At 45.2% G+C, this 71,841-nt stretch overlaps 6 protein-coding genes across 7 annotated transcripts; all 6 read left to right on the forward strand.

Moving 5' to 3' along the window:
- Nucleotides 1–38,949: 38,949 nt before the first annotated feature.
- Nucleotides 38,950–39,618, forward strand: LOC124696265 (classical arabinogalactan protein 5-like). Its single transcript, XM_047229016.1, has one exon. It carries the CDS (start codon nt 39,059–39,061, stop codon nt 39,407–39,409), a length of 351 nt encoding a protein of 116 aa, XP_047084972.1. The 5' UTR covers nt 38,950–39,058; the 3' UTR covers nt 39,410–39,618.
- Nucleotides 39,619–42,330: 2,712 nt separating this feature from the next.
- LOC124696266 (arabinogalactan protein 1-like) lies at nt 42,331–42,914 on the forward strand. Its single transcript, XM_047229017.1, has one exon. It carries the CDS (start codon nt 42,363–42,365, stop codon nt 42,750–42,752), a length of 390 nt encoding a protein of 129 aa, XP_047084973.1. The 5' UTR covers nt 42,331–42,362; the 3' UTR covers nt 42,753–42,914.
- A 2,198-nt stretch (nt 42,915–45,112) lies between these two features.
- On the forward strand, nt 45,113–45,747 carry LOC124696270 (arabinogalactan protein 1-like). The gene has a single exon (XM_047229019.1). It carries the CDS (start codon nt 45,208–45,210, stop codon nt 45,568–45,570), a length of 363 nt encoding a protein of 120 aa, XP_047084975.1. The 5' UTR covers nt 45,113–45,207; the 3' UTR covers nt 45,571–45,747.
- A 2,680-nt stretch (nt 45,748–48,427) lies between these two features.
- On the forward strand, nt 48,428–48,809 carry LOC124699710 (arabinogalactan protein 1-like). Its single transcript, XM_047231969.1, has one exon. The coding sequence runs from the start codon at nt 48,428–48,430 to the stop codon at nt 48,800–48,802; it is 375 nt and encodes a 124-aa protein (XP_047087925.1). The 3' UTR covers nt 48,803–48,809.
- Nucleotides 48,810–51,595: 2,786 nt separating this feature from the next.
- LOC124696271 (arabinogalactan protein 1-like) lies at nt 51,596–52,124 on the forward strand. 2 transcript variants are annotated; one of them, XM_047229021.1, is made up of 2 exons: nt 51,596–51,916; nt 51,947–52,124. In XM_047229021.1, exons 1-2 carry the CDS (start codon nt 51,698–51,700, stop codon nt 52,070–52,072), a joined length of 345 nt encoding a protein of 114 aa, XP_047084977.1. In that variant the 5' UTR covers nt 51,596–51,697; the 3' UTR covers nt 52,073–52,124. The 2 variants fall into 2 exon arrangements, with proteins under 2 accessions (XP_047084977.1, XP_047084976.1); XM_047229020.1 differs by having other exon boundaries at nt 51,596–52,124.
- A 13,519-nt stretch (nt 52,125–65,643) lies between these two features.
- On the forward strand, nt 65,644–66,274 carry LOC124696272 (arabinogalactan protein 1-like). Its single transcript, XM_047229022.1, has one exon. The coding sequence runs from the start codon at nt 65,703–65,705 to the stop codon at nt 66,075–66,077; it is 375 nt and encodes a 124-aa protein (XP_047084978.1). The 5' UTR covers nt 65,644–65,702; the 3' UTR covers nt 66,078–66,274.
- Nucleotides 66,275–71,841: the final 5,567 nt, after the last annotated feature.

A 71,841-nucleotide genomic window follows, 5' to 3' on the forward strand; every position in this document is an offset into this window, starting at 1 on the left:
GTGCATGACAAATCAACATAACCAAACCAAGTACTAACATAGCATGCACACTCTCACCTTCACACTACGAAAGGAGGCATAGATCACATCAATACCATCATAGCAATAGTTAACCTCATAATCTACAAGAGATCACAATCATAGCCTACGCCAAGTACTACACGATGCACACACTCGTCACCATTACACCGTGCGGGAGGAATAAACTACTTTAATAACATCGGTAGAGTAGCACACGGATAAATTGTGATACAAAACACATTGCAATCATAAAGAGATATAAATAAGCACTTCACTATGCCATTCATAACAGTGAATAAGTATTCTGTGAAATATAGCCTAAGAGACCCACACGGTGCACACACTTGTCACCTTTACACACGTGGGACAAGGAGTCTCCGGAGATCACATAAGTAAAATCCACTTGACTAGCATAATGACATCTAGATTACAAGCATCATCATATGAATCTCAATCATGTAAGGCAGCTCATGAGATTATTGTATTGAAGCACATAGGAGAGAGATTAACCACATAGCTACCGGTACAGCCCCGAGCCTCGATGGAGAACTACTCCCACCTCATGGGAGACAGCAGCGTTGATGAAGATGGCGGTGGTGTCGATGGAGGAGCCTTCCGGGGGCACTTCCCCGTCCCGGCGGCGTGCCGGAACAGAGACTCCTGTCCCCGCATCTTGGCTTCGCGATGGCGGCGGTTCTGGAAGGTTTTCTATGGTTGCGTCGAACGTGTCGAGGTTTTTAGGTCAGGTACCTTTTATATAGGCGAAGAGGCGGAGTCGGAGGGTCGATGAGGCGACGACACACTAGGGGGGCGCGCCCCCCTAGGGCCGCGCCGGCCTGTCATCTGGGGGCCCAGTGGCCCCCCTCTGGCCTCTCTCGGGTGTTCTGGAAGCTTCGTGGAAAAATAGGATGCTGGGCATTGATTTCGTCCGATTCCGAGAATATTTCCTTACTAGGATTTCTGGAACCAAAAACAGCATAAAACAGGAACTGGCCCTTCGGCATCTCGTCAATAGGTTAGTTCCGGAAAACGCATAAATATGACATAAAGTATGTATAAAACATGTAGATATCATCAATAATGTGGCATGGAACATAAGAAATTATCGATACGTCGGAGACATATCAGCATCCCCAAGCTTAGTTCCTGCTCGTCCCGAGCAGGTAAACGATAACAAAGATAATTTCTGGAGTGACATGCCATCATAACCTTGATCATACTATTGTAAACACATGTAATGAATGCAGCGATCAAAACAATGGTAAATGACATGAGTAAACAAATGAATCATATAGCAAAGACTTTTCATGAATAGTACATTCAAGACAAGCATCAATAAGTCTTGCATAAGAGTTAACTCATAAAGCAATAAATTCATAGTAAAGGTATGGAAGCAACACAAAGGAAGATTAAGTTTCAGCGGTTGCTTTCAACTTGTAACATGTATATCTCATGGATATTGTCAATGTAAAGCAATATAACAAGTGCAATATGCAAGTATGTAGGAATCAATGCACAGTTCACACAAGTGTTTGCTTCTTGAGGTGGAGAGAAATAAGTGAACTGACTCAACATTAAAAGTAAAAGAAAGGTCCTTCGCAGAGGACAGCATCGATTGCTATATTTGTGCTAGAGATTTTATTTTGAAAACAAGAAACAATTTTGTCAACGGTAGTAATAAAGCATATGTATCATGTAAATTATATCTTACAAGTTGCAAGCCTCATGCATAGTATACTAATAGTGGCCGCACCTTGTCCTAATTAGCTTGGACTACCGGGATCATCGCAATACACATGTTTTAACCAAGTGTCACAAAGGTACCTCCATGCCGCCTGTACAAAGGTCTAAGGAGAAAGCTCACATTTTGGATTTCTCGCTTTTGATTATTCTCAACTTAGACATCCATACCGGGACAACATGGACAACGAGATAATGGACTCCTCTTTAATGCATAAGCATGTAGCAACAATTAGTGTTCTCATATGAGATTGAGGATATATGTCCAAAACTGAAACTTCCACCATGATTCATGGCTTTAGTTAGCGGCCCAATGTTCTTCTCTAACAATATGCATGCTCTAACCATTAAAGTGGTAGATCTCCCTTACTTCAGACAAGACGGACATGCATAGCAACTCACATGATATTCAACAAAGAGTAGTTGATGGCGTTCCCAGAAAACATGGTTATCGCACAACAAGCAACTTAATAAGAGATAAAGTGCTTAAGTACATATTCAATACCACAATAGTTTTTAAGCTATTTTTCCCATGAGCTATATATTGCAAAGGTAAAGAATGGAAATTTTCACTCTTCTTGATCATATTATATCATCCTCCTCTCTTGACCCTTGAAAACTTCCTCCACACCAAACTCAAAACAAACTCATTAGAGGGTTAGTGCATAATCAAAAATTCACATGTTCAGAGAGGACACAATCATTCTTAACACTTCTGGACATTCCTCAAAGCTACTGAAAGTTAATGGAACAAAGAAATCCATTCAACACAGTAAAAGAGGCAATGTGAAATAAAAGGCAGAATCTGTCAAAACAGAACAGTCCGTAAAGACGAATTTTTTTGAGGCACTTAACATGCTCAGATGAAGAAGCTAAAATTGAATGAAAGTTGCGTACATATCTGAGGATCACTCATGAATTTTCGCAGATTTTTCTGAGTTTCCTACAGAGAGTTCTTTAAATTTGTGACAGCTAGAAATCTGTTTCTGCGCAGAAATCCAAATCTAGTATCAACCTTAATATCAAAGACTTTACTTGGCACAACAATGCAATAAAGTAAAGATAAGGAGAGGTTGCTGAAGTAGTAACAACTTCCAAGACACAAATATAAAATAAAAATTGCAGAAATAAAATAATGGGTTGTCTCCCATAAGCGCTTTTCTTTAACGCCTTTCAGCTAGGCGCAGAAAGTGTAAATCAAGTAACATCGAGAGAAGAAGTATCAACATCATGATTTTCCTTAAAAACACAACTTATCACAATGGGTATCTTAGATGCTCCATTATCTAAATTTCCCATAGTGGTACTAAGGGTTTTATCAATTTTAGGCTTATAATAATTCTTTGGCTTAGGCACCTTAGAGACATACATGAACTTTTGCTCCTTACCCACATAAGCTTTCTCCTTAAACTTAAGAGAAGAAAAGTTGAACCCAAGGTTCCCATAGCTTTTTCAAGTTCATCAATCCTATGGGTTTGATTATCATGGATAGCACAAGTTTCTAAGACAACAATTCTTTCATTAATTCCTCCTAGAGATTTATCAAGTTTATCAGTATTATCAAGTAATATTCCCAATTTAGTCTCAACACTTGGAAGACTTTTCTCTATGGCCTCCAACTTTTTCATGATATCTTCAAGAGAGATTTCAATTTTAGCTTCATTAACAGGTGGTATTCGAACTAGACTCTCAATAATGCAACTAGCTTCTAAAGCAGGAGTGCCTAGGAAATTACCTCCCGCAAGTGTATCAAGAACATACCTATTCCAGCTAGAGATACCAACATAAAAGTTCCTAAGGAGAATAATAGTGGAGTGTTTCTTAGTACACCTATGATGAGCATCGCTAATTCTATACCAAGCATCTTTAAAACTCTCTCCCCCTTGTTGCTTAAACGAACGAACTTCAACTTCAGAAATTACTCATTTTAGCAATAATAAAAATAAACTAAGCAAACTAAATTAAATAAAGTAAAACAAGTAACTAATTTTTTTGTGTTTTTGATATAAAGAAAGCAAACAAGACAGAAAATAAAATAAAGTAAAGCAAGACAATAAACAAAGTAAAGAGATTGGATGTGAGAGACTCCCCTTGCAGCGTGTCTTGATCTCCCCGGCAACGGCGCCGGAAAATTAGCTTGATAACGCGTGAAGCACACGTCCGTTAGGAACCCTAAGAGGAAGGTGTGATGCGTACAGCAGCAGGTTTTACCTCAGTAAGAAACCAAGGTTATCGAACCAGTAGGAGATGAAGGCCACGTGAAGGTTGTTGGTGGAGGAGTGTAGTGCGGCGCAACACCAGGGATTCCGGCGCCAACGTGGAACCTGCACAACACAATCAAAATACTTTGCCCCAACTTAACAAGTGAGGTTGTCAATCTCACCGGCTTGTCGTAAACAAAGGATTAAACGTATGATGTGGAGAATGATGTTTGCTTGTGAAGAACAACAGAGAACGAAGATTGCGTAGATTATATTTCAGATGTAAAAGAATGGACCGGGGTCCACAGCTCACTAGTGGTGTCTCTCCAATAAGATAAATAGCATGTTGGGTGAACAAATTACAGTTGGGCAATTGACAAATAGAGAGGGCATAACAATGCACATACATATCATGATGACTAATATGAGATTTACTTAGGGCATTACGACAAATAACATAGACCGCTATCCAACATGCATCTATGCCTAAAAATTCCACCTTCGGGTTAGCATCCGCACCCCTTCCAGTATTAAGTTGCAAACAACAGACAATTGCATTAAGTATGGTGCGTAATGTAATCAACACAAATATCCTTAGACAAAGCATTGATGTTTTATCCCTAGTGGCAACAGGCACATCCACAACCTTAGAACTTTCACGTCATCGTCCCGCATTCAATGGAGGCATGAACCCACTATCGAGCATAAATACCCCCTCTCGGAGTCACAAGTATCAACTTGGCCACAGCCTCTACTAGCAACGGAGAGCATGCAAGATCATAAACAACACATATATGATAGATCAATAATCAACTTGACATAGTATTCCATATTCATCGGATCCCAACAAACACAACATGTAGCATTACAAATAGACGATCTTGATCATGATAGGCAGCTCACAAGATCTAAACATGATAGCACAAGAGGAGAAGACAACCATCTAGCTACTTCTATGGACCCATAGTCCAAGGATGAACTACTCATGCATCAATCCGGAGGCGGGCATGATGATGTAGAGTCCTTCGGTGATGATTCCCCCTCCCGGCAGGGTGCCGGAGGCGATCTCCTGAATCCCCCGAGATGGGATTGGCGGCGGCGGCGTCTCTGGAACTTTTCTCGTATCGTAGCTCTCGGTACTAGGGCTTTCGCGACGGAGAGAATAAATAGGCGAAGGGGCAGAGTCGGAGGGCGCCCGAGGGGCCCACCCCACAGGCCGGCGCCCCCCCTCCTGGCTGCGCCGCCCTAGGGTGTGGGGCCGCCTTGGCCCCTCTCCGTCTCTCCTTCGGTGTTCGGAAGGCTCCGTGCAAAATAAGACCGTGGGCTTTTGTTTCGTCCAATTCCGAGAATATTTCCGTGTAAGATTTCCGAAACCAAAAACAGCAGAAAACGAGAACCGGCGCTTCGGCATCTTGTTAATAGGTTAGTGCCGGAAAATGCATCAAAATGATGTAAAGTGTATATAAAACATGTGAGTATTGTCATAAAACTAGCATGGAACATAAGAAATTATAGATACGTTTGAGACGTATCAACTGTTAAGTTGAACTTCTGCCTAGAACCTTAAGCTACATCTATTCACACTTGAACAATGGACTAAGCCTTGAATTGCAAGTTTTACGTGAACATGTTTCACTCAAAGCCATAACTACTACATGGATACCAGTAGCCTTCCCCGCGGGTGAAGTATATGTGTCATACTTCGTGGTCTCTTCGTGAGTTTACTAGAGATCACCCAAATCTCATAGATTGCAACGTTTAACAATCGGACTCGTATAGGTGTGTTATTTCAAGAATACTCTGTAGGACACCATCTTTGCTAAAATAACCAACATAAACACATTAAGGCTTGTTGCCAACCTGCCTTACAACAATTGAGAATTGTGCATCTTCACGTAGAGAGGGTTACATAATACTCTCCTCAATTAAACCACTAGTTTGTTGTTCCCATGTCCTAATTCACGAGATCTCTGATCACAAAGGTTGGGTTACCACTATGGTGTAACATCAACGGGTCTCAAACACATCTCTCTCGATGCACTTTCTATCACATTACATGATAGTCCCTTTGTAAAGGGATCTGCGCATTTTTGTCAATTTGAATATATGTAACAGTTATTATTCCGGAGTTTCGCAATTTTCTGACAGACTTCAAATGTCTCTTTACGTGTCTTGATGACTTCGCGTTATCCTTAGAATTATTCACTTTGACAATTACAGTTTGATTTTCAGAATTCAAAAGGATTGCCGGAACAGGTTTCTCAACCACATGCATGTCCATCAAGAGCTCACGCAACCATTCTGATTCAACAGTGGTTGTGTCTAAAGCAGTTAGTTCTGCTTCCATAGTTGACCTCGTCAATATGGTTTGTTTGCAAGATCTCCATGATACTGTGCCACCTCCAAAGGTGAATATATACCCACTTGTGGCGTACAGATCAGCTACATCAGATATCCAATTCGAATCACTATATCCTTCAAGCACAAGTGGGTGCCTTGAATAGTGAATCCCATAACTTATTGTACCACATAGATAGCGCATGACCCTATCTCAAGTGCATGCCAATGATCAGTACCCGGGTTTGACATGAACCTACTCAACTTGCTAAGCAAAAGAGATATCAGGTCTAGTGACTCTCGCTAAGTACATGAGTGAGCCAATGATCTGAGAATATCTCAATTGATCTATGACAATCCTCCGGTTCTTGCGTAATGTCACAATGGGATCATAAGGTGTTGAAGAAGACCTGCTATCAATATAGCTGAACCGGCTCAAGATCTTCTCAACATAATGGGATTGCGTTAGAGTAATCCCACTCTCGTCCTTAATAAGCTTGATGTTCGAATCACATCGGCTTCTCCCAGGTCTTTCATATCAAAGCACTTTGACAAGAAAGACTTGACATCGTGTATTACTTTCATGTTTGTACCAAAGATCAGAATATCATCCACATACAAACATAGTATAACACCTTCTCCCCCACCATGGCGATAGTAAACGCACTTGTCAGCCTCATTAACAACAAAGCCTACATAAGTTAAAGTTCTGTCTAACTTCTCATGCCATTGCTTAGGTGCTTGTTTTAGGCCATATAAAGATTTCAGTAACTTGCACACCTTTCTTTCTTCACCTTTTACTACAAACCCATCATGCTGATCCATATAGATTTCCTCTTCCAACTCTCCATTAAGTAAAGCTGTCTTTACGTCCATTTGATGAACAATGAGACCATAGGAGGCAGCGATGGACAGTATTACCCGAATGGTGGTAAGTCTAGCGACAGGTGATTAGGTGTCAAAGTAATCTTCGCCTTCTCTCTGTGTGTAGCCTTTCGCTACAAGAAGTGCCTTGTACTTCTAAATAGTACCATCAGGTCTTAGCTTCTTCTTGAACACCCATTTGCAGCTCACAGGCTTGCATCCATGGGGTCGTTCTGATAGCTCCCAAGTTCCATTAGAAAGAATCGATTCCATCTCATTATGGATAGCTTCTTTCCAGTCATCTGCATCTGGAGATGCGTATGCCTCTGCAATGAACGTGGGAGTATCATCCACAAGGTACACAATGAAGTCATCACCAAAGGATTTTTCAATCCTCCGTCTCTTGCTCCGTTTAGGAGCTTCATTGTCATCCTTCTCAGTAACATTCTCATGTGATTGTTCAACATACTGATTAGATGTACTAAATTCAGGAATTATCTCAGTAGAAATTCTAGCAATGCTATGCATATCTTTCATAGGAAACATATTCTCAAAAAATGTTGCATCACGAGATTGCATAATAGTTCAACATGCATATCTGGTACATCATATTGAACTATTAAAAATCTATATCCTATACTCCGTGGAGCATAACCTAGAAAGATACAATCCACTGTCTTTGGTACGAGTTTGCGCTTCTTAGTAATTGGAATATTGACTTTTGCCAAACATCCCTATGTGCACAAATACGAAAGTGATGGTTTTCTCCCAACCCACTCCTCGTAAGGGGTTTTTATCTTTATTCTTGTTAGGAACTCTATTCAGTACATGACATGGAGTCAACAAAGCCCCCCCACCATTCCTTTAATAAACCAGCATTGACTAACATGGAATTCACCAAGTCAGTCAGCGTGCGGTTTTTCCTCTCGGCAACCCCGTTTGATTGGGGCGAATAGGGAGGGGTCCTCTCATGAATAATGCCATGTTCCTCAGAAAATTCATCAAGATTTTAGGAAAATATTCACCACCACGATCCGACCTAAGACGCTTGATCTTTCTCTCTAGTTGATTTTCAACTTCGGCCTTATAAATTTTAAAGTAGTCTAAAGCTTCATCTTAGTTTGCAACAAATAAACATAGCAAAATCTAGTCACATCATCAATCAGTTTCATGAAATATCTCTTTCCACCTTTTCTCAACACACCATTCATCTCGCATAGATCCGAATGTATGAGTTCTAGAGGTGCCAAGTTTCTCTCCTCGGTCGCCTTGTGAGGCTTCCTAGGTTGCTTTGATTGCACACAACTATGGCACCTAGAACCTTTGGCAATGGTGAAATTCGGAATTAAACTCAAACTGGATAGCCGAGATATTAAAATAAAATTAATGTGACATAAACGAGAATGCCAAACACTGGTGTCACCTCTGCATAGAAGGGAGCCGCTAACGAGATTCTTGTTCATAGTAGGGACATGTTGTACGTTCCTCAGCTGCACGATCTTCTCCGAAGTGAACTTCAAATCTACCGTGCCAACATCACGAACAGAAGCATGTGACCCATTCCCCATCAAGATGGAAGAATCCCGGGCGACCTGGTAAGAAGTGAACATGGATATGTCAGCACACACATAAACATTAACACATATATCAATCCACCAACATGGAGATTGAAATACCAAAAGAACAGTAAAGAGATTACCGTACCCATCAGCATTGCTAGCGGTCACTGTGTTGACTTGCCTCGCCTTTTTCTTGCGGTCTACCCTCTCTGGACAGTCCTTAGAAAAGTGGTCAGTCTCTCCACAGGTAAAGCAGCTCAGATCTGCTTTGTTTATCATCTTCTACTTCTTGAAGGTTGTAGTCTTCATAGGCTTATTGAAGGAGGGCTTTTTATTCCCTTTGTTCTTGTTGTAGGATTTCTTCTGCACCATGTAAGCGCTAGACTGACCCTCTCCTTTCTCAGTAGTATCCTTAGCCCGAGCTTTCTCCTCAACATCAAGAGACGCTATCTGATTTTCAACTGATATCTCCTGTCTCTTGTGTTTGAGAGTTGTGGCAAAGTTCCTCCATGAAGGGGGCAACTTAGCGATAATTCATCCATCCACAGACTTGTCAGGTAAGGCACACTTAAGGAGTTCAACCTCTTTCGCAATGCACTGTACCTCATGAGCTTGTTTGACTACAGAACGGTTGTTCACCATCCTGATGTTATGGAAGCTCTCCATGATGTACAGTTCACTGCCTGCATCGGTGGCACAAAATTTAGCATTTAGTGCATCCCAGAGCTCTTTACCGTCTGTTATGTGCATATACACATCACAAAGACGATCACCAAGAATACTCAGAACACATCTGATGAATAAAGTATTATCTTCCTTGAAATTTTTCTGATCTTGGTCAGATATAGTTCCTTCAGGTAAGCCATTACTAACTTCGAACACTTTCAGATGAGTAAGCCAGAGCGTGGCCTTAATCTGCCACCTCTTAAAGTGCACACCGCTAAACTTATCCGGCCTCAGTGCATCAAAAAAACCAGCCATTGTTAACTCAGGAAATTGCCTACAATTAGTTTTTTGGATTGTTGGATAATTAGGCACAATTTCCATGACGACATCAACTACTAACATGTGAAACTGGAACATAGTAGATGCATTAATCAGCATGAACAGTAGCAGGGCAAACGGTACAGGATCCATCGCTAAACAGATCAAGATATGTCGCACGTACCGATCTGGTGGAGGTGGAGGTGGAGGTGTAGCAGATGAAGTCGCAGCAGTAACATTGTTGATGACGGGGATGATGGGTCGAAGTAGACGACGTTGAAGACGACGGTAGGCAGCACCGCCCGACTTGGACAGAAGACGACCCGTGATGAAGAGCTTGAGCAGTCGCGCAGAGCGCTTCCCAAAAACCTAATTCGCACTCTCCCATACAGGATCGCAAAGGCGAGCGGTTCCGGAGACCTTCTCTCCCGTTCGCCGGTGCACGCCGACGGGCGGGATGAAATAGGCTACGATGGCGGCGCAAGCAGAGAGAGGTGGAAACCCTAACTCGTGTATTAGATGTGTTTCTGCGGTAGCCGGGCAACGTGGGCCACGGCCACGTTGCACACACGTTTCGTGTTGGCTACAAATAGCCCACGGTTCGGGAGCGACCCGAACCGACTAATTGCGACATGTCTGTCTAGGATTCTGTTCGTTCTTCCTGAACTGCAAAAAGAAAGGAAAGTCTCGGCAAGGCTCAATCCACTCACCACGATCGCGAGAGTCGAGCGAGCGAGGAGGAGGAGTAGCGCGCGTGTACCACTCCTATTCTTACTCACTTACTAGTGGTGGAAAAACCCACCTTATAAGATGGTCTAACTACCTCTCAACTTTCCATGTGGGACTAAACTTCCCACCTCTTGCCACTCCCTAGCGAGTGTCACCAACTTGAACTCAAACTCACATGGGTTGCCACAATGTGGGCTTTGAGATTTATAGGGAAATCTGAAATCTAATGTGGGACCCAAATATTTCAACAAGTTTCACATCTTCTGACTAGATATATATGTATGTCTCGGCAAGTATTCCTTTGGTTTCAAAGTCAAGACATCTCCAGCAGCCCGACATAAAACATGCGTTCATTTGAATCAAGGGCTGCCTAGCAGCCCAATGTAAATGTTTTTTATTGTAAATTTTATTGATGAGAAAACTTAAATTTACATACATAAAAACGGGGAAGAACATGGAAACTAAAATGGGAAGAAACCCTAGCCTACTCTACTACTCGTCGTCATCCTTGGCGATGTCCACGTTCACTGCCATCTCCCATGGCCAGTTAGGTGCCGGTGCAACTAGAGGGTATACTATCGGAGGAGGAGGAGGAGCTGCCGGGGGTAGACGGCGGATACAGCTCCCACGACCATTTGTGGCGACATAGGCTATACCATTGGAGGAGGAGATGTCGAGATAGGATCCGGCCACTGCCCTATGACATCCTGGCTCAGGGCTCAATAGGATTGATAGGTTATTTAATATCAACATGTTGCAACTTCTTTTCCGGAAGCTCGTCCCCAAAGAACTCCAAGGTTAAACGTGCTTGGCTTGGAGCGACTTGAGGGGTAACCAACCGGGAAGTCCTTCCAGGGTGCGCACGAGTGAGAACAAAATGCGCAGGAAAGACTAGTGTTAGTCTATGATGCCAGTCTAGAGATCGTAGAGAGCTGCCACGGGTAACAGGCCCCATTCGAGCATTGGTTGGGGTGTTACATGCTCCTACTGCGACTATTGTGCTCGAGGGGACGGTGCACTTGAGGCCTCCATGGCGAGCCTAGGGACCTCTTCCTTGGACATCCCTTCTAGCGTTTGAGGAGCGGCATAACGGGGCAGCACACGAGGTGGCAGCAGCTTCTGCGCCTACGGGGTCTTGGTAGCAAGTCTGATCGCATCCTCCTCATATACGCCTTCTGGCATGACGGGGACCTTGTCTACCATGCCCCTTTCCTTAGCCTTATCCGCCATGTAGGCGGAGAGGCCAATGAATTCGTCGGTTCCCTTCTCATTCTCCACCTCGCCCTCTAGCGGCTCATCCCCCCCACCTTCACAACCGGCGATAGGGGTAGCATTGTAGTCAATTTGGTCGTCATCGAGGAACCTGGATCGACGGCTAGAGTCGCACTCAAGTTTGCCGAATGTGTCTCGCATGTGTGAGTTGATGTCGTAGGATGGGTCGGCGAGGAGATCCGGAGGCAGAAGGGCCCAACGACAAGCGATATCATGGCGCCTCTCCCGGCAACGATGGCATGTGTACCCTTCGATGGTTGAGGAGCCAGCCATCTCGGAGGTGGACATCGTCCCACCCACCACACAAGGAGAGTTGTTGTAGTAGAGGAGGAAACAACAAACCGAACCATATTTAGGGTTGTGCGTTTGCGTCGAGCTGCTCTCCATGTATCAGCGTTGATACAAAACGTAATGCATCTGTTCTTTTGCGTTGGGCATGGGAAAAAAATCCTTGGTAAATGGTAACGTGCGCTAGTGGAGGTTTTGGCTGAATTCATTAAATTCGTTCCACGTGTGCGGTGGTAATTTTGTGTCGGATGAGGCGATGGGTACGTACGCTAGCTCCCGGTACTGTCATGTGTGGTACATACATACGTAATAGCTGTGTTTGTGTTTGTGTGACAGATTAACGGGAGAGATAAGACATGGGCGTGGAGGCTCGCAGCCGCGCGCGTAAACAAGGAACGGAAGGCTGAAGCAAGGGGAAGGAGGAGCAGCAGGTAGCCCCCGGCCTCGTTTTGCATCCATCCAGCCCCTCGAAACGTGTGGGGGACCTGCAATGCTGGAGGGAATCAATTCTAGCGCTAGTGTGGAGAGAGGTCTGAAAAGCAAGGCGGGGACGCAACCAGTTTTGGCCCCAAAAGTCGCAGGCAGGCAGCGGCACTTGATTGATGGGTGCATCAAACAACTAAAGTGCTCACACGCACTACACTACCCCCTAGCCCTAGCCCTAGCCTCTAGCCCCAGGAAGGACCGAGCTATCTACGACAGCGACCGCCTGCATATATGCTCGCCCTCTTCCATTGGCCGCGACGGAACCCCGCCTCGCTCCCATCGGTCGCTGCATTGCCGCGCCGTGACCAGCTCCACCCGGAGTGGAAAGGAAAATATATCACCGGGAAAGCGAGGCGTGCATGGCGGAGCTCCGGCAGCAAAAGCTGAGGCCCGACGGGTGGATGAGTGACAGAAAGTGATGCTCGCCTTGGCCAAGAAAAGGACCCTGCCCTTTTTCATCTCATCTCGTGCACCTCGCGCGCTTCCCGCTCTCGCGGCTTCTGTTTCTGTTCCCACAAAGAAAACATGCTCGATCCATCAGGCCACCATCGCGATCTTCAACTTCGACTGATCGAGCAGCAGACTGCAGGTGGCTGTGGTGATGAACTCGGCTGCCCGCTTCGTTTCAACTGTTGAGACCGCACGGCCCGACTAGATAAAGCAGCAGTACGTGCACGACTTGCCCAATCTTCTCCTCCCGCAACTTGTTTGTACGTACCGATCATGTCCGGTAACACCACGATTTAATGCGCCCGGGGAAGCCGACGACGCACGGTTCGGGCGATGGTGGTGTAGCACGCAGGCGCGCTGCTAGGGTCAAATCTGGTCCAGGCACATCAGGCTCCACCGTTTTCCCCAACGGACGATAGGGACACGCCGCGCGCGTAGCAACAAAGAAGCGTCTGTTGAGCCGACACCCCACGAGCACGAGCGGCGCTGGTCTGGTCTGGATCATCTATCTTCAAGCTTTCGCCACGGAGCAGCTCGATATCAGGCAGCTGCTCGTTTCGGTGGATTTATTGCTCAAGGCAACAAGCTGAAGCGTAGCGGCAGCGGCCGTACGTGCGTGCAAGCGGCTTCCCTCGAATCAATCAATGAAGCCGAAAGGTGCGACCGCCGCATAGTAGGTACGTGTACGTGCGTGTGGTCACCGGAAGCCGACGAACGACGCCGTCAACAGTTGCGCGCGCGCGGCTCTCGCGACGCGGACTGGACCTGGACGGGATGGCGCGCGCTGGACACGGACACGGCCACCGCACGGGTCGTAGTACTACCGTCCTGCGCACACCAACCGAGTGACCACACGCGCCGACCGGCCGGCCGGCCGGATCGATCCATCCGCAGAGGCGAAGCGCGCGGCCGGTGCAGTGAACCGCGCGCGCCGCTAGCCGCCGGAGGAACAGCAGTGTCTCTGGGCTGGAGCGTCGCCGTCGGCGAATCAACCTAGCACGGCGCGACACGTCTCGACCGCGGCTGTGTTGATGGGTCGAGAGACCGGATCTGGTTAACTTCTCCCGGTCTACTGTGGTACGAGCACGACCGAAGTCTTTTCTAACCACTCTCTGTTCTATCTTTGTCGGACCGCGGAGAACGTGTTTCAGCGTCTTGTGATGGCTCCAAGTGAATGTGCCAAACCAGCATTTTGCAACCCCACGGAAAAGAAACACAAAATAAAGTACTAATCACTTAATGAAACTAGAAACCGATGGCGGTAAAGAAATCGCAACGTCCAAATCCATCATTTTCATGTATAGCTAGCTTACATCTAGACGAAAAACAGGCGGTTAGATTAAAGGGATCAAGATGAAGTCAGTCAGTTAAACAAAACACACTTCAATGCCTACTGTTTCATAGCATAACCAAATGACGTGTCATTTATTTTTGGGCTTCTAGCTATGATGCGAGTGACTAAAAATAAGTACTACCTCTATCTATAAAAAAGATATCATAAGTCTATCTAAAATTAGATATATCTAAATAATATTTAATGCGTAAATACGTTATAATTAGACAAGGAAAAAGTCCAAAATAAACCCTAAACTTCCAATCCCTGAAATTGGCACACTTAATTCTTCTATCCCTGTCTATTTCAAATCTTGGCACGTTTTTGCTGGGATTTGGTGACGTGGCAAGTCAGTTCACACCACTGCATCTATTCTTTTTGACGATGCCTCTATTATTAGCATTTTATCTTTCTTTTTTCTTCTTTTCTCCCTCACAGCCATGCATGGAACTAGAGGTTCAGAGGCGGCACTCCGGCAAGCAATTGCCTCCAAGTCCAGGAGTTGCTAGCCTATCACCAGAGAATTAGCCTAGAGTCGGGCGCACCTACTGTACGACACCACGGAGCTCGGTAAGCCCAGGAGTCACCACTCCGAGGAAGACCATTGATTGTCCCCAAGTCCAGCTGGTTGAGGAATCGTCCTCGCCTCATCCTTCGGCTTCTCCTCGCAGAAGAAATCGACCTCAAAGGCCCCAAATCGACGACACTACGTTTCTTCCCCGTCTCCGGTCGAGCGCCGCTGCGTGCCGATCTCCCCCTCCGCGAGTCGATCACCGCCGCCACTGAACCTCAACCTCCTTTCGACATCCAAGAAGACCCCAAACATCTTCGTGCGTCTAGTGCCTCCGAGCCTCTCCCTGGTCCTGCACCGCTACCATGCCTCGCCGGAGGACTTCGCCGCCGCTACCAGCGACGAAGTTGCCCTTGCCGTGCGCCTGGTGCCTCCGAGCCTCTCCATGGTCCTGGCGCTGCTGCCGTGCCTCGCCGGAGGACTCCGTCGCTGCGCGGATGCGCTGGCCACCAACCTCGCTGGTCTGTTTCAGCGAAAGACAATAGGGAATGTTGGGAAAAAGTAAAAAAAATTTAGAAGCAATTACAAATCTGACATGTGGGCTCTAGTGTCAATGAGGGTAGCCCGCAATCCCGGTCATCGTCGCCGCTTTTCCAATGTGCCAAACACAACTAAAGATTGGAATAGACTGTGATTCACAAGTTCGGTGTGCCAATTTCAGGGACCAGGAGTTTAGGGTTCCATTTAGCTAAGGACTACAAGTTCAAGGTTTGTTTTTTCGAGGGTACGCCAAATTTATAGAAGGAGAGAAACATGTTTTTACAAGAACCGAAACTTCGCTGTTTGCAGCGAAGCGGGTGAACTCCACACGTAGACACTACGGACTACTCTCGCAACATTGCTGAACTCCCTCCTGCTCTGGCCGCTTTCCAAAGATTGAATTCCGCTTTGATCCTCTCCACCATCTGATGTGGGTTGCATTGCCAGGCCCTATTATCAAAAACCTTGGCGTTCCGCTGCTTCCATAGTGACCAGGCCGATAGGATGACCAAGGTGTCAAAGCTTCTCCTGTCTTTCTTCCTGACCAACCTTCTCGCGGCCTCAGACCATGATTCCAAGGTACAATCTCTGCTACGTTCCGTGATATTCAATCCTGCCACAATCAAACCACCAAACCAAACCTTTCTTGCGTATTGTCACTGCATTAGTAAGTGATTCACCGTGTCCTCCTCCTCCTGTAAGCATGTGAAACATGCCTCTGTCTGATTTGTAGCCTATGTCGCCATCGCCCGTCCAAGATCCACGGATGGTATCCGAGAGCTAGCCAAACAAAGATCTTGCACTTGAGAGGTGCAAAGTTCAAATTTTGTTTCGAACTTTTTCCATTAGACAAATACTCCATGTCAGTTTATGGACGAAGGGTGTACATGACATGAACTTTTATCGTCGCTCCACAAACAATTTTCCCCACGGATACAAGCAACCTCTTGTGACATGTTGCTAGTACACAAAGGCCCACAGCATCCAGCCCATGTGCGACCCGAAAAGCCGATTTCACTTTCTGCCGTCAGCGACACCACACTATTAAAAGGCGATGCGATGTAATTTCTCCACATGCGGGCGAAGCATTCCTGTCCGACGATGGAATCCGGGACCGCGCTCGTGCTCTCAATATCTGACCAGATCGGCCGAAACACGTAAGCCATCTTCAACGGGGCGATCCATCTCGTGCCCGCGCGTTCGGATTGGTTCAACCGGAAAAAAACGCGGCCTAACGCGGCGACGCACCGCAAATGCGGATGGCCGCGGCGTCCCGAACGACGCAAATCCGGCCCAAATTTGTGCCGGGTTTGCGTGGCCGCGGATGGCACACGGCGTCCTCGCGTGGCCGCGGATGGCATACGGCGTCCTCGCGTGTCCGCCTAATCCGCGTGGCTGGCCCAGCTGTTGGTGCCCCAGTCCTATTAATTGTGGACTGGGGGAGGGGGACTGTCCCTATCCAGTCCTCACTCTCCACTCCGGCCACACGCACGAGCGACCGCGAGCTTCCGCGCCGCCATGGCCCCGAAGCGGGAGTTCCTCCCGTCCGCGAACGACCACGAGGCCGACAGGAGCCGGCGGCGTTCGACATGGGGCCGCCGGCTCCTCCCAGCAGCGACCGGATCTACGTCACCGTAGCGGTGGCGCAGATGTTCTGGGACGCAGGCGTCCCAATGCTGTGGGGGGACGTGCACCTACCCCACAGCTGGCACCTGAGCCCAGATCGGGTTCCGGTGCCGCCCATCCCGGACTCCGGCCGCGCCCGCATAGCGGAGATCCAGAGGCGCCGCGCGCAGTTGCCTGCGGACCTCCGGGAGCACCCCGCGTATGGCGACACAAGTCCCAACTAAGACTTGTGGTTCGAGGTGGAGCACGACGCGCGCCGGCGCACGCGCTTTTTTATTTAGTTTAAAGCCCATATAGGGCTTTCTTTTGTAAAAATTGCCCAAAATAGGGCTAAGTTTAATGAACCACTAGTTTCAATTTATTTTTTGTTATTTTCCTTTTTCATTTTTATTTTCTTTTTTTTAATTTCATTTGCGCTGCATCCGTGCGTTGGGCGCAGCGTGCGACCCAAACGGACACGTGAACGTGGGCCGCTGTCCGGGTGTCCGCGCGGCCACCCAAACGCCCCAAAACGGACGGCCCAGCGCGTCCGTTTGGGTCACATGGTTGGAGATGCCCCCAACAAATGCACGGGTTGGACCGTTTTAGCACGTTTGGATGGCCGTGTGGACATGCGGACAGCGTCATGCGTCCGCGTGTCCGTTTGGTTCGCACGCTGCGTTCAACGCGGCGATCCATAAAGCCGCCACGTGGCTCTCATCGCTCAGGAGGCTGCCTGTCGCCTCGTTCAGATGCCCTCGCCCTACGGGCGCACCCACGAGGAGCCTGGGGAGGCGGAGCTAGGCCGGCAATAGCGGCAACATCATCAGGAGGCGATCAAGGATGCCAAGGACGTCGGTCGTGTCCACCTCGAGGCATGGGATGCTTTGGAGCGTGTTGTGCGGGAGCTCGGGTTGTGCGGGAAGCAGACCATAACGTCGCAGGAGGAGGAGGAGGAGCACACCCGCGTCCACGCTGCGAGGACGGACAGGAGGAGAACGGCCGCGAAGGAACGCCGGAGGAAGGCCATCGTCGGGCCACCCAGCTGGTAAGATGGAGTGGAATCCTCACGAGTACAGGTCGCCCGCGTCGAGTGAAATTCACGGCCGCGGCGGCGAGTCGGTCGCGAGTCCTGGGTAGCTAGGTTAGTAGGAGGTACTATTAAGAAAAATGTAATATGTCTTATTTTAATAAAAAAATTGAAGCTATTTTCCATATGACGCGCGGGCTAGGGGAGGACATGGGAGGACGCGAGCGGCCAGCGCTCGGCGTCCGCGACCACGCAAACCTGGCCCAGATTTGGGCCGGGTTTGGGTCGTCACGGACGCCGCGGCCCTCCGTTTTTGGGATGGGTCCATGCGCTGGGCCGCAATTTTGTCCGGAGCGACCCATCCGGACTCGCGGACATGGGATGGATCGCCGACTCTGGCCGACCCAACCACGTTTGGTTGCTACCCTGACATGAGCGGCCGCGTCCCGCCGTTTGGGTAGTGCACGTCTTGGGTGGAGGCAGTCTTAGCGCATCTCCAACGGGGCGATGCATTTAATTGTCTGCGAGCGTCCGTTTGTGTCGCCCCGTGGATGCGAAAATGACCATTTTTGTCCGCGCGTCCGTTTGCGTCTAGGGTGGCTCCAGCGGGCGACGCATTTTTTCTCTCTTCTCCATTTAAACACAATTCCAAACATTACATATTGGAACATGGTTTTACACAAACTAATACATAATTGGGAACATGGCTTACACAAACTAATACATAGTTTTAATCATGGTTGACACAAATTAAAACATTGTAAAATAAGGAAAGCCGGTAGTGTTGGTTCCGTATGTTCGCTGCCAAGTATTGTAAAAAAGAACACTCTCAGGCACTCGTAGTCACCCAAACTGGAAAATCCAGCTGGTGACGGTACCCCTGTTGGTTCTTTCGAGGAAGAACAACCAGAAACCTTCACTACTGGTTTCAACTGCCCCGTAGCCATATTCGTTGCAAAGAAACAACACTCTAACATTTTTATCTATCGGTGTCCGAGCCGGATTCGCCGGTGTGGTAGTGCGTGCGGCAGGCTGTGTCGTAAAACACCTTGACGATCATCTCGCCGTCCCTCTCGTAGAGGAAGGTGAGCTGGCAGTCGGGCTCAAGCGCGAGGTCACGGGCGAACTTGTCCCACCCCGTGTGCAGGTACATCTTGCCCTGCCCGTCGAACAAGACCTCGACAGGCACCGGCAGAAGTTACAGCTAGCCTCCCGTAGCTGCAAGTGCGTCGGCTCGACGCCATCGACGAACTCAGCGAACTTGTCCGGGAGCCGCTTGATGCCGAGTGGGTCATCGTCGATGCGGAGGAGGACCTCGAAGCAGCGCTCCTCCTGCGAAGACGAGGAGGGCGCAGGCGACGGCGACCGTGGGGCCGTAGCTCCTCCACCAAGGCGGCCCCTGCCCCGGCCCCGGGGGCGCCCAGGCCCACGGCCTCGACCGCCTCGCCGGCCACCAGGACCAACCCGCCATGGACTTCCTCACGGGCCTGGCTGCGTCGCAGGAAGAGCAAGGCGACACTACGGTGGAGCTTGTGGCGGCTAGTGACATAGGCATCCCAAATGGGCCTGCCAAAGATAGTACCCGGGGTTTAATGAAGGCCCACTACCCGAAGAATAAGAAGGTTCGAGAGCCCAAGATATATTAAGGAAAGTAGAGTTGTAATAGGAAGTGTTGTTTGTAATCCGGCGGGATGAGTTAGAAACCGTCCCGGACTCCGTAACTTGTACAAAACGAAACCCTCGGCTCCACCTCTTATATAAAGGGGAGTCGAGGGACGAGGAGATCATCGAATCATTGTTCACAAACCCTAGTTTTCATAATCGTCGAGTACTTTTCGACTGAAACCTTCGAGATCTACTTGCCCTCTACTTCTAACTAAACCCTAGCCTATAACCCGTAGGCATTGACAAGTTAATACCTTGTCAATTGGCGCCGTCTCGTGGGAATTAGAGGCGTAAGGATCCGATCTCGATGGCACGTTCAAGATCTTCGACATCGTCAACCGGAAGCAACACAATGGATCGAGGTAAACGGATCGCTGCTGGTCTTGTCGATTTTGTTCCTCACCCACCCTCCCGTTTGGATGCATATGCGTATCTGGCGGAGCCCATGGAGATGACGTTCGGAAGGTTTCACTTTCGCGTCGAGAAGGAAGGATCGTATCGTGTCGAAATTCCGATTTCGTCGGGATCGTCGGCGGTCGATTCCGATTTTTCAAGCTATGCATCGTCAACCGAGTCAGGAGAAGAAGAAACTTCGGCAACACGTTACGTCAGCACCAGAGCAAGAGAGAAACTCGCCAAGATCTTCAGAGACATATCGTTTGAGTCATCTGCGGACACATATATAAGCGATGGCTCAAGCGATGTCGACAGTTACGACTTCATCGACAAATCTATCACAGTGGGCAAGGTTTTCATCAAACTCAACAATGATGTCACCAAACCCAACATAGATCTGAGCACAAAATATCATCAGATTTATGCCATTGAAAATCAAGAGGAAACATCAGAGGCTTTCGACAATTTGGGTAATCCCTATGTCGATCCCTCAGATCTAAGGAGAGGTATGGGCACTAAATATGTCGGGCCCACACCACGCGTCGAGTTCAACTTCCACAAACGGCTCGGGATAGGGCTGCAAAAGCCGTCGATGGTTCGTAGCCAATGACGACAACCGCCACAGTCCAAGAATTGCAGGCTTATCAATATAGACTCGCACGAGCTGCTAGAGAATTGGAAAAACGAGACGACTGAGTTGAACGTAAGAAAGGAGGCAGCTTCGCATCCAGCGAGAGAAGGGCAGATCTAAGTCGACAATCTAGAACCTCGGGAGATAGTCATAGAGAAGCTCGGAACGAGAGCAAGGTCCAGAGTTGCAACACATACCCGAAGGAGAAAGAGAGTACCTGGTTCAAAATCTCGACATGTCTTTTATGTCGATAGACACAAGAGGGAATATTATCCCTAAAACACCAGAAGCCGGGTATATGGCGACACAAGCTTTTATCCTTGCATCCAGGCCACCTCCCGGAGATCCAAGGGAGGCTTTGTACAACATGGCGATAGCAGGACAAGAAGTCATGGGAACGGCGTTTGTATCAACACCACCGAAGGAGCCGCAAGGCAAAATAGTCCACGACCTACGGCGAAGCAGCAGCAAGAAACGTCGAAGGACCAAGTGGAGCAAGAGATACGACATCACAAGCAAGGGTAGACAGAGCACGGCAAGGCAGAAGGGAACATCGACAATCCCCAGAACTAAACGATGAGGATATGTGCGGCTTGCCATGCTTCACAAGGAGAGTACGAAAAACTCGAGTCCCTTCGGGATTTAAGTTGCCTGACCACTTCAAAAAATTCGACGGCCTGCAGGATCCAGAGGATTGGCTAGTTGATTACCTCGAGACGGTGAAGTTAACTGGAGGGACTAGGGCAACAGCCATGCAAAGTATTCAGGTGCACTTAAGTGGAGCTGCACGATCTTGGATCAAAAAGCTTCCTCCAGGATCTATCGACAGTTGGGAAAATTTCGAGGACGTATTCGTCAAGAACTTCAGATCTACGTGCAAAAAACCCGCGTCGTTAGAAGAGCTGAGAGCATGTCGACAAAAGCCAGATGAGTCAATGAGAAAATACATCCAAAGGTGGAACATCATCAAAAACTCGGCAGAAAATATATCTGACGAGAGAGCAATAGATGCGTTTGTCGCGGGAATTAGACGTGGAGATTTTGTCGAGGACTTGGGAAGGACCAATCCAAAGACAAGATCCGCGTTGATGGAGATAGCAAATAGATGGGCGGATGGAGAAGATGCTGTCCACAATAAACGGCACAGGTCGCCGAGAGGAGGACCGTGGTCGAAATTATCAATCGAGGCGACGATTTCCTCGGCAGTACCCGAACTATGACGCCCCAGGGCAAATTTCGGCAGGATTTCGGGCAAACACAGGAGGAAACAATAGAGATGATTATCAGAGAAGCAATGAGCAGCGAAGCGATAATAGGGACGACTCCCGCAACAGACAAAATAGCGGGCCAAGGTTTCCAAGACCTTTCGTGTCCCCCGAAGAAATGCTGAACGGACCGTGCCAGATGCATTTTTTCCTCGACAGCAACGGGAAAAGACATTCAGGGCACCTGCAGAAAGACTGTCGAAATTTTCAGGCAATATTCAGATATGCAGAAAACGCTCACGCTCGAGCAGCACAGAGAAATCCTCGGGAGCCCAGGAGCGAGGTTCACCTACCACCACCTCCCGCTATTACAGACGACAATCGGCATCAGCTCAGAATAGCGGCAGCACCTCCACCACCACCTTATGTCGATCCTAACTCAAACGGAGCGGTGTCGATGATTCGAAGGGAAGGCCGTCCAACGGAACTCAAAAAGTAATCTCGAGACAGGTGTTCATGGCGGAGAAAATGCCTCCACCAACAGTTGAGTACCTCAATTGGTCAGGGCAAGACATCGGCTTCACCATAGCAGATCATCCGCAGCAAGTTCCTCGACCAGGGCAGTCAGCACTTATTCTACCAGCAGTTATTGCGGGATTTGATGTTTCTCGAGTATTCATAGATGGTGGCAGCAGCTTAAACCTTATGTATGCAGATACATTGAGGAAGATGAACATATCCTTAGCAAACTTGAAGCCAACAGACACAAGGTTCCACGGCATCACACCGGAGAAACCAAGTTACCCATTGGGGAAGATCAACCTCGACGTTCAGTTCGGAACCCGAGAAAATTATAGAATCGAGAAACTGGAGTTTGAAGTCGTGGATTTTCCATCGCAGTATCACGCTTTATTGGGACGACCAGCATATGCTAGATTTATGGCAGTACCACACTATACATACCTGTTGTGGAGATTGCCCGGACCAAAGGGACCAATCACAAGCCAAAGGAAGCTTCGCCTTAGCCGATAAGTGCGACAAGGATTTTCATCGGTTATCGTAAACTTTCGGGATGCAAGCTGAGTATTTGGCGTCAAAAAGTATGACCGATTACGACGTACTGCCAGACGTTGGAAGGCCAAATAAAGAATCAACTTTCAATACAGAGAAAAATTCTAAGGAGGTGCAGATTCACCCGACAGACCCGAAAAAGACGACATCTATCGCAAACAACATGGATATCGCATAGGAAAGCGCGCTCGTCGAGTTCCTCCGTGAGAACTGGAAAATCTTCGCATGGTGTCCAGCTGACATGCCGGAGTACCCGTGGAACTTGCCGAGCACCACCTAAATTTGGATCCATCGGCGAGACCAATCAAACAACCTTTGCGGCGTTTTTCGGAACCAAACCGCAAAGCTATGCTCGTCGAAATCAATCGACTACAAGAAGCTGGTTTTATCAAAGAGATATTCACGAAGCCACATGGGTAGCAAATCCTGTGATGGTGCCAAAGAAAAACACTAAGGCCCTTCGCATGTGCGTCGACTTTACGTGTCTCAATAAACACTGTCCAAAGGATCACTTTCCCCTCCCGAGGATCGATCAAATTATCGACTCCACGGCTGGATGCGAACGTCTTTCCTTCCTGGACGCGTATTCTGGTTACAACCAGATCAGGTTGAAAGAAGAAGATGAAGTAAAGACAGCGTTTATTACACCATATGGCGTGTTTTGTTACGTAACAATGCCCTTTGGTCTAAAAAACGCGGGAGCAACATATCGGAGGATGATGCGAAGTGTTTGGCGACACAGATTGGGAAAAACGTGCAAGTATACATCGACGACGTCGTCATAACATCAAAAGAGGGGACAACACCGATCGAGGACCTCAAGGAAACGTTTGACAACCTCAACAAATTCTCGCTCGAAGTTGAACCCGACGAAGTGTTCCTTTGGCGTTCCAGCAGGAGAACTCCTGGGGTTTCTAGTCTCAGCAAGAGGGATTGAAGCAAATCCCGATAAAATACAAGCTATCGTAACAATGAGAAAGCCAACAAAGTTGAAAGAAATACAACAGCTAACTCGGGCGAGTCGCAGCTTTGAGCAGCATTCGTCGCCGAAGCTAGGAGAAAAAGCGTTACCATTCTATGCTTGATAAAGCAAGGAGACAAATTCCAGTGGAACGAAGAAGCCGACAGAGCCTTCGAAGATTTGAAGCGCAAAATCTCGACACCACCAATTTTGGTGGCGCCGAAGGAAAAGGAACCTCTCCTGTTATATATCGCAGCCACGCCTCAAGTGGTGAGCACGGTGCTAGTTGTCGAAAGAGAAGAAGAAGGAAAACTTCACGGAGTACAGAGGCCAGTATACTTCGTCAGCGAAGTTTTATCACCATCAAAACAAAGGTACCCTCAGTACTAGAAGCTAGCATACGGAGTATTCACAACAGCACGAAAATTACGCCACTATTTTTCGGCACACCCGATCATAGTAGTCAATGAAGCTCCCTTGTCAAATATACTAAACAATCCAGAAGCTACGGGTCGTGTCTCCCTTTGGGGAATAGAGCTTTCCCCTCGGGACATCACGTATGAAAAAAGAAAAGCAATCAAGTCGCAAGTTCTGCCAGACTTCATCGCAGAGTGGATGGAGCTACAAAACACAGGACCCCCAGACTTGTCGAGAACCTGGACCATTAACTTCGACGGGTCCAAGAGAATAGAAGGAGCTGGCGCAGGAGTAGTACTTATATCACCTGAAGGCGACAAATTGAAGTACATCCTTCGGATGACGTTCCCTAACGCATCCAACAATGAAGCATAATATGAAGCCCTCATACACGGGATGAAGATGGCGAAAGCATGCGGTGCAACTCGACTAAAAATCTTTGGCGACTCACAATTGGTGGCCCAGCAAGTTATGAAGCAATGTGATGCGATCAATGATAGCATGGTAGCGTACAAGGAGGTGTACAATGAACTCGAGAAGCTATTTGATGGATGCGAGGTAAACCACATCGTAGATTGAGCAACGATGAAGCCGACGTCCTCGCAAACATCGGGTCGCAAGTGCCTCCCGGTCCCGCCGGGAGTGTTTTGGGAAGAAATAGCGGAGAGATCTATGAAGCCAAAAAAGGTGCAGAAAAAAGAAAAAACTTCGACACCCCTCACATAAACCACGGAGGATGAAGAGGAACAAGAGCTTGTGATGATGGTACAGGTTCCTTGGATGCAAGCATATATATCATACATCCTCAGGAAAGAAATACCCGACGATCCAGTTGAAGCAAGGCGAGTAATCCGACGGTCTAAGGCTTTCACGGTGATCAAAGGAGAACTGTACAAGCGAAGTATTTCAGGCGTTCTGCAAAGGTGTGTAACACCCGAAGAAGGAAGAGTAATTCTGAAGGATGTACACGAAGGAATATGCGGCCACCACGCGAGTAGTCGAGCCATCGCAGCCAAGGTTTTTCGGGCAGGATTCTACTGGTTAACAGCAATCGAGGACGCCAAAGAAATAGTAAGGACTTGCGATGCGTGTCAAAGGTTCGCCGCAAAACCTCACTCTCCAGCAGCAGAACTAACACCAATACCATTGTCGTGGCCCTTCGCACAATGGGGACTCGACATGGTGGGCAAGTTACACAAATCGTGGCCAGGAGGAAAAGAATACATGCTAGTAGCCGTCGACAAATTTACAAAGTGGATAGAAGCGAAGCCGATAAATTCACCAGACGGAGCATCCGCAGTAAAATTCATAAAAGGCCTCGTCTTTAGATTTGGAGTGCCCCACAGCGATCGTCACAGACAATGGCAGTAACTTCACATCCCACGAATTCAAAGATTATTGCAAAGAAGTAGGTATAAAGTTACACTTTGCGTCAGTTGCACATCCTCAAACCAATGGGCAAGTCGAGAAAGCCAACGGCATCATTTGCAATGGCATCAAGAAACGCCTGTTAGGACCATTGGAAAAAGCTCGACATACGTGGCCAGAAGAACTACCAAGTGTGTTGTGGAGCATCCGAACAACACCAAATACAGCGACACAAGAGACACCGTTTTTCCTGGTCCATGGAGCAGAGGCAGTACTACCAATAGAAATAGAGCACGACTCCCCTAGAGTCACAGGGTATAATGAAGAAACTTCAAAGATAGCATTGGAAGACGATGTAGACGCACTCGACGAAGCCCGAGACGAAGTATTATCAAGAGTAACCAAATACCAACAGGACTTGAAGAATTACCACAGTCGACGTTTGCGGCCAAGATCCTTTCAAGTGGGAGACTTAGTTCTTCGGCTCACACAAAAAAGTCATGAAAAACTCGAATCACCATGGCTTGGTCCCTATATTGTCACGGAAGTGATCGGCGGAGGAGCATACAGATAAAGGACAAGAAGACAGGGGTGGAGGAGCAAAACCCCCGGAACGTGGCGCAACTCAGGCGGTTCTACGCCTAGAGCTAAAATATAGTCCTTGTAAAACTTCAATGTACCGAAACGCCCACGAGTTTTCAGCACGCACTCTTTTCCTTTTTCGGGGCACCGAGTGGGGCCGGGAAAGGTTTTTAATGAGGCGGGCTCGTGGTAGCTGCAATATAATAAAGATAGTGTCAATATAACTTTTCTTCCTCGACATGCTCAAATCTCCAACCCGACGAATTTCAATATAGTTCCTCGCATAAAGAAAAGCCTCGCCTTGGTATTAAAATACCTCGTGAGTCAATAAAAATACAAAATAGTACTAAATAAAGAAGCTCGGGGGCTGATATTCGCCAAAATTACATATTATTGCCTTGGTTCAAAACCTCGCACTATACAAATACAACGAATAGTCACCGAAAACACTCGGGGGCTAGACAAATATAGAAATATGATGTTCGCTTCACAATATAATGACAATCACGATTTACAAGGAAGAATTAGCTACCAAAGGAAAAAATTAGTCATGGTTCAATATATTGTCAAGGGTAATCTCGTCTTCTTCGGGAGCAAGCACCAAGAAAATCAGCATAATGTCCATCCGCAAAAAGTCGGCATCCATCCGAAGAAGGTCTTCAATCATTTCCTCAGCTATGGGTGAAACCTTCGTGTTAATACGGCCGACACCAACTCTTCGGCGCCGTACCTTCTCATGGACTCTCGCAACAACTTGGGTCGATCAAGCTTTCGAGTGGCAGATCTGAAGCATGATAAGAGCAAATCTGGCGCCAGCTACTAGTTGAGCTTTGACAAAGTCATGGATCCTGTGGGCATCCTTAAACTTTTCCATTAGCTCGAGAAGAGACTTTGGTTGAACGTTTCGAGGAAACATGGAATTATAAACCATAGACAAGGTCTTGGTACAGAAGTCAAGGAAGTCGCGAGTTTGGGAGGCGCGATCTTGAAATCTGACAATTTGGCGGGTCCTCTCTGGGGTAGCCCAAAACAGAGAGCCATGATCAAGGGAAAGGTTAACAAGGAGGTTTGTCCTAGTATTTACCCTTTCCTCTTCAACGAACGATATCAGTAAAGGAGCCTATGAAAACAAAGAAACAGAAAACTTCAAGAGACGTAGCATGAAGACGGAAGATAGTGAGAACGAAACAAACATACCCGACATATCTGCACTGGCCTCATTCAGTAATTCGAGCATGAAATTTTCTCGAGTAGTTGCCTTTTCAGCCTCGGAAGCAGCAACCTCCCTGGCAGCCACGGCCTCGTGAGCTTGTTGAAGTGCAACTTTTTCGGCTTCAGATGACTTGCGAGACTTCTCCATCATTACAAGTGTTTGCTTCTTCGCATACTGAAGTTGTTGCCGAAGTTCATCCAATTCTTGTGGTAAAGAATCTTCGGCAGGTGTAGTACCAGCAAAAGCTCTCTTTGAGTGAGAAGAAGGCGAGATATTGGAAGGACCAGGAGCTGGAGCTGGCGTATAATTGTCAAAAATCAACTGGAAAAAAGAAAATATTTCGACATCAATCACTGAGTAAAGATAGATTTCCATTCATTCCCATAATATATACATGTCTATTACAAAAGAAGGACCTTCTACAGACCTACGGAAGCAGTTATCGCCAAAGAACACTATGGCGACAACGCCAAAAGGAAGAAGTATGCTAAAAAGAAAAAGCAAAGAGGCATTCAACTAGACCTCCGGCCTTGATGAGCTAGGAGTTGAAGACGGCTTGATCCCGAGATAGGCCAGGATTTTCTTCGTATTGGGCTTAGCTGCCAGCGACTTCCATTTTGATTGCTCTATCTGCTCAGTGTCGCCAACTTTCGCCAAGTCGATAGTTTCCTGGCTATCGGCAACCAAGGCAACAGTGTTTTCAACAGCGACCTTCATATTCTCATGACGCACCCTCAGCCCAAGATCTTCTGGTGGATTAAAGCACTTGGCCAAGTTAAGGAAAGTCGCGGGTTCCTCTTTCTTTGGGAAGAAATAGGGAAAGAGCCGCGACAGCCCTGCTTTGGCATTATCAATGCCTTCGCGTGCCTCCGACCCCTGACACTCGAGGAATGAAAGGGCGTCAAGAAGGGCATCATTGTCGGGATCTTCAAGTTCAAACTCTTGAGTCTGTTCTATCCGTCAAGAAAGAAATTTATTGAGCAACGTGATGAATGCAGAGAAGAAAATACAAAGGATATGAAGTGGTTCAGATACTTACTGAGGAAGCGGCGACTTTGCGTCCTTATACGTTTAAGGATCGCTTCCTCGCGAGCAGATTGTGCAGCTATGTGCTTGCTCAGCGAATTCTCGGCAGCGTGAAGTCTCTTTCTAAGATCCTCGACACCAGCAGCTTCAGTCTTGGCCTTGTCAGCCTCTGCTTTAGCTTGAATAGCGTCTAATTCGGCTTTCTTACGAGCCTCTTCACTTTGCTCTAATTTTTGAGCCAGTGCATTGGCACGATCGTTGATAGCCGCCAATTTTTCTGCCAAGAAAGTTAAAATTTCGATAAAATATCGGCAACAAAGGAGTAACAGAGTAATGGTAAAAAAGAAAAGCAGCAAGGCATCACCTTCAGTTTGGTGAGCATATTCACGATACCCAATGAATTGAGCACCGATGCGAATAAGCTCTTTGATCATGGGCTGTTACGGAAAGAAAAGGACAAAGCAAGAAAATTTCGGTATGAGAAAAATATAATGGCATTTAGAAGCAAACAGAGGAAGTACAGACAGTGACAAGAGTATGGAGAACTTACATCATCCAAGAGAGGATTCGAAGAGCTACTCAATTGGAGATTCGGCTCCGGAATTGCTTCAGTCCTTGCCCTTTTCGGTGAAGGGACAAGGGGGCTCGAAGGAGGAGTAGATGTGCCGACGTTTTGTTGAGGAGGCGAAGATTCTTCTCCTTCAACTCGGCTTCTCCGAAATAACTAGAGTATGTGACGTACTCGTTCGAGCAGTCACATCCAAAGTTGGTGTTTCTTCATCATCATCACTATGGAAAAAGAGGTGACAGCATAAAAAGCAAGGCAAACAAAATTCTTCGAATAGAAAAAAAAAAAGACAGGGAACTCACGAACTGATGAGACTCAAGATATGGGTCATACGCTGCCTTTCGCGGTGAAGGAGCAACTTCTTTGGGTTGGGAGGTCCCGGAATCTTCGACATCACTCCTTTTCCTTTTGTTCTTGGGAGAAACAGCAGGAGGAGGAGATTGTGCTGATGTCGTACCTTCAGAAGCAGCATCCTTTTCAATAGATCCCGCAGATTTTCGAGAATCTGCGGGTTCATTCACAAAAGAGGGGGCCTCCTGGTTGTCATCGGCGACAACGGCCCTTTCCTCGACATCTCCACCCTCAGGAAGAGGAGGAAGAGAATCCATAGTAGGATGGTTCTGCAGAAAAATAACGACAAAAGAAAAATTAGAGAGATATCAAAACAATGAGATGCAGGAAAAGTTCGGAACAAGATAAAAATTCGAGAAGATAAAATACCTTGGGGAGAGGATTGGTGGAGCTGTATGGTTCCACGCGGCAAGAGGAAGGAATAGGATCCCTCTTGCTCAGCGAGGAAATTCTTCGAATAAGCTTTTCCAAGTCCTTCACAGAAAGATCATTGGAGAGCCTATTGGCGTCATTGTCGCCAGCATATGTCCAAAGGGGATTTTTGCGAGCCTGAAGAGGCTGCACTCTAATCCTAAGAAAATAGGCAGTAATTTGGACACCAGATAGCTCTTTGCCTCGAGTATTTTGAAGCTGATGAATACGAGACATAAGTGCTTCTGTCGCCTTTTTCTCTTCTTCGAAGCTTCAACGATCCCAGGAGCGGCGGCGTTGAATTTTGGCACTTCCGTCAAAAGGGACTATGTTGTGCTCTACGGAGTTGGCACTTTCTTCGTGTATGTAGAGCCACCTTTTGCGCCATCCTTGGACAGAATCGAGAAATTTGACGTCGAAGTAATCAACGTCAGTTCGGACACAGATAACAACACCACCTATGTTATAAGTGGCGTTGTGGGAGCCATTGCGGCGGAGGCAGAAAATGCGTTTCCAAAGAACCCAATTTGGAGTGATTCCAAGGAAGCATTCGCACAGTGTGATGAAAATAGAAATATGAAGGATGGAATTGGGGGTCAGCTGGTGCAGCTGAATCCCATAGACAAAGAGAAGGCCGCGGAGGAAATCGTGAATTGGGGTAGAAAGGCCGCGGATGAGATGATCAACGAAACTAACCCGGTACTCCATTGGAGGGTTGGGGTAGCTTTCTTCGCCGGGAAAGCGGATGGCGTCTTCTTTCTTCATCAAGCCAAGCCTCTTCGAGCATGTTGACGTCTTGGTTGGAGATTTTAGATCTCTCCCACTCAAGATCTTCGGCGGCCATCTTGGATTCTCGGAGTACTGTGGCGAGTGAGTCGCGTGCGCGGTGGCATCAACGGCACTGGACAAAGCAATGCTTGTGCGTGCGGAAGATGAAACAGAGTTGGGCGTAAGGGAAGTTTTTGCGTAGAGGGAACATATGTGCGGCGCAAGCGAAGGAGTGGACCGAGGTTGAAGAAAGGCTTATATAGGATTCGGGAGAAGCAAAGCACCGTTGGATGAAGAAATCGTGTGGTGGAAAAAGATTTAGTAGATAAAAGGGTAAAAAGGTATTTTTACTGAGGTGGAACAGCACAAGCGTACCGTACGTGCGCCAGGAAAGCGGAGGACGTGTGTCCCCCACTTGCACGACGTGTCAACGTGGTGATAACAATGGACCCACAAGGCAGAAAAATTCCGACTATTAATAGAGATGAAGTGAATTTGACAAAGGAAAGTATGTCGACAAGAAAAATAAAAGAAGAATGGTGACAGGAGAATTTATTTGAATACTTCGGGAGCCTTTGGTCAAATACAAGTTTTTGCCCAAATGCTCGGGGGCTACTTCGATAAAAGTAAAATTTCGACTATGGCAATATAGAAATTGCGGGAGCCTACAACCAAGCACAAGTTCTTGGCTGTAGCCTCGGGCTACTCCCATCGGGAGCGCTGTTCGCGCACCCGAGAGATAAAAAAAAGAGAATATCGGGAAATAATGACAATATAGCGACAAGGTGGACTAAAATGTTGAGCCTACAACCAAGCACAAGTTCTTGGCTCGTAGCCTCGGAGCTACTCCCATCGGGAACGCCGTTCGCGTGCCCGATGAAATTAAAAAGGAAAAGGAAGAAAGATAGAAAAGCAAGAGAGTATATTTCGAGTTATAATTAACTCTACATATACTCCCATCGGGAGATTAATATAAATCATATTTGATTCAATAAAATGTGCCATTCCAACAGCCGGAAAAGCACTCGACAATATATTCTCAGAACGCCAAAGTTGCGATCAATTTCTGAATGCCGCAAATTTGCGAAGGTAAGACCCCAGATCCGTTCTGCTGGGCGTGGCATCGCCGAAGACCGCGCTCGCTACTTTTATCCGTATCAACAGATACGAAGAAAAATCCTAACGGACGCGTTAGGTACTCGATAAATTTGACTGGGACTCGACGGAATGGTAAGACCTTAAGCGGCACTCGTCGAAGTTTGCACCAAGTATCCCGAGATCATGTCCAGGGACGTGATCTTGAAGTAGGTTTTTGCGGATTGCCACTAGAGCAGCTTAACTAGTACCTGATCCGTCGGATGAACTAGCCCCAACTACCAATATCCCCGTACAATATAGAAATTTATATAAAGAAATATAGAAAAGTTTAAATTGTCGAATAAAAATAAACAGTGGAGATTTTCCCCGACTCTACGATTCAAGCAAAATCTCGGGGCTATCGACATAGGCATCCCAAATGGGCCTGCCAAAGATAGTACCCGGGGTTTAATGAAGGCCCACTACCCGAAGAATAAGAAGGTTCGAGAGCCCAAGATATATTAAGGAAAGTAGAGTTGTAATAGGAAGTGTTGTTTGTAATCCGGCGGGATGAGTTAGAAACCGTCCCGGACTCCGTAACTTGTACAAAACGAAACCCTCGGCTCCACCTCTTATATAAAGGGGAGTCGAGGGACGAGGAGATCATCGAATCATTGTTCACAAACCCTAGTTTTCATAATCGTCGAGTACTTTTCGGCTGAAACCTTCGAGATCTACTTGCCCTCTACTTCTAACTAAACCCTAGCCTATAACCCGTAGGCATTGACAAGTTGATACCTTGTCAGCTAGTGTTTGTGTGGAGGAGTGGATGAGGAAGAAGAGCGTGCGCCCTCTTTATATAGGCCGGAGGCGGGCCACGGCCACGGGACGTGTGGCGTCGCCATTACTGCATTGGCGGAGGTGGGCGGTGGCCGCTCGGCAGGCGAGGCATCGCCATTAACATGGCGCAGACTGCCGAAGCGACACAGCTCATACACAATCATAATGTTGGTCAACCATCCGAACCGGGATTCCAGTTATTCATACGGCGCCACTCGCTGACGCGCCTGAGAAGACACATCGACGCATGGTCACTGCCAGGCGGGCCCGAAGAAACGTCCATCTGACGGAGTGGACATTTTACACGTTCAGAGAGCCCGCATCCGAGGCACATATTTGTGCTTGGTTTGCATCGTCGCGGACGATCCGATCACTTTGCGTCGCCGCGCTGGAATACGAACCCGACGTATTTTTCAGACTGGCGGACGCAAACTGACGCTTGTCCTTCGCTGCTCATAAGCGGCGATAACCACTTCGCTGTTTTGAGCTTTTCAGCACGAACACATCCGGACGAAAGCTCAGGTTCAGCACTGTGCAATCACTAGCTAGCTCGTCTCCGATCAGTCCATAAAAAGGAAGAGAGCACTCAGCACTGGCACACTTCACTCTACAGTCCACCGTGCCGCTGTCTACCTAGACTCCTCTCCGCCAATGTACGGTACGCGATAGGTCACCGGGATAAGTGTGTGTGTCACGCACTCAGTGAAATCCAACAAGTAGCCAAGTTTTTCTTCCCGCATTGCGTACGGCAGCGGTGTGCCTGTTTAGCTTCGGCGGCCGTATCATACACCTGGAAGCCTAGTTATCTAGGGCCGGCCACGGCTTGCGGTACAACTACTGCAGTGCTAATTAATTTTGACGTTGAGTGGCCGTTCAGAACAGTTCACGGTTCAATCAGCCAAGGCTCTGGCATCTAGCTTAGCTTGGAGGCTAGCTCGAGAGGTGCTCTGTTCTTCAAACATGGTCCAGAGATAACGCAGTGCCCGTACAATCAATTTGCTATAGTGGTACCGTCTTATCCGTTGTTGCAGAGTCTACACGATCAGTTAATGATCGCAGTGCAAATGACGTAGCGTCAACATTTCACGGGGGTGAAATTTTCGGTTGGTGTAACTAATGCACGTACGTCTCCAAATTCTGTTTTGGAAATTTGAAGTTTTCTTGTTGAAAAGGTTAAACGTAACTTGTTTGCTCAATATCGGCAACATAGTTCAGCTTTGGGAAAAACGCAACAGAAGCAAAGCCTCGTGAAAACTAACTTTTTTTTTCCTAACGTTGAGATGTGTGGCGTTCACTTTTTTTCCTGGATAAACGAAATACGTATTAATATCACGTTAATACCAATTATAAACAACGCCTGCAACAAGACAATGTTCTAAAGACATTACGGATAAACACAAGAAAAAAAACAATAAGAAGAAAATGAAGAAATAACTCCGCTACATTGATCTATTTCTTGAAGCTATAGCACGTCGACTACCAGAAGTTCAAGTTCTCTAAAAGTGACACCTCAAAAAAAAATACACAAGCATCATCATCATCCGATCATAGATCTTAGCTTTTTTTTATCATGGAGAAAGTTCGAGCTCAAATACTTTGTACTCCTCATATGCTACCGCCCCAACTTGCCGATGCTGCCCCTACGAGTCACGAATCAACTAGGAAATTCCTCATCGCTCCAAAGACTTGTACCATTACTAGGCATCAAAACCTTAGAATTCACCATGGGAATAGAAAGATATATCCCATGATGAAAACAAACAACAAAGCTTCACGTCTAGCCCTCCTGCAACCAAACGTGCATTAAAAAAAGGTGCACATGACCGAATCCGTAATCTACATGCATTAGGCGCCCAATCGAGATTGCCAACGGAGCCTTACAAAACTCAACACCGACCAGATCAGTAAGGGCATACAACAAGTAGAACACCATCTTGGCGCGAGAACCCAAACAGTGGATCTCGCGATGCGGACTAGACAGAGGAACGTGGTGGAACCGGCCACCGCACGAGTCGTACCACGTACCATCTAGCGTACACCAACCGATTGACAAACGTCAAAGCGGCACGTGCAATGAATCGCGCTGCTAGTCGTTGGAGTGTGTGTGTGTGTGTGTGGAGGGGGGGGGGGGGGGCTAGAACATATCCCTCTCCCAAAATAACCTAGCACGGTGTGACACGTCTTGGCCCCCTCCCATGAAAACATTTCCTTCGGGATCACAACTAGGATGATGCACCGAGACATGTTTTATCCTAACTCTCTAGGGTGATGCCCTCCACGTTGTATTCAGCACGGGTTTTAAAACACCCTTGGGTCATGCTCCAAAGTAACGGCTGAATCAGCAGTTTCCGTGGAGCCTAGCCCATTGTCGCCGAAAACTACACCGCCGCATGCAACTGTTGAGAACCGTGGGAGACGCCCCCATTTTCTCCATGCATACACTCCACTCTAGTCACCGCCCTCTTCTCTCTCTCTTAGTGACACGCACTATCACGCCACATCAACCGTCCCTCCGATGTCTACCTCGACGGCTCGACGCCTCCGGCTCCGACCCTCCACCGTGTGCTACCCCAGCCAAGATTTCCCCCCGTTGGGCCGGTAGGAGGCCGCTGATTATCCGCGAGTTCGAAGCTAGCTAGGTGTGCAACGCAGCTGTGCCGATTAATCTTGATGTTGTGTCGGTGTTAAATCGACCTCCCCCTTTAGCACGGAGGCCGGGGCCGAGCACGAGACAGATGGGCTAACAAATACCTCGCACCAATGATTAGAAGACAAAATGGATCATTGATTCCTGCCAATTCAGAAGGCGACTTCTGGTGGTAATTCTAAGTCATAGAAGTTCGTGAACGTTCCATGAAGGACACAAGCTGGCATGATCAGAGTTGTTTCAAACTGGGCGTTCAATTTGTAAATCGGCAGCGTATTACTAGTTGAGCGTTTAATTAATATTTTCAGGGGTTTGTCAAGACCATGGAAAAAAATAGCGCGCTATTCCAACGCTAATAGCACGCTATAGCATATCTGGAGAGCCGACGCTACGCTATTTCGGCGCTATAGCGCGCTATTCGCGTTAATAGCACGCTATAACATGCTAATAGCGTATTTTTAGACCCGCGCTATTTTGTTATAGCGCGCTATTTTTTTCCTTGGTCAAGACCCTCAAAGGCGACTTCCAGAAAGAAGCCGCACTAAGCCGCACCAATCACGGATAGACCCGAAGCAAAGACGGCTTAGACAACTTTCCTATTTACGGCCGCTTCCTAGTTGGGCTTGCACAAGATGAGATCTTGTGAACAACCACAAATTTGTTTCATATTTTTTGGACATGTAAAAAGTTGAATTTTGTGAAGCGAGTGTGGTATCAAGATATTTTTCAAAAAAAAAAGGGGGAGTTGAATCCTCCCTCCTGGAAAAGGTGATTTCACTTTCTGCCGGTAGAGACACAAGACTCCACTGTAAAAAGGGCCATCCGACGTGATCTCTCCACATGCGGCGAAGCATTCCTCGCCGGCTCCGCAATTCGGGAACCGCGCTCGTGCTCTCACCTCTGAGTCTGACCAGATCGGCCGAAACGACGTAACTCACAGTCACAGTTTTCCTCTGGCCGACCACGCTTGGTTGCTAGCCTGACATGCGCGGCCGCATCTCGCCATTTTCGGTGAGTGGAGGCAGGTCTTGGCTTGTCCTTGCTGCTACTGATAAGCGCGCGATAACCATTTCGCTGTTGCGAGCTTTTCAGCACGAACAGATCCAGACGAGACGAATGGTCAGGTTCAGTACTGTGGAATCACTAGATCAGTCCATAAAAAGGAAGCGAGCACTCAGCACTGGTACACTTCACTTCTACACCGTGCCGCCATCTATCTACCACAACGCTCTCGCCAGGCGCAACACACGACAACAGCTTGGATCACAGGATCAGCGTCGCCAGGAGCAACGGGCTTGCACGCACGCACGCAGTGAAATTTAACGAGTGGCCACGTTTTTCTTCCGGCTTCGCGTACGGTAGAAACAGTCATAGCTTTGGCTAGAGTCCGACCGCCGGTTTGGCGGCCGTCATGCACCTGGTGGCCTAGCTATCTAGGGCCGGCCAAGGGTTGCGGTACAACAGTACAACTACTGCATTGCTAATTAATCTGATGTTGAATGGTCGTTCACAATAGTTCACGGTCCAATCCGCCAATTGCCAGCTCGGGAACCTAGCGTAGCTTGGAGGCTACCTCCAGTTCTTCAAACATGGTCCAGAGAAAAACAGTGCCCCGATGGTCGGACAATCAATTTGCTATAGTCGTGAGTACTTACTACCGTCTTATCCGTGGTTGCATAGTCAAACCAGTTAATGGTCACAGTAGAAATGACGTGACCTGAATATTCTGCAGAGCTCTGGAAATCGTGTGTAGACATGCATGTTTTCCAAGTCGCCGTCTTCGATCTGAAGAAGGTGAAACGCAGCGTAACTTCCAGATCTACATACTGGACATGACACGAAACGGTGACAAGTTAAGGTACAGACACGAAAAGTCCAAAAGTGCTACGGGCATGCATAGTCAAACCAGCTTCGACATGATAAGTCCCAGGACAAATGGACAATCAACTAGTCCAGCTCTTGGCGCCAGCAGACGGTTCACTCGCCAAGTCTCTTAAACAAGGGGGCCTTGCTAGCACAGATCACTGGGCCAGATGCAGCTATGTTCCACAAGTACTTTGATGGCTGGCCCAAGCGGAGGCCGTGAAACCTCAACATGTGATTTGACCAGCCATGCTTCTCCAAGGGCCGAGCAAGTCTATGAGCCCATGTGATTCATGCTGTGCCGTTTTTTCTCCTGGGCGGGCCTTTTGCGTCTTCTCAAGAAACCATTTGTGAAGGTCAGAAAAAAAAGGAAAAGAAAATCCTGTGTCTGATCTTTGAATATATATATTTTTTTCGGATTATTATTGAACATAATGTAGATTTTAAAACAAATATTAGATAGTCAAACTAACGTCCAATTTATACTAAGTTTCTATATATTTTATGTAACGTTATACTCCCTCCGTCCATAACAAGATGTCGGAGATTAGTTTAAATTCAGATATATCTATACATTAAATAGTGTCTACATACATCTAAAATTGATATAAACTTGCCACATCTTTTTATAGACAGAGGTACTACTAGAAATCTCTCTATTAAGATATTTGCTTGAATATACCCAATAGATATATATATACTAAATTAAAAAAAAAAGATATTTAGTGGTTCATGTAGATGCAGGAGATGAGGATGTGTAAAATTATGTCAATGTCTACACGTTAGAAATTAATAAATTTTTGATATAAATTATAATTGTTTACCACACGATAACTGTAATAATTAATATAATTTACAATAAAAAGAATGATACAATTAATATTATTAACATTTTATATTTAATTAATTATGTGAGAATGTATGGTTATTAGTTATTTAGCAGTGTATAAAATTTTAGTGTAAGTTGTATTTATTAAACTCGCTTGTTGGAGCGGGCTAAGTCCATCCACGAAGAAAAACACCACTCAGTCTGAGACGGTCTGCCCAATTACACCGGGGAGTCATGAAGTTAGTTTGTGAGTTGTTGTTTGAGCATGACGCTTAATGCATGTAGTTAGTGAGATGATGTTTGAGGATGACGCTTAGTGCATGCACTGGACAATTCGATTCTGAAACTACCGAAGAAGATTGTGCTATATGTGCCCCCCCTTTTCTCCAGAATGAATTCGCCCGACATGACGAATCCTGCTCTCCTGTCTTTCTTTCTCATTGAATGAACCACTGCCAGGGACGCCTCTATGCCTATGAATTCAATGATTTATGTAAAGATAACCTTCGGTTAGATCTTAATGGAAATGAAAAGAAAATCTTTTGCGCATTAGGGAAAATAAAATAAGCGTGTGCACGTTGCAGTTAGGTATTTTTTGCACAATAATAAAACTTGTAATACAACTTACTCAATCGCGTTCCAGCTCTGAATGAGTTTTTTTTTCCACAATAACAAAACTTGTAATTGTACAGTCAAGCACATGGTGGACGAACCTCAATATTCCCGAATCATCGCGCCGAACCGTGGAGTGGGGACGACGTAGAAAAATGCTATCAGGACAGCAACGGAACCTACCACAACGGCTAGTCGTCGTCCGGCCCATCGCCCAAGGGTCACATCCCATCTCAACGGGAAGACACGGGTGCATCCGGTACGTCGTTGCCGATCCAACAGCGGAAGGATCCGCCACGTGGCACCGAAACTAGTCGTTAAGACTCCGCGGCCCAAAAGAGTGGTTAACTTGGCCGGCGCTTCTTCGTGCTGATCACGCGGCATCTCGGCGGGGGAGACTTGAACGTCACAGCTGTTTTTGCTTAGCCCACACCGGACGTGCTTCTCCCGCTATAAAAACCAGACTCCTCCCCTCCGTCTCAATTCACAGCTCGCAGCTCAAGCCTCCCGCAGCTTCTATACACGGAGCCAGAGCACTACTCCGTAGCTTGTTGCCGCCGCCCTCCTCGTCCCCGAGTCTCCGTTCACCACCAGCAGCACTAGCCAGATGGCTCGCTTCGCCGTGGTCGCCGCCATCGTCGCCCTCCTCGCCATCACCGCCGCCGCGCAGAGCCCCATGCCGGCGCCCAAGATGGCCCCGCTGCCAGCACCCCCGGCGAAGTCCCCGGTCGCCACGCCTCCAATTGCTGCGGCGCCGTCCCCGATGACCGCCTCTCCGCCGTCCCCGCCCACCGGCTTGGCCCCCACCGACGCTCCTTCCGCGATGACGCCCTCCGCGGTCTCCGCCGCACCGGCCGGCGCACCCACCGCTGGCGCCCCCGCGAGCTCTGATGTGTACGCCTCCTCCGTCAGCTTCTTCGCCGTCGCTGGCGCAGTCGCCGCCGCCGTCATGTTCTAGATGGAAGCCATCTTCGCTCCACTGCCGAAGGACTCTGCTTCACTGTTGCTTATGCAACGAGATTCTTTTCACCTATTCTTTATTAGAGGCTGCGGATAGAGTGACATACATTGCCATGTTACTCTCTTGCTAGTACATGTACCTGCGATCATTATGAATACTGTAGAATTCTTTCATTTGTTACAATATCTCCCGTCATTGGTGTCTTCTCTGCTTGTCTGCTTTGCAACAAGTCACGAAACTTACAGCGGTCAGTTGTGTGGAGCCCTACCAACGCGAGATGTAGCCGTGTAGCTAGCGACTGTGTTTTGCTTGTTCTTTTTACAGTGCCGCCATGAGATGCTGCCTATAGTAACTTTTACTTCATCAGGATGAAGCGTGACGCGCTGGAAAAGAAAGAGGGAAGTCAATTCGGTGCTCAAGCGAACAGTTGTAGCCAGCTCAAGCTTTTGCTTTACCAGTCCTACGAGGTATTCAATTTTGTCCGTAAATACACACCAGTTTAAGGGCATATCTAACGTCGACCTATTTTAGACATCAAATGTGTCTGGTTTATTCCGTTTGGATCAACTCACGGACATAAAACCGGCTGTACAGCCACATGTGTCCCTTTGGGTCAGTTTGTCCTAGCGGCCCGACACATTTAGTCCCCGCAGTCCGGATTAATTTTCTTCCAATTCCACCAAATAGGCCAATATATGTTGAAAAAAGGCCATACGAATTACAAATTGCAAATAAAATATGGATAATTTAGGAAATCACGTAGTTCACAAGCAATAGTACCAAATCATAGTGTAAAAGGAGACAAGTTTAATGCGCAATAGACAAAGTAAGAAAGATATGTGAGGAAGATCACACGTCGCGTTGGAATATGATGGATCGCATCTTCGCGAACCAAACCCATTGTTTCGGGTCCATGAGGCTCAAGCCGGCGAGCATTGTCCGGTTCTCCTCCGCAACAACTTGGCATCACCCTCAATCTTTTGAACTTCTATAGCTTGTTTTGTGATGTCGATGAAGGTGGCACATCTGGTCTCTTTCTCTCGGCGCCCTATATCACCCCTCTTGGCAATAAAGTGATTGGTCAAAAAATTGAACGCAAAATTATAATAATGGAAACATTTGCAAGTTAGGGTTAGCCACGATCTCATAGATTTTGAAATGTTGGGCTAGGTCGCGGTCCTACCATTGTGTTGCATGGAGGAAATCACACAAACCACCTGCTATTGCCGTCTCCGTGGCACAAATCACTCAACTTACATGCCTTTTGCACATACCACCAACTTTACATGTAATGCAAAGAGTTCCAAATCCAAGATTAAACTGCTTAATAGCAAATCTAACGACCCGGTATCACAAAACAAAGATGGGTTAAAATTTTCACCAAAATTTGGTCGAGCCTCACAAAAAGTGATAAATATTTTAACAAATGATCTAATTGTTCCAGACTTCCGCAGATTTGTTAGTTTATATTGTTTCACTTATTGGATTTTTCATTTGTTTTTATAATGTTCGAAAAATTCTAGTTGATGGCGTACGGATGCTACATCATCACATGTGGGCCATTGACTTTAGATTTGCTGTTAAGCAACATAATCTTACGTTTGGACCTTCGCGCAACAAATTATACGTAAAGTTGGTGGTTTGCGCAAAAGGTGGATGAAGCGAGTTCTATGCAACGAAGAGAATAATAGTTAGTGGTTTGTGGGAAAAGTCCGGTTTGAACATGGGTGCATGTGAACCCTAGTTGGAAATGCATTTTCCAAATGTTAAAAAATTCTGAAATAAAAATATCCGGGTACGTACGCATGTTTCATGTGTGCGTAAAAAGTTTTCGTGGAGAAACCACTTTTTTATTTCAGAATTAAAAAAAAAGACAAAATACGTCACATATATACTGCTATATAGCCCTGCAAAATTTCACTTTTTTGCCGAGACAAAATAAAAGGTTTTTTCGTCACGAAACTCATGTCCAGGGCACATATTTGAGATCATCTGGGAAATCATTTTGTGTTTCGATTTTTAAAACATGTTTTCACATCACAAACGGAACTTTTCAAAAAGTGGGTTCACACTCGTGGTTTGTGCAATTTTTTTTTTTTTGAGAAACACAGTACAAACGTAGGCGCTCACATACACGCGCATACACTCACCCCTATGAATGCACACACGCACACCCTACCCCTATGAGCACCTTCGGAAGACTGAGCCGGCGGATTAGATCTTGAAATTGACGAAGTTACCACAGGCGTCTCGCTGTCGACGGGAACGTCGCCTCCCACTGAATGAATATTCCGCCTTTTATAAGACACACAGATGTCAAACCTGGGTTTTAACTCTGGTGGGTTGGGGATACAACAATCCTCCTAACCACCCAACCTCAAGTTGGTTCGTGCAATTCTTGTTGTTGCATGAGATAAAACTTTATTTTTTTGGGCCATCTTCATGAGATGGATCTTGATCACTATGGCGGCCCTATTGCTTAATGAAATCCTGTTTTACATTTAAAAAAGTGCCCGGTTATTGAAGAGAGTAAAATCTCGTTCCTCAAAGAAATGAGCATGATGTAAGCCGAAGGGTGAACTTCCAGGAAAAGAAAAAATGTCAACTTTGGCCGGGCGCGGGGCGCCGATCCGCCAAGTGGGTGGCCACACCGAGCGCGGCGACAGTCTGGTCTAAAACGCGTTGTTGCCCGGAGTACGTGACAGCGACCGCGCTGATGCCGCGGCGTCTCGCCAGGCACGAACATTTACAGGCTGATGATGATGACGACACAGCTGTTGCTTCACCGACAAATTACGCGTTCCTCCTTGCTATAAGTACCCGCCAATCCCCTTGATTACCAGCACACAACTCGCAGCTTCTCACGCAGCCTCTACGCAGCAATCTCACCTCCAGTTCTCCAGATCTTCTCAGGCAAAGTCTTCCACCGATCACTAGCAGCACCGACGTGATGGCTCGTTTCGCCGTGGTCGCCGCCATCGTCGCCCTGCTGGCCGTCACAGCCGCCGCGCAGGGCCCTGGAGCGGCGCCCATCCCGGCGCCCAGGATGGCCCCGCTCCCCGCGCCGCCGACGAGGTCCCCGGCCACCGCTCCTGCGCCGGTCGCCACCCCACCCACCGCCCCTGCGCCAGTTGCCACCCCTCCCACCGCCGCGTCGCTGTCGCCGATGGCATCTCCCCCGGCCCCGCCTACCGAAGCTCCCTCCGCCATGACACCTTCCGCGGTCTCGGCCACACCGGCCGGCGCCCCCACCGACACCCCCGCGAGCTCTGCTGTCTACACGTCGACCGTCAGCTTCGTCGCCGTCGCCGGCGCTGTCGCCGCCGCCTTCGTGTTCTAGATAGATGGAGCGGGCAAGACTCTGTTTTGGTGTTAGTTTACGCTACGAGATTCGTTTTGTGATTCTTTTGTAGAGATTGATGAGGAAAGATTGCAACGACATTGCGATGTAATCTGGTTACATGTCATGCCTATTAATGAATATAAATTCTTTCATTTATCACCTTCCTTTTGTCAACTCAGCTTATATACAGCTCCCTCCGTTTCACGAAAATTTTCTTAATTTTGTTTGAAATTGGATGTATTTATCTAGTATTTAGTGTTCAAATATAATTTAAATTTTGACAAAGTTAAGATAGATTTCATGGGAAAAGTAGTTCGAGACTAAAATTTTGTTCTTCGATTCTTTTATTTGAGGCAGTGGGAAAGATTGCTATGTACTCCATCTACCACACCAAAGTTATCTTCTATTTGACAAACATCAATAAATCTAAAACGAACTATATAGGACGGAAGAAGTACTATACTAAGATACAATCTTTGCTAGAAATCATGCAGCCATTATATTATTTTTTTGACACAATAGCCATTATATTATGATTGGATATACTACTATGGTTATAATTCATTTGAGATCAAGAGTTGCACTAAGCCAGACCTTTTTTTGGGGGGAAATTATATCGGCTGAACGCACGCGAAGGGCGCCACCGCCTCGAAAAGTTCCCATGGTTATTATTTATTAATTTGTAGGGTCTTTAACTTGTAGGGTTTGGTAACTTTATTTGTTTACAAAAGATTTTCTTATTTTTTCTAAATTTGCATGTATCTGCATGCTAAAATATGTCTACATATATGTATATTTTAATAAAGTTGAGACATCTTTCTATAGATAGTGGCAATACCTACTCCCTCTGTTCTTCAATATAAACCATATAGTTTTTCGAGAAAATTCCAGAATATAGACTTTAGTGCGAGGCACTTCTATTTTCTCATGTCAAATGTATAGGAGTAATCCCGCCCAAACCTGTTGTAATTTTCTCTCAATATGTGTTTTTTAATTTCCGTATCAAAAACTATATGGCTTATAGTATTTAGAAACGGAGGGAGTATTTTTTTTCTTTCATGACAACATCCATTCATGCAAGTTGAGTCTAGATCGCTTTCTCAGTACGCATCCCGGCGATGCCAAAGTTCGCACGTTCGCCCGTGATCCTAGTCCTTCAAATTTATCCAAGTACCTAGATTATATATCAACATTTACAAGATCAAATTAGTTTGATTAAATATAGCATACTATTTTTTAATAATGTCATAAGTATTGATATTAGCACATATTTTAGCTAACATTTTATATTGACATGCTCAAGAGTTGGAACAAACCTAGAGCTTTATTTATTTATATTTTGTAAAAACTTCACCTGTCTATTGATAATCATTCATAGAAAAAAGGACCGAATTAGCACCGGCCAACGAGAAGCTAGTCCAACACTGACAAATAAGGTGATTTGATCATATTCAACGGAGGCATCCAGAAACACCAAACACCAGTAAAATTCTAAAGAGTATGAAAAATACAAGAAGGGCTAGAGGATGACCAAAGTATGAAAAACACTGAGACCAACCATTCATGTACCGAAATCTTATTTTGCTTGTTCTTTTTTCTCTCTCGCCTTGTATTGGTATCTTTATGTTTCCGTTGGGTTTTATATCTAGCCTATCCTAATTTGTTAAAAAAAACTTTAACATTGTTGTTATTGTACCTTTCTCGAGATGTTGCTTTTGGAGAATCTTCTCGCTTCTCGTGTGTTGTTAGTGCGGCGGTGATGTCGCTATTTCTATGTGTGCTTTAAAATTTGGATTTATAATAACTTAACCGTGTGCAACTTAAATGTCTTGAATTGCATGTGATATTAAGTTGCTACAGAGAATGTGTAGTGAATTTGTATTCATACTGTATAAGGAACCCTTGGTGGGGAAAAAGAGCTGTGAGACTGTGAGAACCCTCTGCTTTTTAACTTGCTCTGCCGAAACTGAAATTTACGCTTCTTGTATGCGAGAGACTAAACATACGTGATGCTGGAACTAATGGCTGACGCGAATCTTCAGTATGTTCAACGGTCAGAAGTCGTGATTAGCGCCGGGAGGCCAGGACGCGGTGCCTCGGCCCCAAGGATCAATATTTGCAAGTTTCAAAAGAAAAAAAAAGGATCAATATTTGCAGCGCGAAGGGCCACCCACCTGTACACTCGCAGCCTGGTCTCACGCGTTGGTTTGGTGGCCCTGGCGACAGTGAAACGTGGGCCCATGGCAGCTCGAGACTCGAACGTTACAGCTGTTGACTAACCGACACTTTAGACGCGCCACCCCACTATAAAACCCGGCTCCTCCCTCCATCCCAATTCACAACTCAAACAGCTTCTACGAACACAGCCTCAGCATTCGCTTTGCCATCTTCTGATCTCCTCTTCAAATCTTACCCAAGTCGATCGTTAGTAGCCATCATCGCCAACAGCCAGATGGCTCGCTTCGCCGTGGTCGCCGCCATCGTCGCGCTCCTCGCCGTCTCTGCCGCCGCGCAGGGCCCCATGCCGGCGCCCCGGATGGCCCCGCTCCCCGCGCCGCCGGCGAGGTCCCCTGCGCCGGTCGCCACTCCACCCACCGCCGCGTCGCCGTCCCCGATGGCCTCGCCCCCGGCCCCGCCCATGGAGACCCCGACCGAAGCTCCCTCCGCGGTGACCCCCTCCGCGATGACCCCCTCCGCAGTCTCCGCCACACCGGCCGGCGCCCCCAGCGACACCCCCGCGAGCTCCGCCGTCTACACGTCCACCGCCAGCTTCGTCGCCGTCGCCGGCGCGGTTGCCGCAGCCATCGTGTTCTAGATGGACAAAAGACTACGCTTCTGTTTTCGTGCTGTTCATATTACGAGATTCGTTCTATGATTCTTTATTCGTTACAGACAGATCGATCGAGGAAAGGGTTGACACCGCATCGCGCGCGATGTAGATCTTGCTACACATGCATGGGATTATCTTCAATGCAAATTCTTTTGTTCGTTATACCTCACCTGCCATATATATATGTGCTCTGTCCTACCGTGTGAATCTTTTATGAGCTTACCTACTGTCACGAAGATAATTCTTCCAGCAATTTGCTTCCATAAAACCACGAACGCGCACGGCACTTTTTATGGGCTGCCTGCCAAAAATATATACAGAAAGACACGACTCAGAAAAATCATGCCCACGCAGTTAACCACACTCGTCAGAACGTTGGCAACACCCAAGTCCAAATATGAAGTTCAACATATATAAAGTTCAGAATTTTCAATGTTCAAATTTAAAGAAAATAACATAGTGCGCATAACATAAAGTTCAACAAATAAGTCGAACACAAAATCAATTATTTTTGTCATGCCACTTTTCACGATTCCTCAACCAATTCAGCCTGGAGTTTTCCATGCATTCCCGGTCTTCGAACTCCTGGTGCACCCTGAGAAACCTTTGGATCCGGCCTTCGACTATTCTCTTGGGTCGGATCTTCTTCTCATGCACTCATTAGCATAGGGCACATCATGGCATGCTCATCCTTCTATGATCGTGTTGTGCAGCACGTAGTCATAATCCGGCTGAGAGTCTTCTCATCCTAGAATTTAGTTAGTCCCCGCACAATGGCAAAGAGGGGTTGCAACACGCCAACACCACAAATGATGCCTCCACATCTTTTCTAACATCCTATAGGTATAGAGAATCTTCTTCTTATCTTGGGAGTTTGAAGTTGGCTTCACAAATGTTGCCCATTTGCGGTAGATCATGTATGTAAATAAGAATATATGCCATTGTGTACTTGTGCATGTTGAGGTCAAAATCAAAAAGAGGTGCCTCTCCATGGGTTAACTTGGAAAACAATGTTCAACGGTGCACTACATTGATATCACTGCAAGACATGAACATACCAGAATAAGCATACCAAATCTAGGATAAGCATGCCCATCACATCTTTACTTGTTTTAGGGACTTTAGCGGGTTTTATTCAGTCATGGGTCAATTTAAGTGGTCTGCTTGAGATGCTCATTGCTTACATGGTAAAAGTCTTACCTTGATAGGTTTGCTCATCATTCAAAAATATGATTTGTTACTAGTTGTGGATCACCGGAGATGCGAAAGTATGAAATATAATCTTAGAGTGTGTAGCTCCACCCTCCATGATGGACGAGGTTACACACGTATTACGTCCGATACGATGAATAAAACTTACAAATTTAGCCAAAAGTCAAAGCTTACAAACTTTGATCAAATATAAATAAGAAAATAAAAACATCTATAACATGAGACAAATATATTACGAAACTAATATTGATTTGGTGTCATAAATTTGCATATTTTTTCTGTAACATTGGTTAAACTTAGAGGATATTGACTTTTCACTAAATTTATATACCTTAGTTATTGAAACGGATGGAGTGTGATAGGATCCCTTGTTCGGTGTGGAGGAAATCCTAAAGCAAGAAATTATGAGTTATGAGAGACCGAGCCAATATAGTCATGTGAAACTCTATGTAGGTTGAAAAAGAAACACGAGCGTTTGGTTCATATTAATAGAGCGTGATTTGTTTCGATAGTGATTTATGCTTCTTCTCTTTTAGCATTTAGTATTTTTCCTTTTACTGTGTGAAAAGAGGTGACACACCCAGGTCCACAATAACTACATCGCGGTTTCCCTGACTATCCCCGACTATCGTTAATAGAAACCAAAATCTATGGGGTTCATGAAGTGGTCAACACCAAAACCCGAAGCTATAACATTCCCACTTTCTTCTTCCTTGGCCATTTTCATGTGGTGCTTCTTTGATTCATAGGATAGAAAATGATAGGAATATAAAATAATAGAATTTGGATGTTATGATTACTTAAGTTTTATGGGAAGATGAATTGTGTTTGATTGTAGCAAGGAATTTTTCATGATGTATGATCCAATATTTTTTCTTATAAGATTTACACTAAGAGATTTCTATAGGATATATTTCTATGAGTCAAACAAGTTGGTTAAAAAATTTCCCACAGAATTAAAATCATACATAATTTTTATATAAATTCTATAAATCGAAAGAACACTTAAGCTGAGAACTAGAGACGTTACTTTCCTTCGGATCATCAGTCTTATAACTCACGTAAACGCACTAGTACGAAGGAAATGTTTTTCTTAATTTTCTTTTTGAAAAAATAAGTTTGGTGCTGAGAACTGCTGATGAGTTGTGCATTGCCTCGTTTTCCCTTTGCTGTTTGGCTTACTCTTATGAAGTCAAAATTCTACACGACTTGTGCAATAATGCAGGTTTTAGTGTTGACGAGTACCACCAAATTGGAACATACTGGTGGAGCAGGTAACGCAAAGTGTCGGTAGAAAAATGGAGTAGATCACATCCCTCGTCTTTGAGTATCCACAACGTGGCTCGAGGCTACTGGTCGTTAGACAGAGGACGCGGTGCCTCTCCGCGAAGGGATCAACTTTGCACGGCGCCGCCCCGCAAAGAAGTCTCCACCTGTGCACTCACATTCTAGTTTCACGCGTTCTTAGCCGTGACGCCAGCCCGAGACTTGAACGTCGCAGCTGTTCCTTAACCGACATTTCCAGTCGCCTCCCGCTATAAAATCACGCTTCCTCCCCTCCATCCCAAATCACAAGCCAGCAATCAAGTCCTTTCTTCTGTTCTTCTCCACCAGCAACAGCAGCACCAAGATGGGTCGCTTCGCCGTGGTCGCCGCGATCGTCGCCCTCCTGGCCGTCACCGCCGCCGCACAGGGCCCCATGCCGGCGCCCAGGGTGGCCCCGCTCCCCGCGCCCCCGGCGAAGTCCCCGGCCACCGCCCCTGCACCGGTCGCCACTCCGCCAACCGCCGCGTCGCCCTCGCCGATGGCCTCTCCCCCGGCCCCGCCAATGGAGACCCCGACCGAAGCTCCCTCCGCGGCGACCCCCTCCGCAATGACGCCCTCCGCTGTCTCTGCCACACCGGCCGGCGCCCCAGCCGACGCCCCCGCCAGCTCCGCCGTCTACACGTCGACCGTCAGCTTCGTCGCCGTCGCCGCCGCGGTCGCCACCGCCATCGTGTTCTAGATGGAGCGGAGACTACTCTGTTCTCGTGCTGTTCATACTTATCACGAGATTCGTTCTACGATTCTTTATTTATTATTAGGGACAGATCGAGGAATGGTTCGACACCGCATCGCGATGTAATCTTGCTACACATGCATGAGATTATCTTAAATACAGATTCTTTTATTCGTTGCCATGGATTGTGCCCTTTACCACTGTCTGAATCTTTTACGAGCTAACGTAGTGTCACGAATCACGAATACGGTTCAGTTATAATTCTTCCACCAAAATTGCTTCCACAAAAATACGAACGTGGCATTTTCATGGGCTGGCCGTTGAGGACACACTCGTTTTTTTCTTATATTCTTTTCTACCATTCTGCTGAAATATAGTACTTTCTCCGTATCGGTTTAACAGGCGCGCACGTAGTTTAAGATAAAATTTGACCATTAATTTTATCAACAAAATATAAATTTTACGTTAATGAAATTTATACTATTAGATTTATATTCAAATAAGGTTTCTAATGATATAATTTTCATGACATATTTTCCATATTTATTGATCAAATTAATGATCAAAGTGTTTTTTAAAACTAAGTGCGTGCCTGTTAAACCGATTCTTTCCCCTGTCCTGTGCTCGCCCTTCATTTCGTTCTATCTGTACCGTCACTTCAAACCACTAACACGACAAAGACTCACGAGTGCGTCCAACTGCTCACAAATTTATGTCCAAGGCCAAATGTGATTTTGCATTGCAAAAATAGGACTCAACACTCTGGTGCAACAACAACACCATTGGCAATATAACCACGAATCATTGTGATAGCCTCATTGGAGATGAAATTGCCCAGAGAATCTCCAGCGGTGTATATCCATCTATTGATATGTACAATGCACAATCAAAAGATAATTGAACATGTCAAACAGATAAGCACATAGTATGATTTAGGTTCGAGTAAATTTAATTTAAATTCAACATAAACTATGATTTAAGTTCAACATCATTTAATGTACATAATTCTAAAAGTTTATATTTAAATTTGAATAGAAACAAATACCTTAGTGCATCACATAATATAAAGTTTAACATATAAGTTGAACAAACACCAGTCATTTTACCCACGAAACATTCACAACTCCTCAACCAAGTTAGCCGAGAGTTGTCCATGCATCTTTCGGTCTTCGATCTCCCCATGCACCCTGAGAAACCTCTGGATCCGCTTGGATCGGATCTTCTCCTCATGCACTCATAGCTTGGGTTGAATCTTCTTCCCCTACATGCACTCATAAGCATAGGAATATATTGGCATGCTCTATGATCGATGCACGCTGCAAAAATCCCGTCGACAATGTTCTGATATCCGAACATAATAGTTAGTGCTCGGACAATCCCAAAGCGGGATTGTAACACCACAAATCCTCCTCCCACATCTTTCTAACTTCAGCTAGCATAGTGTTATGGAGAATGTTCTTTTACCTTGGTGTTATGATATTTACTTCACATATACTTTCCATTGGGCGCAAATCTTATCTGCAAGATATACTCCTTTCGTCCCATAAAATATGTCTTAACTTTGTCAAAATTTAGATGTATCTGAACACTAAATATTAACTAGATAAATTCGAATTTGGACAAAATTAAGACAACTTTCATGGGACGGAGGGAGTACAATATTTCATTTGTGTACTTGTGCTTGCTGTGCTCAAACTTAACAAGAAGGTGCCTCTCAATGGGCTAACTTGGAAAACAGTGTCAAGCAATGCAATACATCGATATCATTGGAAGAACTGAACATACCAAAAATCAGCATTTCGAATCAAGAGTTCCTGATCTCCGTGGAAATGCCCATGGCATGCCGCAGAGTAGGTCTTCCACCTCAAATGCAAACAATGCATGGATCCCCGCATACTAGGGAAGCATGTAGCTTTGTTCATTGCTAGCATCCTCTTGGTGTCTTGCTCATTTAGTGAACCTACTTACTCCTAACTAAATACCGCAATGACTACCCTCACACATCGGCACAAACTTTGGGAGGCGTTTAGGGCACTGCTGTAGGAAAAAAAACTCAGTTTTAGCGACTATGGCGGTTTTTAGTCAATGGGTCGATTTAAGGGAACTATTCAAGATGCTCATAGCTCACGTGATAAAAGCCCTCCCTTGAAAAAAAATCTCAGTTTTACGGTTCGTCATCTACAAATATGATTCGTTACCTTCCTATAAGCCTAAGGTGTCGATCACCGGCGACGCAAATCTTTGAAGTATTATCTCGGCAACATTATATAATCCTTCGGATCACCAGCTTTATAACCCAGATAAAACAAATACGAATGAAATGTTTTTTTCCTTTTGAAAAGAAAAGACATGATTGGTGCTGAACTGCTGATGAGTTGTGCATTGCCTGGTTTCCCCTTTGCTGTTTCGCTTACTCATGTAGTCATGTGAAGTCAAAATTCTACACTACTTGTGCAACAAAGCAGGTTAGGTTTTGACGAGCACTACATGAGTACCACCAACTTGGAAACCTACGTGGTGCAGCAGCTAACACAAAGTCTCGGTAGATCCCATCTCACGTCTTTGAGTATCCACAACGTGTCTCGGGACTACTATAGTCGTTAGACAAGGACGCGGTGCCTCTCCGCGAAATGATCAACTTCGCGCTCACAGCCTGGTCTCACGCGTTCTTAGCCTTGACGCCAGTACAGCCCGAGGCTTGAACGTCACAGCTGTTGCCTAACCGACATTTTCAATCGCCTCCTCCCGCTATAAAATCGCGACTCCTCCCTCCATCCCAATTCACAACTCACAGCTTCGCACAATCGCAGTGCCTAAAACATCGGCCAGAAATCAAGTCCTATCTTCTGATCTTCTTCAAATCTTTAGCCAATTTTCTTCACCAGCAACAGCATAAGCAAGATGGCTCGCTTCGCAGTGGTAGCCGCGATCGTCGCCCTCTTCGTCGTCACCGCCGCCGCACAGGGCCCCATGCCGGCGCCCAGGATGGCCCCGCTCCCCGCGCCCCCGGCGAGGTCCCCGGCCACCGCCCCTGCGCCGGTCGCCACTCCGCCCACCGCCGCGTCGCCGTCCCCGATGGCATCTCCCCCGTTCCCGTCCATGGAGACCCCGGCCGAAGCTCCCTCCGCGGTGACCCCCTCGGCGATGACCCCCTCCGCGGTCTCCGGCACACCGGTCGGCGCCCCAGCTGACGCCCCCGCGAGCTCGGCTGTATACACGTCCACCGTCAGCTTCGTCGCCGTCGCCGGCGCGGTCGCCGCCGCCATCGTGTTCTAGATGGAGCGGAGACTACTCTGTTTTCGTGATGTTCATATTAGTACGAGATTCGTTCTACGGAGTACGATTCTTTATTTATTAGAGACAGATCGGGGAGATGGTTTGACACCGCGTCGCGATGTAACCTTGCTAGTAGTACACATGCATGAGATTATCTTGAATACAGATTCTTTTATTCGTTTCCTTACACCATGGATTGTCTCCTGTACTACTGTGTGAATCTTTTATGAGCTTAGGTATACTCTCAAGTTGCGCGAATACGGTTCAGCTATAACTCTTCCTGTACTTTTCTCCGGTGGCGAAGAACGGAATTAATTTGAGGTAGGGCAAACTAAAAAAAATAATGCAAATACCAAAATAGTTTTAAGACATGAACGTCATATATGATACTAACACTAACACAATAACTTAGTACGATAAAAAAAAAGACATATTTGATATACGTAAAACTTAAAAACATAACAATAATGCCACCTCAATGCCAAAGCTTTACTTTTTGTTTTAGTAAAAATAATAATTTTATAGATTAAGACTTTTAAATATCCATCGTGAGCAACTAGGTTTTAATGATCTTTGTCGCTAAAAAACCTTTCTAATTCACTATCTCAATGAGGTGATAATGTCTTTGATGAAATCATGATGTATCTTTCAAATATCAAAAAAATCTTTAAATTTTCAATTCTACACGTTTACGTATTAGAAAAATCTCTATATTAAGATTATCCTGATGAAATATCACAAAGTTATCCTGTATATACTAAAATTTATGATAAATCTCTATATTAGAAATATAGAATCATTGTTATTTATATTGAACCTAGAATATGAGTCTATGTTTCCAGTTCGAAGTCGATTTTACACAATGTTCACTAAAACAAACATAACTTTTTCGCAAGGAGTCTGTTTTCAATGCACGACCACTCAAAATATTCAGAAAAAATATGTATATCTAAATGTATTCACTAAAAATCAAGGTAGGACGACTGCGCTGTCTTGCCCTAAGGGGAGCTTCACCCCTGCTTTCCTCCAGCAAATTGCTTCCATAAAAACACGAGTGTGGCATTTCTAACTTTTCTATGGGTTGGTTATCGCGGGACGTCGACTACCATTCAGGATCCAGCCTAAATGTTTAGGGTGGGGCAGATTTAAATTAGGCTGGCCCTTTTCTTTTTTTCCTATTTTTTTCTACTTGACATATATGGGGTGGGTCAATTTTAGGATGGGCCCCACCCCACCCTTTTACCCCCCTAGCTTCGCTAGCAAGATAATGAAAAATAAAAACAGACACCACACCACAAATCATGCCTAAGCAATTAACGACACTCATTAGAACGTTCACAACGCCATTACCACTTCAAAGATTCCCGAACGCCAAATTGATTAGGAATGTCTTCCCAAGGCCAGACATAATTTTGCGTTACAAATATTGGACTAACCGCTCTAATGCAACGGTAACACAATTGGTTATATAACCACGAGACTCACTATGATTTCCTGATTGGAGATGAAATGGCTTAGAGCATATCCAGCAGTTTCCCTATGTTTGTGTGTTTTAAGAAATGAAGAAAGAGGTTCACTACTTTTATATTGCCCGTCTCCTTCCATGTCTTATAAATAGTTTTTCATATTAATTTTGCAGTGCATAGGACGAACTGTGAAAAATGATGCAAAGATTGAAATAATCTTGAGACATTAGTATAATATATAATTCTAACACAATCACTTACATAATAAAAATAGAAACATATTTTGTTATAAGTGGAATATAAAAACATACCAATAGTGTCACCTCAATGGCAAGAATTGACATTTTTTAAATAACAATCTTGGACATGATGTTATTTCTCCTGGGTGCATATGATTCATTTATTTAAAATGCATTTCAAACATACTTAAAAATGTTAAAAAATTCAAAAAAAAAATGTTGCGCTTACCTCTCCACGTTGTACTCACGAAGTCATTTCAGGAAAAAGTGCATTGTTACGTGGCTTGTGTAAAAAAGACAAATTTTGATGCTAAAATAAGGCTTTCCGCGAGGCATTTGTTTGGCTTTTTTGCACAGACCACAAAAAGTATCATTCTATTATGAAACTGTAAGTGAGGATATAGAATGTGGAGATAAACAAGCTAAATTTTTTCTCCAGATTTTTAAATATTTTGAATTTCATTTTTTAGGTAAAGCGAGCATGTGCACCTGGGATCAAAAGTGCATTTCTGAAAAATCTTCTATAACTCTATCGATCAAGATATTTAAATATCTTGATTGAACACTTTGGTGTTGATGACTGATACGTCTCCGACGTATTGATAATTTCTTATGTTCCATGCCACATTATTGATGTTATCTACATGTTTTATGCACATATGTCATATTCGTGCATTTTCTGGAACTAACCTATTAACAAGATGCCGAAGTGCCGCTTGTCGTTTTCGCTGTTTTTGGTTTCGTAAATCCTAGTAAGGAAATATTCTCGGAATTGGACGAAATCAAAGCCCAGGGGCCTATTTTTCCACGAAGCTTCCGAAGTCCGAAGGAGAGACGAAGAGGGGCCACGAGGGGGCCACACCCTAGGGCGGCGCGGCCCCCCTTGGCCGCGCGGCCCCGTGGTGTGGGGCCCTCGTGCCGCCTCTTGACCTACCCTTCCGCCTACAAATAGCCTCCGTGACGAAACCCCCGGCATCGAGAGCCACGATACGGAAAACCTTCCGGAGACGCCGTCGCCGCCGATCCCATCTCGGGGGATCCAGGAGATCGCCTCCGCACTCCGCCGGAGAGGGGAATCATCCCCGGAGGACTCTACGCCGCCATGGTCGCCTCCGGTGTGATGTGTGAGTAGTCTACCCCTGGACTATGGGTCCATAGCAGTAGCTAGATGGTTGTCTTCTCCCCATTGTGCTATCATTGTCTGGATCTTGTGAGCTGCCTATCATGATCAAGATCATCTATCCGTAATTCTATATGTTGCGTTTGTTGGGATCCGATGAATAGAGAATACTTGTTATGTTGATTATCAAAGTTATGCTTATGTGTTGTTTATGATCTTGCATGCTCTCCGTTACTAGTAGATGCTCTGGCCAAGTAGATGCTTGTAACTCCAAGAGGGAGTACTTATGCTCGATAGTGGGTTCATGCCCGCATTGACACCGGGACAATGACGATGTAAAGTTCTAAGGTTGTGTTGTGCTGTTGCCACTAGGGATAAAACATTGATGCTATGTCTAAGGATGTAGTTGTTGATTACATTACGCACCATACTTAATGCAATTGTCTCGTTGCTTGCAACTTAATACCGGAGGGGGTTCGGATGATAACCTCGAAGGTGGACTTTTTAGGCATAGATGCGCTTGGATGGCGGTCTATGTACTTTGTCGTAATGCCCAATTAAATCTCACTATACTCATCATGATATGTATGTGCATTGTCATGCTCTCTTTATTTGTCAATTGCCCAACCGTAATTTGTTCACCCAACATGCTGTTCGTCTTATGGGAGAGACACCTCTAGTGAACTGTGGACCCCGGTCCAATTCTCTTTATCGAAATACAATCTACCGCAATACTTGTTTTACTCGTTTTCTCTCGCAAACAATCATCTTCCACACAATACGGTTAATCCTTTGTTACAGCAAGCCGGTGAGATTGACAACCTCACTCGTTTCGTTGGGGCAAAGTACTTTGGTTGTGTTGTGCAGGTTCCACGTTGGCGCCGGAATCCCCGGTGTTGCGCCGCACTACATCTCGCCGCCATCAACCTTCAACGTGCTTCTTGACTCCTACCGGTCCGATTAAACCTTGGTTTCTTACCGAGGGAAACTTGCCGCTGTGCGCATCACACCTTCCTCTTGGGGTTCCCAACGGACGCGTGTCGAACGAAAAGACAATACGTCAACCACGCGCATCAAGCAAATTTCTGGCGCCGTTGCCGGGGAGATCAAGACACGCTGCAAGGGGAGTCTCCACTTCTCAGTCTCTTTACTTTGTTTTTGTCTTGCTTTATTTTATTTACTACTTTGTTTGCTGCACTAAATCAAAATACAAAAAAATTAGTTGCTAGTTTTACTTTATTTGCTATCTTGTTTGCTATATCAAAAACACAAAAAAATTAGTTTACTTGCATTTACTTTATCTAGTTTGCTTTATTTATCGTTGCTAAAATGGCTACCCCTGAAAATACTAAGTTGTGCGACTTCACTAGCACAAATAATAATGATTTCTTATGCACACCTATTGCTCCACCTCGCTACTACAAAGCAGAATTCTTTGAAATTAAACCCGCTCTACTTAATCTTGTTATGAAAGATCAATTTTCTCGGAATTAGTTCCGATGATGTCGCTGCCCATCTTAATAATTTTGTTGAACTATGTGAAATGCAAAAATATAAAGATGTAGATGGTGATATTATTAAACTAAAATTGTTCCCTTTCTCATTAAGAGGAAGAGCTAAAGATTGGTTGCTATCTCTCGCCTAAGAATAGTATTGATTCATGGACTAAATGCAAGGATGCTTTTATTGGTAGATATTATCCCCCTGCTAAAATTATATCTTTGAGGAGTAGCATAATGAATTTCAAACAATTAGATACTGACTATGTTGCTCAAGCTTGGGAAAGAATGAAATCTCTGGTTAAAAATTGCCCAACCCATGGACTGACTACTTGGATGATCATCCAAACCTTCTATGCAGGACTAAATTTTTCTTCACGGAATTTATTGGATTCAGCTGCTGGAGGTACCTTTATGTCCATCACTCTTGGTAAAGCAACAAGGCTTCTTGATAATATGATGATCAACTACTCTGAATGGCACACGGAAAGAGCTCCACAAGGTAAGAAGGTAAATTCTGTTGAAGAATCCTCTTCCTTGAATGATAAGGTTGATGCTATTATGTCTATGCTTGTGAATGATAGGACTAATATTGATCCTAATAATGTTCCGTTAGCTTCATTGGTTGCACAAGAAGAACATGTTGATGTAAACTTCATTAAAAATAATAATTTCAACAACAATGCTTACCTGAACAATTCTAGTAACAACTATAGGCCATATCCCGATAATAATGGCAACGGTTATGGTAATTCTTATGGAAATTCTTACAACAATAATAGGAATTCACCCCCTGGACTTGAAGCCATGCTTAAAGAATTTATTAGTACACAAACCGCTTTTAACAAATCTGTTAAAGAAAAGCTTGGGAAAATTGATATACTTGCTTCTAAAGTTGATAGTCTTGTCGTCGATGTTGATATTTTGAAATCAAAAGTTTTGCCTAATGAGAATTATCATAATAAAATTGTTACTACAGCAAATGCCATTCAAGTTAGAATTAATGAGAATATAAGATTAATGGCTGAACTCACGTGCTAGGTGGGATAGAGAAGAAAATGAAAAACTAGCTAAAGAGAAGAATATAGCTAAAGTTTGGACTATTACCACCACTAGTAATGCTAATGCTACACATGTTGCTGCACCTCCTACTCATACTAATAAAAGAATTGGTGTTAGCAATGTTTCCACTTCTAATGCAAAGCGCGAAAAACCGCTCGAAACCGCTAAAATCGCTGAAACCGCCTGTGATAAAGCTGCTGAAATTTTTTCCAACATTGGGGATGATGATCCCATTGCTTTAGATTATAATGGTTTGAATTTTTATGATTGCCACATCTCTGAAGTTATAAAGTTCTTGCAAAAACTTGCTAAAAGTCCCAATGCTAGTGCTATAAATTTGGCTTTCACGCATCATATTACAAATGCTCTCATAAAAGCTAGAGAAGAGAAACTAGAGCGCGAAGCCTCTATTCCTAAAAAGCTAGAGGATGGTTGGGAGCCCATCATTAAGATGAAGGTTAAAGATTTTGATTGTAATGCTTTATGTGATCTTGGTGCAAGTATTTCTGTTATGCCTAAGAAAATTTATAATATGTTTGACTTGCCACCGCTGAAAAATTGTTATTTGGATGTTAATCTTGCTGATCATTCTACAAAGAAACCTTTGGGTAAAGTTGATAATGTTCGCATTACCGTTAACAATAATCTTGTTCCCGTTGATTTTGTTGTCTTGGATATTGAATGCAATGCATCTTGTCCCATTATATTGGGAAGACCTTTTCTTCGAACTCGTTGGTGCTATTATTGATATGAGGGAAGGTAATATAAAATATCAATTTCCTCTCAAGAAAGGTATGGAACACTTCCCTAGAAAGAGAATAAAGGTACCTTATGATTCTATTATTAGAACAAATTATGATGTTGATGCTTCATCTTTCGATAATACTTGATACACACTTTCGCGCCTAGCTGAAAGGCGTTAAAGAAAAGCGCTTATGGGAGACAACCCATGTTTTTACCTACAGTACTTTGTTTTTATTTTGTGTCTTGGAAGTTGTTTACTACTGTAGCAACCTCTCCTTATCTTAGTTTTGTGTTTTGTTGTGCCAAGTTAAGCCGTTGATAGAAAAGTAAGTACTAGATTTGGATTACTGCGCAGTTCCAGATTTCTTTGCTGTCACGAATCTGGGTCTAATTCACTGTAGGTAACTCAGAAAATTATGCCAATTTACGTGAGTGATCCTCAGATATGTACGCAACTTTCATTCAATTTGAGCATTTTCATTTGAGCAAGTCTGGTGCCATTTTAAAATTCGTCAATACGAACTGTTCTGTTTTGACAGATTCTGCCTTTTATTTCGCATTGCCTCTTTCGCTATGTTGGATGAATTTCTTTGATCCACTAATGTCCAAGTAGCATTATGCAATGTCCAGAAGTGTTAAGAATGATTGTTTCACCTCTGAATATGTCAATTTATATTGTGCACTAACCCTCTAATGAGTTGTTTCGAGTTTGGTGTGGAGGAAGTTTTCAAGGATCAAGAGAGGAGTATGATGCAACATGATTAAGGAGAGTGAAAGCTCTAAGCTTGGGGATGCACCCGGTGGTTCACCCCTGCATATATCAAGAAGACTCAAGCGTTTAAGCTTGGGGATGCCCAAGGCATCCCCTTCTTCATCGACAACATTATCAGGTTCCTCCCCCGAAACTATATTTTTATTCCATCACATCTTATGTGCTTTTTCTTGGAGCGTCGGTTTGTTTTTGTTTTTTGTTTTGTTTGAATAAAATGGATCCTAGCATTCACTTTATGGGAGAGATACACGCTCCGCTGTAGCATATGGACAAGTATGTCCTTGGTTTCTACTCATAGTATTCATGGCGAAGTTTCTCCTTCGTTAAATTGTTATATGATTGGAATTGGAAAATGATACATGTAGTAATTGCTATAAATGTCTTGGGTAATGTGATACTTGGCAATTGTTGTGCTCATGTTTAAGCTCTTGCATCATATGCTTTGCACCCATTAATGAAGAAATACATAGAGCATGCTAAAATTTGGTTTGCATATTTGGTTTCTCTAAGGTCTAGATAATTTCTAGTATTGAGTTTGAACAACAAGGAAGACGGTGTAGAGTCTTATAATGTTTTCAATATGTCTTTTATGTGAGTTTTGCTGCACCGGTTCATCCTTGTGTTTGTTTCAAATAAGCCTTGCTAGCCTAAACCTTGTATCGAGAGGGAATACTTCTCATGCATCCAAAATACTTGAGCCAACCACTATGCCATTTGTGTCCACCATACCTACCTATACTACATGGTATTTTCCCGCCATTCCAAAGTAAATTGCTTGAGTGCTACCTTTAAAATTCCATCATTCACCTTTGCAATATATAGCTCATGGGACAAATAGCTTAAAAACTATTGTGATATTGAATATGTAATTATGCACTTTATCTCTTATTAAGTTGCTTGTTGTGCGATAACCATGTTTATCGGGGAACGCCATCAACTCATTGTTGAATTTCATGTGAGTTGCTATGCATGTTCGTCTTGTCCGAAGTAAGGGCGATCTACACCGAGTTGAATGGTTTGAGCATGCATATTGTGAGAGAAGAACATTGGGCCGCTAACTAAAGCCATGATTCATGGTGGAAGTTTCAGTTTTCGACAAACATCCTCAAATCTCTAATGAGAAAAGAATTAATTGTTGTCAAATGCTTAAAGCATTAAAAGAGGAGTCCATTATCTGTTGTCTATGTTGTCCCGGTATGGATGTCTAAGTTGAGAATAATCAAAAGCGAGAAATCCAAATGAGAGCTTTCTCCTTAGACCTTTGTACAGGCGGCATAGAGGTACCCCTTTGTGAAACTTGGTTAAAGCATATGTATTGCGGTGATAATCCAGGTAGTCCAAGCTAATTAGGACAAGGTGCGGGCACTATTGGTACACTATGCATGAGGCTTGCAACTTATAAGATATAATTTACATGATGCATATGCATTATTACTACCGTTGACAAAATTGTTTCATGTTTTCAAAATCAAAGCTCTAGCACAAATATAGCAATCGATGCTTTTCCTCTATGAGGACCATTCTTTTACTTTCAATGTTGAGTCAGCTTCACCTATTTCTATCCACCTCAAGAAGCAAACACTTGTGTGAACTGTGCATTGATTCCTACATACTTGCTTATTGCACTTATTATATTACTCTATGTTGACAATATCCATGAGATATACATGTTACAAGTTGAAAGCAACCGCTGAAACTTAATCTTCTTTTGTGTTGCTTCAATACCTTTACTTTGAATTATTGCTTTATGAGTTAACTCTTATGCAAGACTTATTGATGCTTGTCTTGAAGTGCTATTCATGAAAAGTCTTTGCTTTATGATTCACTTGTTTACTCATGTCATACACATTGTTTTGATCGCTGCATTCACTACATATGCTTTACAAATAGTATGATCAAGATTATGATGGCATGTCACTCCGTAAATTATCCGTGTTATCGTTTTACCCGCTCGGGACGAGCAGTAACTAAGCTTGGGGATGCTGATACGTCTCCGACGTATCGATAATTTCTTATGTTCCATGCCACATTATTGATGTTATCTACATGTTTTATGCACACTTTATGTCATATTCGTGCATTTTCCGGAACTAACCTATTAACAAGATGCCGAAGTGCCACTTGCCGTTTTCTCGCTGTTTTTGGTTTCGTAAATCCTAGTAAGGAAATATTCTCTGAATTGGACGAAATCAAAACCCAGGGGCCTATTTTTCCACGAAGCTTCCGTAAGTCCGAAGGAGAGACGAAGAGGGGCCACGAGGGGGCCACACCCTAGGGCGGCGCGGCCCCCTTGGCCGCGCGGCCCTGTGGTGTGGGGCCCTCGTGCCGCCTCTTGACCTACCCTTCCGCCTACAAATAGCCTCCGTGACGAAACCCCCAGCACCGAGAGCCACGATACGGAAAACCTTCCGCAGACGCCGTCGCCGCCGATCCCATCTCGGGGATCCAGAGATCGCCTCCGCACCCTGCCGGAGAGGGGAATCATCCCCCGGAGGACTCTACGCCGCCATGGTCGCCTCCGGTGTGATGTGTGAGTAGTCTACCCCTGGACTATGGGTCCATAGCAGTAGCTAGATGGTTGTCTTCTCCCCATTGTGCTATCATTGTCGGATCTTGTGAGCTGCCTATCATGATCAAGATCATCTATCCGTAATTCTATATGTTGCGTTTGTTGGGATCCGATGAATAGAGAATACTTGTTATGTTGATTATCAAAGTTATGCTTATGTGTTGTTTATGATCTTGCATGCTCTCCGTTACTAGTAGATGCTCTGGCCAAGTAGATGCTTGTAACTCCAAGAGGGAGTACTTATGCTCGATAGTGGGTTCATGCCCGCATTGACACCGGGACAGTGGACGAAAAGTTCTAAGGTTGTGTTGTGCTCGTTGCCACTAGGGATAAAACATTGATGCTATGTCTAAGGATGTAGTTGTTGATTACATTACGCACCATACTTAATGCAATTGTCCGTTGCTTGCAACTTAATACTCGGAGGAGGTTCGGATGATAACCCGAAGGTGGACTTTTTAGGCATAGATGCGATTGGATGGCGGTCTATGTACTTTGTCGTAATGCCCAATTAAATCTCACTATACTCATCATGATATGTATGTGCATTGTCATGCTCTCTTTATTTGTCAATTGCCCAACCGTAATTTGTTCACCCAACATGCTGTTCGTCTTATGGGAGAGACACCTCTAGTGAACTGTGGACCCCGGTCCAATTCTCTTTACTCGAAATACAATCCATCGCAATACTTGTTTTACTCGTTTTCTCGCAAACAATCATCTTCCACACAATACGGTTAATCCTTTGTTACAGCAAGCTCGGTGAGATTGACAACCTCACCGTTTCGTTGGGGCAAAGTACTTTGGTTGTGTTGTGCAGGTTCCACGTTGGCGCCGGAATCCTCGGTGTTGCGCCGCACTACATCTCGCCGCCATCAACCTTCAACGTGCTTCTTGACTCCTACTGGTCCGATTAAACCTTGGTTTCTTACTGAGGGAAACTTGCCGCTGTGCGCATCACACCTTCCTCTTGGGGTTCCCAACGGACGCGTGTCGAACGAAAAGACAATACGTCAACCACGCGCATCAATGACCTTTGTTCTTAGGAAACCCCTCTCAATTGTTGTCGTCGCCACAATTAAAAGCAGCGCCAACTCAGAGGTGATAATATCGTCGAAAGTACCTTTCAAACAACAATAAATCTCTAAATCCTCAATTCTTCACGTATGAATCATGAATAGCTCAAGGTTATCTTGTAGTATATAGTATGACCATGATAATTTTCGATAGTACAAACAATTTTATTCACATTAACCTAGAAAATTATTGTGTTTTTGATACCTAGTCCTATTTTTAGTTCAAAATCAGTTTCACGCAGTGTTTTCTAAAACAAGCATAATTTTCTCGTATAGACTCCGTTTTCGATCTAAAACCATTCGAATTGTTCAGAAAAAACACTTGCATCTAAATGTATCCACCAATATTCAAGGTAAGCCGCCCTACCTTGCCCTATTGGGAGCTTCGCCCCTGTGCATACACCCATCTATGCAATCTACAATCAATATAACTTGACATTTTGAAACACATAAACGGGAAGTTCAAAATAATTTAAAGTACATGATTGTAAATTGTTAAATTTAAATTTGAATATGAGTAAATGACATAGTGCATTGCATAACACAAAGTTTAACAAATAATTTTAACAAACATCAATTATTTTTGCCATACCACTTTCATGAATCCTCAAACAAGTAGCCTAGGGTTGTCCATGCACTCCTATGCTTCGACTCTCGGTGCACCCCAAGAAACCTTTAGATCGGTGCTTTCTCTCTTATATTGGGTCAAATCTTCTTCACATGGACTCATAAGCATAGGAAACATCAGGGCATGCAGTCATAATCCCGCCGAGAGTATTTTGACCCCACAACTTAGTTGGTCCTCGGACAACTGCAAAAAGGGATAGAAACACATTAGATGTCCGTTCTACATTTTTTCTACTCCATGTATACCGGTTTGTTAGGGTATTACATATTTCGAAAAAAACTTTAATTATTAATTTGGTCAACAAAATATAAGATATATACCACAAAAATTATATACCACTGTAAACCTTTTCAAATATGAATCCAATGCTACCCGCTGTTGCCCGAACACCCTCAAAAATTCTGACAAAGAGGTGGAGAAGTGTCAAACACAAATGGTTTCATGGAGCATTTGAGTAATCGTTTCCTCCCGGTGCAACACCTGTACTTTGCTAGTGAAGTAAAAAAATTCAACACGACTTGTGCAATAATTCAGGTTTTAGTGTTGACGAGTAGTACATGAGCACCACCAACTTGGAAACATACGTGGTGCAGCAGCTAAGAGCATCTCCAGTCGCGTCCCCCAAACCGTCCCCCAAAGCGATTTGGGGCGCGCCAGACAAAAAAAGCGTTCTAGCCGCGTCCTCCAAAGCTCTTTTTCGTCCGGCGCGCCCCCATTCGGTGTCCGGCGCCCCGAGCCCGTCCCCGTCCCACAGGGGACGCACCGGGGACGCCGGACACAACGAAAAGCGAGGCGGGGAGTGGCGGGGCCGACCCGTCAGCGGCACAATTAATTTAAACCTAACCGTCGCCTACCTCGCGACGGAAGTTATGGCGCGCAGCGACGGTGCAGTTCCCGCAGAGGGCACAGCGACGCGTCCCGTCGCGCCTAGCTCTGCGTGCCGGCGTTAATGAGCGCCACCGCTCCTCCGCCTCTCTCCGGCCTATAAAAAGGGGCGCCTCTCATCGTCCCTCTCACACACAAACCCTAGCGCCTCTCTCCCAAACCCTAGCCGCCACCATCTCTCAACAAGACTCGACGCCATGTCTGGTAGAGGCGGAGGCGGACCTCGCGGCCGCGGCCGTGGTCGTGGTCGTGGCCGCGGCGCAGCCTGAACGCTCGCCGTCGCCTTCCACGCCGCCGCCTTCATCATCGTCGGAGATGGACGTGGAGCCGGACGTCCCGTTCGAGTTCGTCCACGTCCTCAAGGGCGACCCGCGCGGCATCCGGAGGCTGCCGGACTCCTTCGCCGAGTACGTCGGCGGCGTACGCCCGCGCACGATGCATCCGCGGGAGCATTCGTGCGGCTACCGCCGGTGGATCGTCAAGGCGATCTACGACGCGCGCGGCAAGATGTACTTCAACATCGGGCTGGGAGAAGTTCGCGCGCCACCACAGCCTCCAAGCCGGCTTCATCCTCGTGTTCTCCTACTTCGGCAACAGGGACATGAGCGTCAAGGTCTTCGACGAGAGGCGCTGCCTCCGGGACTACCACGTCGACAGGGACGACGACAGCACCGACGAGGAGGACGACTGAATGAGTGTTGTTTCTTCGCAGCGAAAACGTGCACGGAGGTTTCTGCCTGTTCGCCTCATCGGTAGAACCAACAAGGGCACCATCCTCCCGCTGGATTTTCCGGCTTAGGTGATCGGGTGTGCCCTCGAGTGTTCTTTCTTAGCAGCGAACACACGAAACCTTCGATGCACGGCCTAGTTAGGTTTAGTTTCTTTGCAATATTTTATATTTGTGTCCACCATGGTTCAAACTATGTATTAGTTTGTGGAAAACCATGTTCCAAACTGTGTTTTCGTGTAAACCACGTTCCAAATTATGTATTAGTTTGTGGAAATTGAAATAAAAATTCTAGAAAAATTATTTTAAATGTTTGGGGGCGGCGTTTGGGGACGCGGTGGGGAGCGACGTCCCCCAAACGCGGCACGAACGAAACACGTCCCCCAAACGCTCGATCCGGCGCGCTTTGGGGGACGGTTTGGGGGACGCGGCTGGAGATGCTCTAACCCGGCCAAAGTCTACCCGGCCAAAGTCTCGGTACAAAAACGTGATCCCATCTCACGTCTTGACTGTTTTTTATTGACGTCTTGACTGTTAAGGGTCGACAACAAGTCTCGAGAAGACGCGGTGCCTCTCCGCGAAGTGATCAACTTTGCACGCCGCCGCACCCGCAAAAGACGTGTGTCCACCTGTGCGCTCACAGCCTGGTCTTCACGCGTTCTTAGCCGTGACGCCAGCTCGAGACTTGAACGTCGCAGCTGTTGCTTAACCGACATTTCCAGTCGCCTCCCGCTATAAAATCGCGCTTCCTCCCCTCCATCCCAATTCACAACTCACACATCATCAAACTCCTCTCTTCTCCAAATCTTTGCCGACTTCTTCACCATCAACAGCAGCAGCAAGATGGCTCGCTTCGCCGTGGTCGCCGCGATCGTCGCCCTCCTCGCCGTCACCGCCGCCGCGCAGGGCCCCATGCCGGCGCCCAGGATGGCCCCGCTCCCCGCGCCGCCGGCGAGGTCCCCGGCCACCGCCCCCGCGCCGGTTGCCACGCCGCCCACCGCCGCGTCGCCGTCCCCGATGGCATCTCCCCCGTCCCCGCCCATGGAGACCCCGACCGAGGCTCCCTCCGCGATGACACCCTCCGCAATGACCCCCTCCGCTGTCTCTGCCACACCGGCCGGCGCTCCAACCGACACACCCGCGAGCTCCGCCGTCTACACGTCGACTGTCAGCTTCGTCGCCGTCGCCGGCGCGGTCGCCGCCGCCATGGTGTTCTAGATGGAGCCATGGAGGGAGGATCGTGGGACTGATACACCTCTGATCTACCGCCGCCGTTGTTTATACGACTAGATTTTCTTTTCGTGAGATCGGAGAGTGAGAGGCTTGGCATTTGCCAATTGCCATGTTGTGCTTGCACATGCACGAGATTATGTACTCGTACCTACCATTATTAATAGAAATTCTTTCATTTGTTACGTCGTTGTGTCGCGGCTCCTGGATGCATGCATCTGCTCTCCATCAGCTCATTGTCTCACTCTGTTAACCAACACGAAGCTACAACCGCAAAATGGTCAAGATATTCTTAGTCTGCATATCGTTACTCTACAACTTAGAGCACTCCGTTCAGTAACTTTGCTCTGCTATGTCGAAGTCGATCTTGCGTACTCACACCCGTTAGGTCACGAGACGTCGCGAACCACAACGGTATGCAGATCCCAGTTTCGTTCTCTGAAATAACAGATTCGAGTTACCGTTCCATCCTTCAGATCTATCGCTCTCCAAAAAAAAAAACGCTGAAGATCTGTGCTCTTCTCTCCGCGCAGGCAATGTCACATGGTGGCACGCAGTGTTGGCTGGTTACTTTTGATCTTTCCTTTTTCTTTGCCTCCTGATGCCACGTGACCTGTTTCGGTTTACGCGCGCGCTTCCATTGTGAGATATAGCTGGAAACCTCAGGAATTCTTGCTTTGGCGCATCTCGAAACATTCTGCAAAGATTGGTATAGGCGAAACATGCTTTTGCTTTAGCCTACCTGGAAATCAGTTGCAGGAAAGTCATCGCCTCACTGGATACCACCAGTGATTCAGTGTGCTATGGGTGCTTACCTTTGTCGATCAACAAAACCAGAAATGAGCCTAGATATTGCTCACATGTCATGCCTACCTGTTTCTTCTTCACTTCTTTCCTTTTCTTTTCTTGAGGAAAAAACATTACCTGTTACTTGGGCAAAATTTTCAGAGATTTTATTTGAGGGTATTCAGAGATAACCTATGTCAAGCTCTGTTGGATTTTTTCATAACATACCAGTTGGACATCTAAGGCCCATTCAGATAGGGGAGGCGTTCTAAGGTAATTAGCCTACCACAGTTAACTTCTTAAATGGGCCGGGCCAGGCTGTCTGCTTGGCCCGTTAGACCAGACCCAGTACATGTCACCACGAAAGAAAAGGAACTGAACCGCATCCGGGAGGGAAAACCGGGGGGTGCTTCACACCGATCTGGTCGGTGGCTCACGAGCTACCGCACACCCCTGGCTGTTGGTGGGCTTGGCCCATTTTTGGTATTAGCGTATGTTTTGTGTCTTGCGTGGGTTCCGTACCGATTTGAATGATTCGAATCGCTGGTAGAGTACCGGCTTGGAAGTTTTCTGCAACTTTTCTTCCTCCATAAAAAACATGTCCTCGTAATGTTTCATTTCAGCATGTACATGTACTGTTTCATTTCGGCATGTACAGGTAGTGAACAAAAAATAACAACGATAATTGCAGTATTTCTACTGACCAAAGCAAACAATTCGTACTTGGTTAAAAAAATCTAATTTGAAATTGCAGTAGAGATTAACAAAGGACGTAATTTGTCAAAATGTGATCATGGTGTACAAAAATTGTTCTGACTACTACATTGTAATATTGTTTAACACTAGGAGATCTAAATGTTGATTCTTTTTCCATGTGAATGTTCGATTCTAGGCATGAACAATTTTTCCTCATTGAACAAAAAAAAATAAAAATGAACAATGAACGGATTCTATCATGAACGGTTTCCCTCCTTGAACAAAAAGTTGAACAAACGGATTCTAGGCATGAACAATTTTTCCTCATTGAACAAAAAAAAAAGAATTAACAAACGAACGAATTATAGGCATAGACATTTTTTTCTCATTTAAAAAAATAAAAATAAACCATGAACGGATTATTATCATGAACGGTTTCCGTCTTTGAACAAAAAATGAACGAACAGATTCTAGGCATGAACAAGTTTTCCTCATTGAACACAAAATAAATAAAAAACATGAGCGGATTCTTGTCATCCTTCCTTAAACAACAAATTGAACGAACGGATTCTAGGCAATTCAATCATAAATTTAAAAAGAATGAACGGATTCTTGTCTTGAACGGTTTCCTTTCATGAAAAATTAGAAAACCATGAACGAATTCTATGAACGAACTCTAGGCACGTTCGGTTTCCTTCCATGAACATTATAAAAAAAGGATGAACAGATTCTTGTCATGAACGATTTCATTCAATGGACATTTTTAGAAAATGAATGGATTCTTGTCATGAACGATTTCCTTCCATGAACATTTTAAGAGAATGAACGATTTCCTTTTCTACGTTTCTGTTTACGTTTTTTAAAAAGCTAAAATATTTTAAAACCCGAAGTTTCAAAATTTGAAGAACATTATTTTCAAAATTTTAATATTTTATAAGAACAATTTTTGCATTTGAACATTTTTTAAATTTGAACAATTTTCAAATAGAACAATTTTTATATTTTGAAAAAATTTGAATTTAAAAAATTCATAATTGAACAATTTTCGAGTTTGAATTTTTTTATATTTGAATGATATCTTTTAATCTTAACATTTTTCAAAAACACGTCTTTTTTAAATTTGATTTTAAAAATTATTTTTTAAAAAAGTACAAATTTTGGGATATTTTTTTAAATTTGAACAAATTTTAAAGTAAACATTTTTTAATTTGAAAAAATCTAAAATAAACATTTTTAAATTTGAAAAAAAAAATTAAATTGAATTTTTTTAGGCTTGAACATTTATGAAATTGGAACATTTTCTAATTCGAACATTTTCCAAATTTGAACATTTTTTTAAATTTCAAAATTTTTAATGTCTTTATATTTTTAGAATCTTAAAATTAAAAGTAACACAAAAGAAACAGAAAAAAGAAAAACAGAAAACAGAAAACAGAAACAGGAAAAAAAAGAAACAGAAAAGGAGAAAAAAACGAAAAAGAGAAAGCCCACACCTAACTGGGCCGGCCCGTACCGCCCGCGTGGTGTGCGGTGCGCGGTACGCGCCGACCTGGTCGGTGTATAGGGTTTGCCGGGAAAACCTATACACCGAGCAGGTAGGCAGTTACCGCGCGCCGCATACCCCCGCACGCGGTATGAGCCAGCCTGGTCGGCCCATTACGCGATTTTCTTTTTCTGTTTTCTGTTTTCTGGTTTCTTTTTTCTGTTTCTTTTTTCTTTCTTAAAATTTTTAAAAAATTAAAAAAAAAATTCAAAAATTAAAAAAATGTTTAACTTTTTAAAAAGTGTTCAGACTTGGAAATATTTAATTTAAAAAATCTTCAATTTTTTAAAAATGTTCAAATTTGAAAATCATACTAACTTAAAAATCGTTCAAATTTTAAATCGTTCAAACATAAAAATCGTTTAACTTAAAATTGTTCAAACATGAAAATTGTTCAAATTTAAAAATCATTCAAAATATAAAATCGTTCAAATTTGAGAACTGTTCTAGTATTTTTAAAATATATTTTTAAGAACATTCGTATTTTAAAAATGTTCATGTTTGTGAAAAATATAATTTTTCCAAAAATACTCGGATTATGGAAAAAAAAAAGAAACAACAAAAAAAGAAAAGGAAATGAAACCAGAAAAGAAAAACGAAAATTACCTTCTAGTGGGCCGCGGCCCAGCTAGCCACCGTAGCCACACAGGGTGTGCGGTGCGAACCCCGCACCGACCTGGTCGTTAAACAGGAGCTCCCATCCGGGAAGGTGGAACCTATACACCGACTAAGTCGGTGCTACCAGCCACCACACACCCCCCCCCCCCCGCGCGGGTGTGGGCCTAGCCGCTTTTTTGGTTTTTCTTTTGTGTTTTCTCTTTCCTTTTTATGTTTTCTTTTCAGTTTTCGGTTTTCTTTTATTATATTTAATTTCCAGATAGGAAAAATATTAAAAAATCAATTTAAAAATGTTTAAATTCTAAAAAATTTCAAATTTGAAAAACGTACAATTTTGAAAAACGTTTAAATTTGAAAACATTCAACTTTATAAACCATTCACATTTGAAAAATATTCAAATCAGAAAATTTTCATATTAGAAAATGCTAAACTTTTAAAATAATCAAATTTTAAAATGTTCAAATTTAAATTAGGTTCATATATGAAAATGTTCAAATTTCAAAAAAAAATCTGAACATATTTTTAATTTCAAAAATTTCAAATTTGAACATTTTTTGAAAATTTTATTAACCGAAAATCTTTTGTTGTTTCTAAAGTAAGATATTGAAAAAGCAAAATATTAAATGAAAAGAAACAACAAAAAAAAAAGAAACGTACCTAATCTCGATGGGCTGCGGTCTGATACGTCTCCAACGTATCGATAATTTCTTGTGTTCCATGCCACATTATTGATGTTATCTACATGTTTTATGCACACTTTATATCATATTCGTGCATTTTCTGGAACTAACCTATTAACAAGATGCCGAAGTGCCGATTCTTGTTCTGCTGTTTTTGGTTTCGTAAATCCTAGTAAAGAAATATTCTCGGAATTGGACGAAATAAAAGCCCAGAGGCCTATTTTCTCACGAAGCTTCCGAAGTCCGAAGGAGAGACGAAGAGGGGCCACGGGGCGCCAAACCCTAGGGCGGCGCGGCCCCCCTTGGCCGCGCCGGCCTGTGGTGTGGGCCCCCGTGCCGCCTCTTGACTTGCCCTTCCGCCTACAAATAGCCTCCGTGACGAAACCCCCAGCACGAGAGCCACGATACGGAAAACATTACCGAGACGCCGTCGCCGCCGATCCCATCTCGGGGGATCCTCGGAGATCGCCTCCGGCACCCCGCCGGAGAGGGGATTCATCTCCCGGAGGACTCTACGCCGCCATGGTCGCCTCCGGTGTGATGTGTGAGTAGTCTACCCCCGGACTATGGGTCCATAGCAGTAGCTAGATGGTTGTCTTCTCCCCATTGTGCTATCATTGTCGGATCTTGTGAGCTGCCTATCATGATCAAGATCATCTATATGTAATTCTATATGTTGCGTTTGTTGGGATCCGATGAATAGAGAATACTTGTTATGTTGATTATCAAAGTTATACATGTGTTGTTTATGATCTTGCATGCTCTCCGTTATTAGTAGATGCTCGGCCAAGTAGATGCTTTTAACTCCAAGAGGGAGTACTTATGCTCGATAGTGGGTTCATGCCCGCATTGACACACGGGACAGGTGACAGAAAGTTCTAAGGTTGTGTTGTGCTGTTGCCACTAGGGATAAAACATTGATGCTATGTCTAAGGATGTAGTTGTTGATTACATTACGCACCATACTTAATGCAATTGTCTCGTTGCTTGCAACTTAATACCGGAGGGGTTCGGATGATAACTCGAAGGTGGACTTTTTAGGCATAGATGCGGTTGGATGGCGGTCTATGTACTTTGTCGTAATGCCCAATTAAATCTCACTATACTCATCATGATATGTATGTGCATTGTCATGCTCTCTTTATTTGTCAATTGCCCAACTGTAATTTGTTTACCCAACATGCTCGTTCGTCTTATGGGAGAGACACCTCTAGTGAACCGTGGACCCCGGTCCAATTCTCTTTACTCGAAATACAATCTATCGCAATACTTGTTTCTACTCGTTTTCTCTGCAAACAATCATCTTCCACACAATACGGTTAATCCTTTGTTACAGCAAGCCGGTGAGATTGACAACCTCACCTGTTTCGTTGGGGCAAAGTAGCTTGGTTGTGTTGTGCAGGTTCCACGTTGGCGCCGGAATCTCCG

This window comes from Lolium rigidum, chromosome 3 (assembly GCF_022539505.1).
Source record: "Lolium rigidum isolate FL_2022 chromosome 3, APGP_CSIRO_Lrig_0.1, whole genome shotgun sequence".
Lineage (NCBI taxonomy): Eukaryota > Viridiplantae > Streptophyta > Magnoliopsida > Poales > Poaceae > Lolium > Lolium rigidum.

Coding starts and splice junctions, on each gene's coding strand:
- LOC124696265 (XM_047229016.1), top strand. CDS start 39,059: ATGGCTCGCTTCGCCGTGGTCGCCGCCATCGTCGCCCTCCTCGCCATC.
- LOC124696266 (XM_047229017.1), top strand. CDS start 42,363: ATGGCTCGTTTCGCCGTGGTCGCCGCCATCGTCGCCCTGCTGGCCGTC.
- LOC124696270 (XM_047229019.1), top strand. CDS start 45,208: ATGGCTCGCTTCGCCGTGGTCGCCGCCATCGTCGCGCTCCTCGCCGTC.
- LOC124699710 (XM_047231969.1), top strand. CDS start 48,428: ATGGGTCGCTTCGCCGTGGTCGCCGCGATCGTCGCCCTCCTGGCCGTC.
- LOC124696271 (XM_047229020.1), top strand. CDS start 51,698: ATGGCTCGCTTCGCAGTGGTAGCCGCGATCGTCGCCCTCTTCGTCGTC.
- LOC124696272 (XM_047229022.1), top strand. CDS start 65,703: ATGGCTCGCTTCGCCGTGGTCGCCGCGATCGTCGCCCTCCTCGCCGTC.